Source organism: Cyrtonyx montezumae, unplaced genomic scaffold, assembly GCF_038088225.1.
Source record: "Cyrtonyx montezumae isolate F1298 unplaced genomic scaffold, pur_monq_1.0 scaffold_13, whole genome shotgun sequence".
NCBI classification, from domain to species: domain Eukaryota; kingdom Metazoa; phylum Chordata; class Aves; order Galliformes; family Odontophoridae; genus Cyrtonyx; species Cyrtonyx montezumae.
The window spans coordinates 20,075,824-20,147,912 of NW_027071859.1; positions in this window are offsets into that span (position 1 = coordinate 20,075,824).

Sequence of the window (72,089 nt, forward strand, 5' to 3'; positions counted from 1 at the left end):
TCTTCAACAATAGTGATCAAAAACTAAACTAAACTATTCAGTTTCACATTGTTGCAGTTTAACCCTAGTAAGTCAACTAAACATCACACAGCTGCTAACTCAAATTTCTTCCCAGCTCCAGTGGGATGGGGAAGGAGAAAAGGAAGAGTGAAAGAAAGAAAACTCATTGGTAAGGATAAAAATAATTTAATAAGTGATGGAAAAATGGAAGAAGAAAGAGAGAAAATAAATGCTGCAAAGGCAATTACTCACCACCTCCCACAGGTAGACAATTCCATCTTAGGCTAACTTAGCTGAAACCTGCTCTAGTTCATTTTATTGCTGAGTATGATGATACATGTCACTGACTATCCTCTTTGTTAGTTTGGGTCATCTGTCTGGTTGTGCTCCTTCCCAGTCCCTTCTCCACACTGCATCTATTCACTGTCATAGCAGGATGAGCAACAGCAAAGGCCTTGATACTGTGCAGACACTATTCAACTATAGCTGAAACATTGGTGTGCTACTGTCCTAGTTTCAGCTGGGACAGAATTGATTTTTCTCTATAGTGTCTGGCATGATGCTACCTTTTATTTTTAGGAGAAAAACACTGTTGATTACACGCTGATGTTTTAGTTGTTGCTGAACAGTGCTGTACAGAGCCAAGGACATTTCTGCTTTTCAGCTTTTCATACTGTTCTGCCAGCAAGGGTGGCAGGCACAAGGTGTTGGGAAGGAACAGAATTAGGACATCTAACCTAAACAGTCCAAAGATATATTCCATAGCATATGACTTCAGAGAGGAAAGTGACAGGGTGGGTGCTCTGCTCAGGGACTGGCTGGGCATGGGTTGGTGCGTGGTGAGCAATTGCTTTTGCATCAACTGTTTTGTATACATTCATGATTATCATTACTATAATTCTCTCTTCCTCTTCTGTTTCAGTAAATAGCTTTTATAATTTTTTTTCTCCTATCCCACGGGATGTGGGACTAGTAAGCAAAAGGCTACGTGGTGCTTAACTACCTGCCAGGTTAAACTACAGTATAAATCTATGAAAAATTTACATCTGAATTGTTCTAATGCTCTTCAGAGACTAATAGATTTTAGAAATTGCAAGGAACGTGTCACAGAAAAAGCTGAAAATATATACATAAGTTGCTGTAAAAGTGATGCCTCCTACAGATACAAATAACAAAATAACACTAATAGAGCTAATTCTCGTCTACAAAACAGTATTTTTCAATGTTATAATCACCATCAGCTATGCATTTTTTGTCACTGGTGAACAAGAGTCTGCATACCGCACCTGTGAAAATCTGCATGGCAATCTGGAGTCTAATTTGTCTTTCACTTTGCTGCCATAACTGCTGAAATGCACCTCCACCACCTCACTGTTTGGTCTCCATAAATGTCCAAATGTTAATGAATGCCAGTGGATGCTATTATTTCTGCATGGAGGAATTCAGTTACATACCTTTATTTAAGATGCTCAGAAGTAAAATTGGATGTAATATTGTTGGATAGGTTCAACACCTACTGCCATACTCCCAAAATCTGCCTCTGATATCGTGGGCCAATATAGTAAAATAGGAGGCATTATTTCCAGAGCAGTCCTCATAGATATCAGTCAGCTTCCTCATCAGTAGCAGGCATAGATCTTTATGCAAGGAGAACTATTAACATAAGAGATGAATCAATTAATGAATCATTTAATTAATCAATTAATGAATCAATTAATGAACTTTTTGTTGAAAAAACTATAGACCATTATATAAAATGAAATTTAAGGAAAATATATAGTAATACAGTACCATGAACACAAAGGAAAATGAAGTAAGTGAACTCCATTAATCTCATGTTTATATTTTACATAAATACATGCACAGCAAAGATGATTTTGCAATATGTTGTGTTATTGATAATCATAATTTCCAACTAAAAATGGTTGAACTACATGCTTCTGTTTTCAATTTTAGTATTTTACACCTACAGACAGTGAAATATAAACATTTAAGGAAAAGATGTCATTTTGAATATCATCCATTGTTATGTATAATGATTTCTACTACAAAAGAATCCTTAGCATGCTTCTAAACTGCCATTCTCTCCCAAATAAAAATAATGGAAAAGAGAGCATCAATCTTCAGTAAACTGTTACTTCTCTAATTAGACCAACAGCTGTGAATCAACGGACATTTAAACTACAACATTATCACTGTTTATTATGCTCCATATAAAATGATAATGAAAGTAATTTTTTGTATACTTTAGGAATACTCACTATAATTGACAATATAGCAATTAATGTAGTGATCTGCATATCAAAGGACTAAACAGTAAGCTATTCAATCAGAGATTAAATATACCTGGATTTAAGTATGCCTGTTTTTTTAAGAATAAAATATTTCTGTTGTCACATTGATAAATGTGTACATTGCAAGGAAGATTTGTCCTGTGTATAAGCTTAATGTACTTTTTTTGATAAATGAAAAGCAAACCTGCAACAAAATTACTAATAAATGTAATTTTGCTCACTGTAGTTATGTTTCAGTATTTAATCATCCCATAATTGAAGTAAGAATATGTTTCAGAGGATAAAACAGAGTGGTTAAGGGCTAGAACAAAATACAATCAGCTTAACATTTTAAAGATGTGAGGGGGAATAATTTTTCATGGAGCATAGTGATAGGACATTGGGTAAAGGCTTCCAACTAAAAGAGGGTAGATTTAGATTAGCATAAAGGAGGAACATGTAAGGAGGAACCTCTTCACCATGTGGGCAGTGAAGAAAAGATTTCCAGAGAAGTTGCGGATACTCCATCCCTGAAAACATTCAAGATCAGGTTTGACAGTGAATTGGCAACCTCTTCTAGTGGAATGCGTTCCTTCCCATGACAGTGGACTTGGAAACGAATGATTTTCAAGCTCCTTTTCAACCCAGACTGTTCTATGACTCTATCACCATGAGCTTGTCTGAAAATACTACAGCTGATTAACTGCTTAAAGCACTTTTTAAAAGGTATCTTGAGAGTTATGTTTGATGTTCTTCATTTTCAGAAAACACAATGGAAGTTCTAGAATTGTGTGATGCAAATAAGTAGACCAGATCTCTTTAGGTGTTTAACCTATCATTTTTCATCTATTCTCTTTCTTTAGAAGAAAAAAAAACAACAAAAAAAGACATTTACAAATCAAGCTAAAATAAAACCTTAAATCATAGAATGGTTTGGTTTGGAAGGGACTGCAAAGATCCTCTTGTTTCAACCTCTCCACTGTGGGCAGTGCTGCCACCCATCAGATCAGACTGCCAGGTCCCCGTCCAAGCCTACCTTAAAAGCCTTCAGAGATGGGGCATCTACAGCACCTTTTAGCAGACTGTTCCAATGCCTCACCAATCTCTGAGTGAAAAATTCTCCTCCATCAAATCTAAATCTCCCCTCTTTTAATTAAAAACCATTCCACCTTGTCCTAGCCATGTAAAAAGTTGATTTCCCTTTTGTTTATAAGTTACCCTTAAGTACTGGAAGGCTATAATGAAGTTTCCTCAGAGTTTTCTCCAGGATGAACAAACACAACTCTCTCAGTCTGTAGTCATAGGAGAGGATAGTTCACCCACATCTTTGTGGCTCTGGATGTGCTCTATCAGCTTTATGTCATTCTTGTGCTTCAGACCCCAGACCTGGATAAAGACCCGAGTGTAATCACCTTCCTCACACTGTTGTGTCCTTCTTTCAATGCAGCTCAGGATACAGTTAGCCTTCTGGGCTGCAAGCTGTTGGCTCATGTTAATTTTATCAAATTCCAGTACCCCCAGGTCCTTCTCTGTAGGGCTGTTCTCAAGGAGTTCTTCTCCCAGTCTGCACATATCTCTGCAACTGCCCCAAACCAAGTGCAACACCTTGCACTTGGACATAATCCTCTCTGTATGCTTCATTTTAGTTTTAGATAAGAAAAGAGATATGAATTTTTCTCAAGGCATTTTCACAAACATGGTCCGAACTAATGTTTCAGAGTCATTTATGCACTTTAAAGTTTAAGATCATGAAGTCAGTTTTCATTCTGTTGAACTGTAAAGAAAAATGCAGAAGTCACTAAAATTAATAAAAAGGAATAATTATTCAATTATTCAATTATTATTATGTGTAGGGATGATGGTGGGAGGATGGTTGGACTAGATGATCTTGTAGGTCCTTTCCAACCTAATATATCTATGAATCTATGAATCTATTCAAGGCAAATCATGGACATAGGTCTAATTATTTAAATATATAGGATCTTCGTTATGCTTTGCAGTTATCCAGGATTAAATATTGGTAAAATAATGATGGCTATTAACTATGACTAACCCTTAATAACACAACAGGGAAAAGAAAAACACCAAAAAACAAAAAGTAAGCAGTGGTTATCTCTGTCAGAGATTATATTTTATATTGTCTCTGTGAAGGACTTTCCTGAAAATTACACCATGAAGATTATGTCTAAATTCGAGTAGCCCAGTGTCTATATTTGCAAGAGTAATATCTTGTACTGTTTACCAAATCAATAAACAAAAGTAATGATTGCTAAAGATGTATTTAAGACTCACTGAATCCTCTTTGGTAGAAGATAATGATACATACAGCAGTAACAATATTACGTTTAGAAAATTTTAGCCCTTTGATGAAAGGGTGTTGGAGCACTGGCACAGGCTGCCTGGGGGAGTTGTGGAATCTTCTTCTCTAGAGATATTCAGGACCCGCCTGGACGCCTACCTGTGCGACCTGGTGTAGGGAACTGCTTTGGCAGGGGGTTGGACTCGATGATCTCTTGAGGTCCCTTCCAACCCCTGTGATTCTATGATTCAATGATTCTATGAAATGAAAGTGTTTATATGAAAATAAGCCATTCAATTTGTTCTTTTGAAAAAAGCAGTTAAATGAATACTTCTACCTTAAATCTAAAACAAATTCAGCTCTAACTTTCTATAAACTGTAAGTTAGCCTACTCTTTCTATTCAAGAAAGTGCAAATGCAAAGAGATGGAAGAATCTTGTAGCATCTTGAATTACAGCTGCATTTCAATGACTGACTAAAATTATTCCTAGAAAATACAAACAACAGTATGCAGAGGCAAGTGGAGACACCTTGTTTTATTTCACCAACATATGTTGAATTTATGGTGATGCTGTTATTCACTCTGCTGTTTTCAATTACTTTCTGCTCCTCTGAATCGTCATAATGATGCTTGGTTTCACAGAACGTAAGATAAACTACGATGAATTATGTGAAACTAAAATAAGAGTGGAATGGCCACAAGTTGCGCCGGGGAAGATTTAGATTAGACCTGAGGAAGCATTTTTTTTCTGAAAGAGTGGTCAGGCACTGGAATGGCCTGCCTAGGGAGGTGGTTGAGGCACCATCCCTAGCGCTGTTCAAGAAGCGTTTAGATGAGGTGCTAAGGGATTTGATTTAGTAGTTGGGTAGAGATAGTGATAGGAGGATGGTTGGACTAGATGATCTTATAGGTCCTTTCCAACCTTATGAACTTATGAACTTATGAAGAGGAAAAAAACTGAAATATTTAATTAAAATACTTTTATTTTTAAAACCTTCAAAAAGAATTTGTTAAAAAGTATTTAGCATTAGATGCTTTATACCTTGAGAGCAAGATCAATGGGCTCCTGGTTTCTATATGTGTTACTCAAGGATCATTGCTGTGGTCAGTAATATTTAATACCTCGATAATGAAAGAAATGTGTATTTAGAAGCCAGTATAATGTGTATTTAGAAGTCAGATAAATGGGCTGCTGAAATGTCCATGAGAGTCAATAAAAGTAAACGCAAAGTCTTACACCTGAAGTGAAATAATTCCATGCAACAGAACAGATTGCTGTTGCTGACCAGATAGTAAGAAGCTTTACAGAAAAGGATCTTGTGGTTAGCATATAATCTGAATTGAAGATCAAAAAGCAGCATGACTTTGTCCAAAACAATTCTTTATCAGAAGGAAAGCGGCTACATGGTTGAAAAAAGCGATGCTCTTGATTCAGCATTTGTGAGACTTTATTAGAAGAGCTATGCCTGATTTTGGACTCCCTGTTACCATGAAGACATGAGGTGGAATGAGTCTGAGCTTGATCAAGATCATTAGAAACTCTCTTTTTTTCAGTCCCACGGAAAACAAAATAAAACAAAACAAACAACAACAAAAAACACCTAATAAGGTAAATTATTTTTACCTAAATGTGTAATGGGCAGGTATAAAGAATAAGATGCCAGGCTACCTTTAATGGACATAGTGATAAAACAAGAATGTACACAATGATAAGACACAAATTGCAACAATAAAAATCTTGATTAGATATCAGAATTTTTTTTTTCTTAATGATGGTATTCAGAATTTCCCAGACAATTTGAACAAATCTCCATCTCTGGAGACATTCAAAACTACAGATGCAGGTCTGAGAAATCTGCTTATCTGGATCTGCTTTGCCTAGGTTTTCATAACCAAAAACTTCAGAAATAAATTAATATAATGAGAAATGAGCACTGGACTTGTTTTTATGACCTTCTTAAGAAACATTCAAAATTAAATTTTGCAGTAATTTCACTCAAAAAACAAAATTTTCAGCTTGGGAAAAATTATGCAGCAGATAGTAATATTCACTAAATATTTCCATCTTATTTAAGGCTGCTAAAGCCTGAAAAAATGGATTTTTCTATAGCTATGCCGTCCTTCCCAAACTAAAACCTCATGTTTTGTGTATTTTTTTATGTAAGCAGCAATAAATCTCAGAAGTAAAATTTAATTAAACAGAAATCATTATATTATTTTTAAAGAATAATAAAATTCTTTAAAATCAGTAAAACATAGGATATCATTACTAATTATTTCGGAGCAGATATTTTGAGACAAAATTTGGGACCGTTTTTATCAGATTTTAGGATCATTTAATTTTATACAAGATAATATTAAATGAAGAAGAACAATAGATACTATTTTCTGTTAACATATCATTACTGGTCACATCATTTGGGCTGTCTATTTTGCTCTGAAATAGTAGTTTCTGTACGCAGAAGCTTTGAAAACAAAGATATTATCAATTTAATAAATTTTTACAGTTTGATATTTTTGTGATTAAGATCACTATAATTTTAAAAATGATGAGTTTTAGAGGGATGATTTCCTAAAGAAACTTTCCATTTAACTCAGACAATTTATTAGCTTTTACTTTTAAAGCAATGAAAGAGCTTCAGTAAAAATGATGAGAGGCATGCCATCATTTTTATCATCTTGGTCATCTAAAAAGTCATTGCAATAATCTCAGATTCAGAGTAACTTAGATAGTTTGAAAGAAGTAATAAAGTTTATGGTTCGATTGGGTGTCATTGGTTAATGCAACTCATGAATTGTTAAAAAAAATAAATAAAAAACAGCTCAGCATAATTGTATAGTGAATATTTTACATAGTTTTATTATAGTAAATTCATGCAAGAGTGCCAGCTTAATATTTTTCACTTGTAAAATAAAGTGAGAACATTGCAAATGGTTCGATACACATAAAAATACATCTGGTTCTCCAGTAGTTTCCTCTGGTCATTGCCATCTGGGATTTACTGTGTATTATTTATTTGTACCTGCAGTTTTTCAATCTTTGACTGTGGGAGTTGTGATTTCCCATTGCTGTACGCTTATACTTTATGAGTCAGTGATAATGAATGGACTGTAGATCTAGGAGTGCTAGATTTACTATCTACGTTCCCATATTGATCTGAGAATTAAAACCTGCTACCTAAGTGGAGTAGTAGCACTGGATTATATTATATAGATTTTCAAGAATGGTTTTGGATCTGAAATCATATCCTTCTTCAGCACAGGTTAAACTTCTCAGTGATGAGGTCTTCCTTATCACAGAAGCTTTATGCAGATTTTATCATCTCTGACAATCTACTTCGTACTACAGTGCAAACTCAATGAGCATTATGTTTATATTTGCACTTTAACACACAGTTAATTTAGCACTTCAAGATCTTACTCTTCACTTTATCCTAAAATCAGAAAATATAGCAGCCTTTTCTCCTATCACTATTCAAACCCATAGGTTTTTTTTTTAGTTATCTTTCTCAGTACAATATAATTCTTTGTGATTAAATACAGCTAGCAAAGAGCATTGTAAATGCTGCCATATTTTAGTTTTATGGTGTTAGAGAAAATCTGTGATCATGACAAGGGAACTTTTTAAACACCAGGTACTGTAAAACTTACTTCCATATTATCCTTCACATGTAATGTAACCTAGAAAATTGTTTTCAGCAATTGTCTTCTGTGTTCTGAATTAGAAGAGAGCAAAAGTGCTTACTATTCCTTACTAAATTTGACAAGTGAATGAAAATCAGCATATAAATGCAAAATATCACTATTATCTCCATTATCAACAATAGAAGTTCTGATGTCTGAAATGTCTAGCCTGTATCTAGAGGAATTTCAAAAATTATATAAAGTTGGAAAGGTATGATAACTATTTTAACTTGTAACGTTTGATGCTTTACCTATCTATTTTCTTAAATTCCTTCTATACTTCAAGAAGTTAGACATCTCGGTCTTCTTAATAATGAAATGCATACAGCAAAGGAGCAGGATTAACTAACCAAAGTCTCAAAGAGTGTTTGCCGAGTATTTTTTTTTAAAGAATCTGATGTTTCTTTGAAATGTCTAATTAGTCTAATGCCTTTATGATACTACAAAAGGCACTTCATATTAAATTTTAATGACTGGATAATATTTTGTCTTCTCACTTCACACATCATTTCTAACCTTTGATAAGTAGTCAAATATCTGAATTTCTTTTGTTATTTTGGTTGATTTTTTTTTTGTTTTGTTTATTTGTTACCCAAGGCTATTAAATTATGCTACCTTGAGTTATTTTTCTTATTATTTTTTGTTAATAGTTACTTCTTATTTGAAAAACTATAAAAAATTAATTGTCTATTAGCAAGTTTATATAAATATAAAACTGGATTATGACGTTTTTGTTAAATTTTAAGGTTACTAATGAGAGCTGCTACAAAAGCAGTGTTTCCTACTTTATTATGTTTTCTTATGACATTAGAGACTGATGCTGGTGGTATGACAGTAGTGTTTGAACCTAGGGGAGTGCCTAGGAGAGTCCCGCTCTAAGTGAGCATTAGGTTCAACATTGTCTGGGGAACCTGAAGATCCATAAGCCTATGGGTCTCGATGAGATGCTTCCAGAGTCCTGAGGGAACTGGCTCATATAGTCACCAAGCCATTCTCAATGATATTTGAAATGTCATGGTGGTAAATGGAAGACCCTGATGACTGGAAAAAAAGTGAAGTCACAACCATTTTTAAAAAGTGTAGAAAGGATGACCCTGGGAACTACCAACCTGTCAGCCTCACCTCTGTGATGAGTAATATCATGGAACGGGTGCTCAAGAAAGCTATGCTAAGCCACATTGAAGAGGGAGTGGTGCTAAACAATCATCATGGCTTAACCAAGGTCAAATCCTCCCTGATCAACCTAGTGGCCTACTATGACGGCATAACTGCATCAGTGGATGAGGGAAGAGCCACAGAGATTATCTATCTGGATTTCATAAAGTCTTTCACAAGGCCTTTCACAAGGTCCCCCACAACACCCTTCTCTACAGTTTGGAAAGATTTAAACCTGACAGGGGGACTGCTCATTTGACAAAGTCCCTCAGGGGTCAGTAATGGAATCAGCACTCTTTAATATCTTCCTCAATAACATTAACAGGACATCAAGGGCACCATCACCAATGCCGCTGATGACATCAAGCTGTGGGGTGAGGCTGAGATGCCTAAAGGACAGAATGCCATCCAGAGAGACCTAAACAGGTTTAAGTCGTAAGATGATCCATAAAAAGGGAGAGGAGAAAGGGAAAGGCCCCTCTTGCTTGTGATAATGTCAACCACGCCATGACAATTGCCTGTATAATAACAGAAAGCAATAATGATTCGGATTTTAATAGCTGCATGAAAATGTATGGTTGTATTAATGAACATGAAAGAGATTCTTTGAAGCAGATAAAGAAAAAAGTGGCATCAGAAGGAAAGTATCAAACAGCTTGATGGTTTCTCTTTAATGAATATTTTAGGAAGTTCTCTACCTGAAGATTCAATAAAAGAACAATATGTGTATATCTACATACTCAGTTTTGATAAGAGAAAACACTGTGTATGTGTGTGCACATGTGAATGCGTATGTGTCAGTAGCAATTATATTTTAAAATGTACAAACCCCTTCCATTACATTTTTATTGCTGTCAGTGTTCTTGCTTTTAGGATGTAGCTTGTTAGATTGATTCTCAAGTGACAAAATAACATTTTATAAAGATCAGCAATCTACTCTGTTTTCAAGAGCAAAATATGTGTTGCTTCCATATAAAAATGTTTATAATCTTTTGAAACAAAGTTAGAGACTGAATAGACAATGATCAAGACAGGAAATGTGACAGGAGAACATCCCTTAGGTAACGAAAAGTCTATTGAGGAATAGATGAATACCAGTTATCTTTCTAGAAGTTACAGTTGTTTTAAGAATATACTCAGTCTGTTTTACAGTCTGATCTTTGTTTTATCAACCAATATTTTGTGTAATTTTTCCATATATATTGTTAGTGGTAGGAAGGACAGAAAATTATGTAATTAAGAGAGACTTTTTTTTAATCACAAATTCATTGAGGCAGGAAGGACTCTCTGCAAAGTAATTAATCCAACTGCTATGCTTAAACAGGATCCCTAGGTAGGTTGCAAATCCTAACTGACACAACGCTTTGAAAACTAGAAATAAATAGCAGATTGTACTGACAACAACTTATATACATATATATATTATACATATAATATTATACAATTATATAGATTATACAATATATACATACATACAATGGTTACACATTTCTTGAGAATGGACAATATTTACAAAAGCAAATCCTATTGAAAGAAGCCAACTGTATTACTGAATAGAAACATATACACTCATATGAGTGTGAACTAATCTAAAACTTATGATGTTCCAACTGTTTAGCCTTTCAAAAACAAGTTACATTGCTTCCTTTATTTAAGGTAAAATAATATGTTTTCTATGTGATAGAAAATAGCCACATATTCAAGTTAAGTCTTCAAACTCTATCTATACAAATAGAATCAGCATCACGTGAGAAACGAGTGACTCCAGGTTACTCAGTCTATCACTCCATCTCAAGTCAAGACCAGTCCAAATAAGTAGCAGTCTATTCTGGCCTTAAAGATCCTCAAACTCCAGTCTCTTCAAATAATTCAGTGCTTCTGAACAGTAAGCATTACAGAGGTCAATAATTCTCTATGACTCTTTCATACACTACTTAAAATCTTCAGCTCTATTCATTATGCTATCTCCAGATAAAGTGCCTTTGAAGTCAATTTATTGATTTCTTTTTTTTTCCTCATAGGTCATGCTTTTAAATGCCCAGTCATTTACAAAGCTATTTTCAGAAATCTCTTGTGCATGTCTGTTAATTTCAATAGCCTAAAATGACTTCAATCCCTAGCGAAAACCTCAATAATGTTGAAAAGACTTAAAGGATTTGGATTTCATGTAAGTTGTACTGATATTTATCACAGAATCATAGAATCATTTAAGTTGGAAGTGGCCTCTAAACGTCATAGAGTCAATCTCCCCTGCAATGAACAGGGACACAAACAGCTAGATCAGGTTGCTCAGAAACCTTTCCAGCCTGATTTTGAATGTCTGCAGGGATGGATCATCCACCACATCTTTGGGTAATCTGTTCCAATGCCTCACCACCCATATTATAAAAATCTTCCTTATATCCCTCCTAAATCTCCCCTCTTTTAGTTTGAAATCTATCAGTTGTATTCTTTTACAACAGATGCTGTTAAAGAGTCAGTTGCTTCACTGGGCAAATGGTGACTTCTGCTGAAGTCATTCAAGTTTACTGATTCCTTTTTCCTGTGGGGTGAGGAGGGGGAGAAAAGTGCTAATATTTAGCAGAATATTCCAGATGTAGGTAAAGCCAGGTAAAGGGATATAATCACTTATCTCCATCACAGCTGCAGCCAGGACTCACTGCTGGCTCCTGACCATGCCCAGTTTACTTCTCATCAGGACCTCTAGAATCTCTTCTGCAGAACTGTCCCTATTTCATCGCTGGATGCTTCTCTTTCCCAGGTGCATAGTTTTGCATTTACCTTAGTTACTACAGTTCATAAAGTTTCCTTTTGTCCATTTTACCCACCTGCCTGTCTTTCTCCAAATGGCAGCCCTGCCTTGAAGCTTAACAAATGAGTATCTGGTTTGGCATCATATAAACTTGTTGAGGATGCATTTTGTCACCTCCTTCAGATATTACATAAAGATGTTAAACAGGATGTGTTCTAGGACATATCTCTCTAGTCCTTCACTTGGTCATCAGCCTCCAGATCAACCTATAATTATGACCCCCTGAGCCCAACCATTTCTCCAAACTCATTTATGTGTAAATGTTTCTATACAGCAATCTACTTATTTTACTGATCTAATTTTGCATTCATTCATCCTTCACCGGTGAAACTGGATACAATCATATAGTCAACAACCTTCCTAATGTCAAGGTAAGTGGCACCCACTGCTTTTCCCTCAGCTACACCTATGGTCATTTCATTATGGAAAGCAATCAAGTGGTTTAACCTACATAGATCTATGCTAACTGTTCCCATTTACTTTCTTCATTTCTCCTGAAATGTGTTCCAAGAAGATTCACATCTTGATTTTCCTGGAGTCTAAAGTGAAATTGCTAAGTATGTAATTCCTTGAATTTACCTCAAGGCTTACTGTGGACAATAGTAACAGTTTTTCATATTACTGAACACTCATCAAAAGATCATATAAATTAATATATATCAGATTCCAGTTGACCAAATGTTCTGATCATTCACAAGAAATGAATGAGAACAAAAATCTGCATGTTCTAATATTATCTATTAAACAGTGTCTGAGGGATTCTGCAAAATCTAGGAAGCAGTAAAAGAGGAGATGGATTGAGTAAAGAATTCTCTGTTTTGGGTCTGCAACCCTATGTCTTTATTTAATATCTTCTATCTTTTCTCTTTATTTCTTAATTTAAATAGAGACAAATATTTTCTGTTGAAGCCTATTTAATTATTTATTTATTTATTTTTGTGATATTATTCCCTGCCCTCTCTCCCTTTTCCAGACTATTGGTTCTGAGTATATTTTAACATTTCTCATGAAAAATAAACCATACTTTTGATCACATGACAAGACTCTTTTGTTTTCAGTTTCTACTATATATATTTTGAGCTGGAATTCCAGAACTACACTGGGTATTCAAATAGTTAATGATATCTTATTTCTACCACTTCATGTAGCATCATTCTCGTTTCACAGTGAAATTGTCCAGAGAAGTTATTAAGAAATAACATGTATACTATCAATAAACACAACTTTATTAACATTTTCCTCCTGATTTTTGCAACTCTTTTAATACCTGAGCAATACAGTAGGATTACAGGTCTTGCTCATTCTAAACAGAATATCTGGTAAGTTATTGTGCTCACAGGTGACTGCTCTGACTGTGTGACATTTTCAGAGACAACTTCTGGTAAAAGTTTCATTCCATGTTTAGGAAGTTCTTGACTCTTTCAATAGCTTTTTTCAATAGCATCTTTTTAATAGCTTCATGTATCTTGGATATCTAAGTTCCTCTTTTAGTTAAGTAGCAACTGAACAAAAGAATTTGAGGAGCAAAGTTCTACATGTAGATGCATGGTATATTTAGTCCTTCTTTAAATCCTTTTGGTAGAAGAAAACCTCATTCTCAAATATTGTGGTCAATATTTTCAAATAATTTTATTGTCAAAATAATTCTCCCTGAATCATAAATGGTTTAAAAAATCAAAATAAAATAACATAAAAACTTGTATTAGCCATTAATTACAATACTGCATAAAGCGTTTTCATTCACAAGAAGTTTTCTGGAGTTTTTCACTGTCTCCAATAAACCATGCCAGGCAATATTGAAGAAAACATATGATATTTACCCCTACCAGCTTTCTTTCATTCACTGTGTTTTATTGTTCTCTGATGTTATATCATGTTATCTACAAGCAGAACTTGAGCTTTCTTAATCCCTTGTCATTTTTCACATCCCTTTCCAAGTTCAGCTCCATCTTTGACTCAGCTTTCCTGACCTTACCTCTACACATGAAAACAACAACCCTATATTCTTCCCACATCTTTACATTCTTACCATATTAGGATTGAAATTAAGAGATAATGGACTCTGAAATGTGCTACTACAACTTTACAGTGCTCTACAGCCTGTCTATAAATTTACCAGTGACCTATAATTCTTTCTCCCAACATATTTCTTGTTACGTTCTCACAAACAATTCCTAGCATGGCTCAAATCCTGCAGATACCTTAGAATGCACATATATTTATTATTTCAAAGACTATGACCAAATGATTAAACTCACTAAGCTGTCTAAATTAACAGTTAATATTATCAATTAAAGTATTAATTGAAATACATTTTTATTCATATATTTTGGATCACAGAATCATTCCTTCTGTGTGTAAAACAACCTTGTAGCATTACAACAGACAAATAATTCCATCCATTTGATATTATTTATCAGATTCTATTTTCTTGCTTTCCAGTAGCACTTGATAACCCCTACAAAGTGGTTTCTATTTCTACGTAGTATACGCATTCTCACCTAAGAAAATATTTAAAATATTTTTACCTGGAATATCCTTAGGGACTACTAAATTGCAATCAATTTAGCTATACACTGGATGTCACTATTGCTGTTTAATATGGGGGAAAAAAGAATGGAAAAAAATACAATAAAGAAGATACAAAGTGTAATCAGAAATAAGATGTAGTCAAGATAAATAACTGAATAATTCTGAACATGTAGAAGCTAATCAATATTCTATATCCTCATGTTGGGAAGAACATGCTGGCATTAAAGAAGCAGCTTTTCATAAAGGTTTTAATTTTTATTAAGCACAAATATACAGGCGAACAAATGCTTAAACTAAATGGACATTGCAGAAATCTGTCACAGGTCTTTTTACATGGTAATTAACATTCCACATTCTTTTTAATCAGAATGATGACCACCACACAGTATGAGAGATGGTATGGTTAATTTTGTACGTGACTTTTCAAAAAAATGCCTTGATTAAGTCACTCTAAAATCAATAAAATGACCTTAAAAGAGCTCTTTGTTTTTAAATCAGGATTTTATTTTTCAATTAGTTTTGAAAGGGATTTTAACAAGATAATGAAGATTAAAATTACAATTGCATAAATAAAAAGCTACACACTAACCAGAATTGTCCATCCCCTCCTGTCACTTTGAAGCAAATTTTACCAAAGACTGAATATAAAGTACTGGACTTCAGAGTCAGGTACAATCTCTATGAGGTCTGTTGGAAATATTACTTTGACTATGGCTTCAAGCCTCCCTGCAGAATAAAACCCAGTATTAGTATAAATGTAATCTCAAAGAGAGAATATCTGATTTTACCATGCACACTTTTCAATTTATCCTGCTTCAAAAACAAATACTATTTAAGACAGTATGCTAGAAAAAGTAAATCCCTAGAAGTCTTCACAAAGAATAAAAATTCCTCACTGTACAAGGAAATATTATTCTGTTGTATTTCTTATAAATGCATTCAGCTGTCCTCATGATGAATCTATCCAAGAATCTAAGCAGAAGAGCTGAAAACAGATGGTATGAAAAATGAATGTTTTTTTCTTTCTTTTAAATTCTTGCTTGAACAACACAAACTGGCTTGCTCCTTCCCCCCAGAAATAAAAATAAAAATAAGTCCAAGCATCTTACATTCTTACTGAATTGCTACTTTGCACTTCCAATTCTTCATTTTAAAAATGAGCACATTTCACCAGATGGTAACATGCAAACAAACAGTAAGCAAACAGGTCCACTATCAAACTGATATGGATGGGACAGAGCAAATAAATAATTTGATTTTCTAAATAACATTCCAGAAACTTTCCTTGAGAAGTTAAGTATGTCAAAAGTGAAAAATTTCCATCAAGAATACTTCAATAAGAGTTCATTATGGCATCTCTAGACAAGAAGGAAAAGAAGAAAAAAAAAACAAAACAACAACAACAAAAAAACAAAACAGGGATGAATGGAGAGTAGCAGCAATCACTTTAAGGCTTTTATCACTCCAGAAATACTGATTACTATCACTCTTGGTCTCAGTCAAAATCTAGTAATGAGCTATACACATTTACACATTTGGATGTCTAGATCAAATATTTTGGCAACATAGAAATTTATATAACATAAATTTCAGCTACTTCACACTGAGCTGCAAAGGCAGTCACAAAGAATGATATTTTTAAGAAATAAATGATAGTAATGAATATATTTAATAAAAAAGATGATTTCTGCTGTGAAAATTGATCTCCAAGGACATAAGAGTGCTAAAGTGGAGTGCCTAAAACTGTCTCCTGAATTAATTGGAACTGTGTAAGTTCAAAGAAGTGCAGAACTAAAGCGGGGGAGAAGAGAGAGAAAATCACTTAGGGCTTCCCAGAGAACCAAAGAAGGAAGATTAATTACAGAAGACATCAAACTTCACAAATGGCTTTCTGTCATAAAAAGCTTCTTCCATGAAGGAGATGGTGATTCCTTCCTGATGATCTACACACAGTCAAAGGACAGAAGCTTTCAACAGGGAAAACAGGCAAGACAGGAGATCTCATAAAATGGACACATATGTGGTGGCACTGAGAGTTATAGCAGATCTGTCCGGGTATCAGAATATATATTAAAAAATCAAATTTTCATAAACATCAAGTTATAGCTTTGTGGAGCCTGATACAACCCAAAAAGCTGCTGAAAGTTCCTGGCAGGTGTCTGGAGACGGTGTCCCTTTCTTTGAGTCTTTAATTTGCATTCACTGTTACACTTAGTGCCTCTATGTTCCTCTGGGCTTTTAGGAATTATTCTTTGTGTAGCAGATGGGTGCTGAGATTGGTCTGGGATCAGTCAGGGTAAGGTGCTATCTGGAACAGACACAAAAGTCAAAATCAGAGTTTAGGACTCTATTACACAATTGTCAGAAATTCTACATTGTATTAAAAAGTCTTTACAAAGAGATTTTCTTTGCAATAGTCATGGTTCTACAAAATATTGTTTATAGAAAAAATAAGTTCCATCACTAAATCCCAAAGACATGCTTTCATAGAGGGCAGGTTTTTAATCTTTTCTATCAGTGAATCATATTACTTTGCTTTTAATAATATTTTGATAATTAATCAATTGTGGTTTCTTCAAATAACTTAATGGGTTTATCTTCTGGGCTACAGTAATTCTGTGTGATAATACCCTTTTATTGCTAAAAATCATATCAACCTATTTGCTGATACTTTCTATTTTACATTTAGAGCTGAATATCAAGATTTATGAGGAGACCAATAGTAGCTCTACATGCTCTGCAAACCAGAGATGACTGAGTCTCTCTCAATTTACTCTGACAGCAAAATTTATACAAGAATGAACAAACCAATGAAATCTGATTGGTTAGGTTTTTTTTTCATATTTTAATACATACTTTCATCTCTATGTTGGGACTGCCATTTTTACTTGCACATGTCAACACAAGCAGAATTATGAAAAACTTCTAATATCTTTCATTTTTTCTCCATTGTAGATGTTTGCAAATACTTCCTGAAGTCTTATTTTTTTGTGTGTGAAGACTGAATGGAATAATACAGGTTACTGTAAAAAAAAAATTGCAATCCAAGTCTACTTTTTATTTATTTAGTGCCTTAAAAAAACCCAATAATAATTGAATATGTATATTTATCTTTTATATATGAAAAGAAACTGAAAACAGACAATATATTTTTTCCCTTGTTGACTGTATGGATCACAGCTATCATGCTTTTTATTTTCAAATCAAAATTTAACTACTGTATTTGCAGTGATTCCCACTACTGACATTAGCACTTTTTGCGTTAAAATTATAGCATCCTGTTTGTTTATAAAACTTCAGAGATTGAATGCTGACAGCTAGTCAAGTGAATTATTTATTACAGGCGTGTGCAACTGCACATATTTTTCAATTTTATCACAGAATCTGAATCAATATGCTCAAGCCTTAGTCCCTCCAGATTTCTACAGGCCTCTTGAAAAGAAAAAAATCAAAAAAATGGAGAGCTTGCTCCTATGTTCTTCAGTGTTGCTGTTTCACAACACAGAACTAAGTGCACCCTCAGCACTTCTGTAGACAACACCGAACAGAGTGGTGCAGTTTATACAGTAGAAGGAAGGGGTGCCATTCAGAGAGACCAGTAAAAGCTTGAGAAGTCTTCAAGATTTAACAAGTGAAAGGTAGTACCCCTCGGTTGGGGCAATCCCATATCTGTGTACTTCTCTGGAAGAAGGACTGCTCTCAAGCCCCGCAGAGAAGGACTGGGGGTCTTGGGGGACAGAAAGCTGGCCATGAGCCAGCAGTGTGCTCTTGCAGCCCCGAAGGCCAACAGTATCCTGGGGTGCATCAAAAGTGGTGCACAGCAGAGAGAGGTGATTGCTCTGCTCTTGTGAGGCCTCATCTGAAGTTCTGTCCAGGTCTGAGGCCTCCAGCACAAGAAAGATGTGGAGCTTTTGGAGAAGGCCCAGAGGAGGGCCACAAAGATGACCAGAGGGCTGGAGCATCTCCCCTATAGAAGACAGGCTGACAGAGTTGGACTTGTTCAGCCTGGAGAAGAGAAGGCTCCAATGGAGACCTCATGCCAGTACTTTAAATTAGTTTATAAGCTGGAGGGAGACAGATTTTTTACACAGTCTCAAAGTGAAAGGACAAGGGGGAGATTTAAAGGGAATATTTAGATTAGATGTTACAGGAAATATTTTCACTCAGAGTGCTAAGGAGCAGGCACAGGCTGCCCAGAGAGGTGTATGTCCCATTCCTGGAGGTGTTCAAGGACAGGTTGGATGGGGCCCTGCACAGCCTGATAGACAGTCTGATGTAGTGGCTGGCAATGCTGACTATGGTATGGGGGTTAGAACTAGGTGACCTTTAAGGTCCCTTCCAACCCAAATCATTCTGTGATTCTATGAAAATATAAAGGCAGACAGGCTGTGTCTACAAAGACGCCAATAGTGTTTTCCATTTCTTCCAACAAATAGGAAGTAGAAAATCATCCTGCCCAACTAGGAAAAAATGTAGCTGTATAAACATGTCATTTGTCCTGTAAGTCAGAAGATGGTCCTGTCTAGCTATAGCCATATTGACAGACTGGTTATGTGTAAGAAAATCATGATAAGATACAGAAGAATACAGGAAAAAAGTTGCAGTGAAAAATATTTGAGAACAAAATACATTTCAGAAGAGATGGATAGGTGGTCTGTAAGTGTAAAAAAAGTACGTATTTGTAGTACTCAACTTTGTTTTTACAGCCATTTGAATGAGAATTTAAAGGAGTCAGAAAATAGAGAGAGGGACTTAATACTTCCTGTGCATGAAATTGCCTGTGTTATTAATGCCAATGTCTGTATTTTTCCAGGAGCTCATACTTGTTTGTTCACACTTGCCTGACCACTCTCTGGGAGAAAATGTTTTTCCTCATGTCCAAACTAAACCTCCTATGGTACAACTTATAGCCATTTCCTAGGGTCCTGTTTGTTTCCTGAGAGAAATGGCCAAATCTCTCCTCATCACAACCTCCCTTCAGGAAGTTGTAGAGTGCAGTGGGGTCTCCCTTGAGCCTCCTTTTCTCCAGACTAAACAATCCCAGCTCCTTCAGCCGCTCCTCATGACTTGTGCTCCAGACCCCACACCATACACATTCCAGGGCCACATCTTTCTTGTAGTGAGGGGCCCAAAACTGAACACAGTACTTGAGGTGTGGCCTCACCAGTGCTGTGTACAGGGGATGATTACCTCCCTCCCCCTTGCTGGCCACACTATTTCTGATGCCAGGATACCGTTGGCCCTCTTGTCCACCTAGGCACATCATTGGCACATGTTCAGCCAAGCAACAAACACCACCAGGTCCCTTTCCTCTTTACAGTCATCCAGCCACTAACCAACAAGCTTATAGCGCTGCGTGGAGTTATTGTGGCCAAAGTGCAGGGCCCAGCACTTGGCTTTGTTGAACCTCATCCCATTCATCTCAGCCCAGCAATTCAGCTTATCTAGATTCCACTGAAGGGCCTCCCTACCCTCAGGCAGATCAACACATCCTCTTAGCTTGGTGTCGTCTGCAAATTTACTGAGAGTACACTCAATCCCCTCATCTAGATCATCAGTAAATATATTAAACAAGCTGGGTCCCAGTACTGACCTGTGGGGGACATCACATGTAACAGGTCACCAACTGGACTTAACACTATTAAACACTACCCACTGGGCACAGCCCTCTAACCAGTTCCTTATCCAAAGAAGGATACACCTGCACAGGCCACAGGCAGCTAGTTTCCTCAGGAGCATACTGCGAGAGACCATGTCAAAGGCTTTGCCGAAGTCTAGGTAAACTACATCAAACAGCCTTTTCCTCATCTACCGGACTGGTCACTCAGTCATAGAAGGAGATGAGGTTGGTCAAGAACAACTTGTCTTTCATGAACCTGTGCTGGCTGGGTCTGATCCCCCAGGTGCCACGCACATGCTGTGTGATCTCACCCAAGATGATTTGCTCCATACTTTCCCTGGTACTGAGATCAGACTGATAGACCTGTAGTTCCCCAGATCCTTCTTATGACCTTCTTTAGATGGGAGTTGCATTGGCAAGCCTTCAATCATCTGGGACCTCTCCAGATAACCAGGAGCACTGGTAGATGGCTGACAGTGGCTTGGAAGTCATCCCTGCCAGCTCACTCATCACCCTAGGATAGAGCCTATCCAATCCCATGGACTTGTGACAGCCGAGATGGAGGAGGAGCTCTCTTTCTCCACCTGAATCACTGGGGGTGTATTTTGCATAGTATCGCAGATGTCCAGATCAGGGCATAAAGTGCCCTGAGGATAACTGAGCTGCCCATTAAAGATAGATGTAAAGAAGGCATTGAGGACCTTCTCCTTATCCTCAGTGGTCGCATTCTCCACTGCATCTAGGAAATTCTCCTAGGTTCTTCTCTTACCATTGATATATTTGTAAAAGGATTTCTTATTTTCTTTTACTGCAGAGTTCAAGTCAGGCTTTTGCCTTCCTAACTTCCTCCCTGTATACCTTAGCAACTTCCTTGTAATCTCCCCCAATAACCTATCCCTTCTTCCAGAGAAGAATACGTGCATACACATACATTCATATATATAACAATAAGAAAATATCACCATCAGAAGCAGACAAAACAAAATAATACCCTTCCTTCTTTTCCTGTTTTTAATTGAAAATAATAAATAAATTATATTATGAGATTATTTTGTCTTGTATTTCCTCTGTTACTTGTTCTCTTGTGATATTTTAAAAATCTAGCTCAGAACACCAGGCACTGCTAGAGTGTATTAAATATTCTATACTGCAGTATTTTCTCACAGCCAGAATGGAAGTCAAAAAGAAAAAAAATCATGGTAAGGAGTTCACTAAACAGATGAAGTTTTCAATAAAATATCCAGCCATTAGTTTTCAACCTTAAGGCATTCATGTCTCCAAACAGTAGAGAATCTCTGAATTTAGATGGGAAAAGAACATTTGATATCCTTGAGGTGTTGCAAACATTGCCAGAAGCCAAAGAACTGCTCAGATGCCAAAAAATATTGCTTCCTGAAATTACAGACATAGATAACGAAATAATGCAAACCTAGTTAGACATGTAGAATAATGTCAAGCATTGAGTACCTTTTGAATGTGTCTGGCCACTGCCCCTCTGAGGAACACAGAGTTGGACATTAAACTCACTCATAAAAGTTATCTTTACAAAAATTTTTAGATAATGTAATATGCTGCCAGTTTTTCAACCTAACAGAAACAGAGTAATGCAATAATCCAAAACAAAATTATCTGCAACCACGAGGCATGCTTTTGCTGCTATCAACTGGCTGAGTTAGCAGTTGACTTATACCAAAGTTAACAAATTATTACAGTAGTCAGTCATACTGCAGTGAGTTTTCGGGTGTTATGTAGTGCACTGTAGTGCTTAATGAAACCAATCTATGAGGTAAACAGTGCTTTGCTGAAAGCCATTTAACTTCTTGGTAAAATATAGCCATCAGTAGAATGAGTAAATGATATTGCATTGAATGTTGGGAAGAAAAACAAGGAAGTGAACACACAGCAGCACATAAGGCGTGCTTTGTACTTGAATTATATTGCTAAAATATAGCACAAAACATTAAAATACTATATTATTGATAGGAACATTAGAGGAAACATTCAAATTACCCAAGTGCCAAAACAAAACACTGGAAAAGAGAAATATATAGATATTGATAAATGGAAGGGTATGGATTTGATGGGCTTGACTGACTGATCAATGGATGAGGAACTGGTTGCAAGATTGTACCCAGACAGTTGTGATCAATAGCTCAAAGTCCAGATGGAGATCAGTGATGAGTAGCGTCTCTCAGGTGTCAGTACTGGGACCAGTCAGTAGGATCACATGCACCCTCAGCAAGTTTGCAAATGACATCAAGCTGTGGGGTGCAGTCAACACACCTGAGGGATACAATGTTCATCAGAGAGACCTAGGCAAGTTGAGCAGTGGGCCCAGGTTCACGAGGTTCAACAAAGCCAAGTGGAAGGTCTTGCACCCGTGTCAGGGCAAGCCCTGCTCGCAATACAAGCTGGAGGAAAAAAGAATAGAGCGTAGCCATGCCAAAAAGGACTTGGGAGTACTCATGGGTAGCAATCTGGACATGAGCCAGCAACATGCCCTCTCAGCTCAGAAAGCCAACTGTATCCTCAGCTGCACCAAAAGAAATGCTGTCAGTAGGTCAAGGGAAGGAACCTTGCTCCTCTTCTCTGCACTGGTGAGGCCCCACTTGGAGTCCTCTGTCTAGGTGTTGAGTCCTCAGTATAGGTGGAATGAAACTGACTTGTTGGAGCACATCCAGAGCAGGGCCACAAAAATGGTCCAAGGGATGTAACACTTCTCCTACAGGGACAAACTAAACAAGCTTGGGCAGTTCAGTCTGGAGAAAAGAAAGAATGCTTTAGGGAAATCTGATAGTAGCCTTTCTGTTTTTAAAGGAAGGATGTAAGAAAGAAGGGGACAGACAATTCAGCAGTGCCTTTTGCAATTGGACAAGAAAATATGACATCAAACTCAAAGAAAGGGGACTTAAATTTTATATAAGGAAAATATTTTTTTTTACAATAAGGGTAGTAAATTATGGGAACAGGTTTCCCAGAGAGGTGGTAGATATCCTGTCCCTGGAAGCACTCAGGTCAAGCTAGACAGGGCTCTGAGCAACCTAATCTAGCAGTAGGTGACTCTATTCACTACAGGGGGGTTGGACTAGGTCACCTTTAAAGGTACCTTCTAACTTAATCAATTCTATGTCTTTATGAAATATACTATGCTAGTGCTTGAGTGCGAGTTGAGAAGCTTGTATTTTGACTTTCTTTTTAAGGACTTGTGACTTTGGGACAGCTGTCTGAATTCATGTTTTCCACTTTTGGTCTAGTTCCTCATGCAGTTTTTCAGTTTTTATTTCCTGAATCATGCTCCTGGAACTACTATTCAAAGACAACAAAGTGCACCTAAAGCTTACCTAACAGCTGATACTGAGTCATTTGTTGAGTGTTTTAACTGTGGGAAACCAATATGGTATGAAATTGCCTCCCCTTACCCATTTCAAAACCACCTTAACTACCAGGCAGTTAAAAGCAGTCTATTTATTCTTTCCTTTTTGAGTTCAGTGTCTTCTTTTGTTGATTGTATATACAACTGGTGAGCTGGCACGCTTCATACTTCCTGAAGTTTGAATATGCTTTTAAGTTCTTTCTCTCCCATTTACATCTGCTAAGTTCAAGCAATTTCCTTTCCATATTTTTGAGCTCCTCCATTGTTATTCTGAAATAATTAAACCTCATGTATTTGATGTTTTGTTGTTTCTAAATACAATCTTCTCTGAGAAATTTTAAAGGCCTTCTATAATTGCAATTAACAAAAGAAACCTAAAAAGCCATTTATTCAACTTGGAATTACCTCAGCAATAAATGTAAGAAAAATTAGACTGAATCAAATATTTAACTTTCAAAGTTACAATAAACTAGTGAGTCTATTCAAAATTTTATGCTATTAAACTATTAGCATTAAAATCATTGCTTATTAAAAGATCTACTTAAGTCTCTCAAAAAGTTATGCATTCTATTTATTTCCATGGAAACTAAAGCAGATACAAAGAACACAATAACATTATTTGATAGAACAAATTCTCAGCTAGTCACTCAGTTACTTAGCTGTTTTTAGTTTTTTCTGATATTTTATCTTCCTGTGTAATACCTCCTACTGCAGTCATTCTCTTCTTGGTTAAAAGATAAAAACAGATACGACTATGAAAAAAAGTTAAAGCATATGGATTTTTTTTATTTCTATCATAAAGAAAAATTATTAGCACAAATCTATGGTAAAGTCCAAGAAAATTATTGTTGCACGAGAGAAAATTGATGAGGATGACAGCAGAAAATTTTCTTTTGATGCAAGAAGGACATGGAGCTGTTGGAGCAGGTCTAGAGGAGGTCCACGAAGATGATCAGAGGGCTAGAGCATCTCCCCTACAAGAACAGGCTGAGAGAACTGGGGCTCATCAGCCTGGAGAAGGCTTCGAGATGACCTTACAGTGACCTTCCAGTACCTGAAGGGGGCCTACAGGAAAGCTGGGGTAGGACTTTTTAGAAGGACATATAGGGATAGGATGAGTGGAAATGGTTTTAAACTGGAAGAGGGTAGATTTATACTAGATGTTAGGAAGGAATTCTTTACCATGAAGTCAGTGACACACTGGAACAGTTTGCCCAGTGAGGCTGTGGATATTCCCACCCTGCAGGTGTTCAAGGCCAGACTGGATTGGGCTTTGAGCAACATGGTCTAGAGGGAGGTATCCTGCCATAGGCAGGGATGGAACTAGATGATCTTAAAGGTCCCTTCCAACCCAAACCATTCTATCATTCAATGATTCTGTGATGAGGGACCTGGAGCATCTCCCTTATGAAGAAAGGCTGTGAGATTTGGGACTATTCAGCCTGAGGATGAGAGGATCTCCTCAAGGTTTATAAATACCTAATGAGCAAGGGTCAACTGGGCAGGTCCAGCTTTTTGGTGGTGCCCAGTGACAGAGCAAGGGGCAAAGGAAACAAACCAGAATGCAGGAAATTATGTATGAACTTGAGAAAACATTAATCAGAAATACAACTCCCTTTTGTTTGTTTTTACCTAGGCCATTTAACTACTTTAAATTTTTTTATATCTAAAGGAAAGAATATGCTGGCTAATTATGAGCATCAGGAAATAATACTAAAATATTTTAGAAATTATTTGAATTCATTTTAGCTTCTAATCATACATATGCCAGCTGTATAAGTAGACAGCATAGTGCCTGAATCAAAATAATATTCTGACATAATGAGTCTTACTTGCCTGATCACAGTGCAGTTGATAGATTTTTTGCACACGGAATAATGCTGTTTTTCATTATCTTTGAGCCCCAACTAAAGTTGTCGTGAAATAGATTTACTATGTATAGTTTAAAATTATATTGTTTCCTTGCAGCAAACGTTTTTAAACCTAGATTTGGAATGTGCAATGATTTTTATTTATTTTTTTTTTTGACTCTTCACTTTTCAGTAACATGTTTTGTATGAGTTTTTTCCATTCATTAACATAAAAAAATGCATAACCCTGACAAGTGAAACCTATCAAAACCACAGAGTTAGAAAATATGAGTGAATATGTATTGACTGTAGAACAGCAAAAATGATGCTGTTAAAATTCTGCAAGTCCTCGCAGAAAAATAATGGCATAGTCTGATTCAACTCACCCCCACACCAGTCTTGCATAGAATTCATTATAGAATGCAAACAGCTATGAATGTTGCCTAACTTTTTTACATTTTTTTTTAGTCTTTATACACTCTTGGTATATTTATTTATATTACTACTTATTTCTTTACATGCAGTTTAAAAAGAGAAACAAAATGTGGGTCATCTGCACTACTAGCATTTTGTAATGGAATGCTGTAGTTCACAACTACTTTTACAAATGTCTAAAAGATAAATTAATCCAATTACACGCTGCTTTTCTACAGATGCCCTCCACTTTGATTTCAAATCTGCATGTAAATTAACAATGTATAATGGCTTCAGAGCAGCCTCTGTCAAAAGCCCTTGGGTGAAGTCACTAATTCAAAAGCTATTGAAGTCAATGAAAAAACAGTTTGATACATGCTCAGGCTATTAGACAAGTAGCATAAAATGAAGAAATCACAAACATATACACTGGTCAAATATTTCATTAGAAAAATACATAATAAATTATTCAGAAAATGTGACTGAACTTTGGGTTAGTTTCTACTCTGACTAGATGAACAATAGTAGACCATCCTTAAAAGCTAGAATAATATTGAAAATTAGTTACATATATTTTATTCTTCACATCTTCACAAATTATTGGACCAAATTTTCAGAACTCAGGAATTGCTGCCACTGTTTTGATAAACAGCGTATTGCATTTTTTCATATATATTTTAGAGAATATTATTCACAGAACATATTACTTGAAATATTTTGCACAGTAGTTTGAATGAACCTTGGACAAATACATGTTTAATTTATTAGACCAGCAGCACAAAATGATTGAATCACAGACATACACATTTGTCAAACATTTCATTAGAAATGTACATAAGAAATTATTCAGAATATGTGACTGAACTTGGTTATTGTCTAACCTCCTACACTACGGACAGCATGAATGCGCAAAGAAAAAAAAATGTGATCTACAAAATGTTGGAAATTTTAATTCCACAATAGTTCTAATCATATGAATTCTATTAAGTGAAAATTAAAGTAAAAACAAAGATGACACAAAATTCCCAACCAAACTGCTTGCTAAATCAATAGATTCTGAGTCTAGAAATGTGACCTCCTGTTTACCATAGCCCATATAATTTTTCCCATTATCTCACCTATGAAATTAATAACTTCTTGCTGAGGGAGAATCTCTCAGAAATATATCCTGCCCTGATTTTTAATTTACTGCTAGCAGTAGTAAATTATTCCAGTGTATAATTAATATATATTTTTTAATTTCATCTTTTGATCAATCTGCATTCTCCTAACTCTAATTTTTTACTATTGGATTGTTATTATTATTATTATTTCTGCCAGAAGAAGTATAATTTTTGCTATCAAATGTCTTTTCTTCTGGTTTTCAACACTCAGCAATCCCTAGGAAATTACCATTCTCATTCTCTTCAATAAATTAAAGAGATTATATTACAAAGCTTATCTTCTAGGAATCCTATGATTATTGTACCTCTTTTTCACATCAGCTCCCATTCCAATAATTACTTATGTGTAAGCACCACAGCTGAATAAGGTAATGTTTTCATTAGTGACAGATATCACCTGCTACTTCAGATCAGTAATCCACTTCTGTTAAAAGCAATCTTGACTATAGGACAATGACCTTTAGTACTTCTTTTAAATTGCTTTCTTATTTTGTGTGGTTTAATTTGTTGTTATTGTCTTCTTTGTATATATTCCCTCACATTTCTCAATGTCGATTTGTTTAACTAACTTTTCTGTAACAATATGTATATGTTACATATTCTGCTTTTATTCAGTGTCCCTTACAGAATTCAGAACTGCTAGAAATTAACATTATTAGGAAATAGAATAGAAAGTTTAAAAGAGAAAATCCCACATTTCAAACTGCCAAGAGTACTCTAATGATCATTGACATCATCTTGTGTTTTTAACATGTTGTGAATTCATACTTTTCCTATTGCTCTGTGTTTATAGACTATAGAAGAAGAAAAATATAATATACATGCTATTTCAATCATTTAGAGGATAGAATTTGCTGTACAATATCACTTGCTATGACTATTACCATCACTATCAGAATGTATTGCTTTATCTTAGACATAATGAAATTTTCAAGTCATCTATATAGAACATTATCAGGTATGAGAAAACAAAATATCATAAGACGTTAGTTATGTCTGTTTTTTCTTTTACACTATGAAAACAAAAATATAATTATGCTTTCTATCATAAATACTTATTATTTTGGGGTTAAAAAATAAAGGCATCTATTTTCTTTCTGATGTGAAAAAGCCATACTTTTTCTGTAACTTTCTCTTCAGACGATGCAGTGAGGGCTGTTAGCATCCTATGCCATGCTGGAACTTAATACATGTTCCATTAAGGAATTAAAAGCATTATTTAATCTGACATTCAAGGAGGAGGTGTACTGATCCATCTGGAGCTTGTACTTTTTTTTTATTTAGTTAGTGGAGAGTTCCAGCATTGTAGGAATATTTCTTTCTTTCTGTCTTTCCTTTTGCCAGTGTTTAACTGAGAAACAGAAACAACACTGCTTTTAGTGATAAATGAGTAAAAGACTTTCAAAATCTTCATCTGGTTCTATATTTCTAAATAATCCTCTGTATTTGAGGGATAAAGAGAAATGTTAAAAAGCACTGTCTGTCAAAGCTGAATGAAAAACAAGGGAAATAAAATAAAAATTTACATATATTTGGAAGTTTTTCTATATTATTTTGTGGATACTATTTCCAAAGTAGCCTTAAAGTTACAGACTGACATTGAAATTAACAGGCACGGAATACCAGAATCACGGAAGCATCTTGAAAATTCTAGGTTAGCTCTTGTCAGATATTTTAAGTATACAGACATTTGACATCCACTATATCATTTGTCATTCTTCACTACAGCATGGCAAAATCAGTTACAGCATTCTTTGCCATGAATTTCTAAGTATATTATGTGCTCAGTGTGCATCTGTAAGGCTTTTCCTTACAATTATGAAAATGCAATGCAAGCAGAACTTTTTACTGATTTATACTATACAAATATTGCTTGTGTTAAAAGCAGAAAGTAAGAGTAGCTATTAGAAATATGGGAAAATACTATGGAAATTGATCAAAATGCTTTACAAAAGATATATAGAAAAAAATAACTTGGTCATACCTAGCTTAGTCAATCAAAAATTGGCAAAATCTGACTCTGCATGTGAATGAGATAAACTGTATTCAATCACTGAATAAACTCAACAGCTCAGAATCATAGTCATTGAATCATTAAGGCTGGAAAAGACCTCTAAGATTCTAGTCCAACCATCCACTTACCAACAATGTAGACCATTAAATCATGATTTTTAGAACCAAAACTACATTTCTTGAATACTAGTAACAGTGACTCAACCACCTCCCTGTCAGATTGTACTAGCACCTGACCACTTTTTCAGAGAAACTTTCTTAATATCCAACCTGAATCTTCTCTGATGCAAATTGAGGCCACCCCCTCTAGTCCCGTTGCTATTATATGGGAGAAGTAGCGGACTCCTAACTCTCCACAACCTCCTTTAAGGAAGCTGTAGAAGGTCTCCTCTTGATCCTCCTCTTTTCCATACCAAACAATCTCAAGTCCCTCTGCTGCCCCTCACAAGACATGCTCCAGACCCATAATCTGCTTCATTGTCCTTCTCTAGACATGTTCCAGGGTCTCAATGTCTTTCTTGCAGTGAGAGGCCCAAAACTGAACAAAGTACTCAAAGTGTATCCTCACCAGATCTGAGTACAGAAGGACGATCACCTCCCTGCTTCTGCTAGCTATACTATTTCTGACACAAACCACAATGCCAATGGCATTTGTAGCTACCTGGGGACACAGCTGGCTCACATTTATTCAGCTGAGTGCTAACCAACACTCAGGTCCTTTTACTCTTTACAGTATTCCAGCCACTATGCCCCATGCCTGTAGTTTTGCCTAGGATTGTTGTGACAAATGAGCAGGACCCAGCACTTGGTGTTGTTGAAATTAAACCTTTTGGCCTCAGCCCATTAATCCAGCCTGTCCAGATTCCTCTGTAGGGCCTTCCTACTCCCAGGCAGATCAACAATTCCTCCCAGCTTGGTGTCTGTCATCTGCAAACTTACTGAGGGTGCACTCAATCCCCTAATCTAGATCATCAATAAAGATAATGAAGAAGATAGGCCCCAGAATTGACTACTGGGGGATGCCAATCATGGCCAGTAGCCAGCTGGATTTAACTCCATTCACCACCAGTCACTGGGCCCTTCTCCTCCCGCTAGTTCTTTACCCAGCAAGGAGTGTAGCTGTCCAAGCCATGGGCTTCCAGTTTCCCAATAAGAATACTGTGGATGACAGAATCAAAGGTTTTGCTGAAGTCTAGATAGACTACATCAACAGCCTTTCCCTCATCCTCAGTCATAGAAGGAGATGAGATTTGTCATGAAGGACTTGTATTTCATGATCCCATACTGGCTGAGCTTGATCCCCTGCTTGTCCCACACATGCCATGTGATCTCCGTCAAGATGACCTGCACCATAACCTTCCCTGACACCAAGGGATGTGCCTGTAGTTCTCCAGATCCTTCTTATGATAAAGATGCATTTTCAAAGGGAAGTGACAGGCGCAAAATTTTCCAGTGTTTCACTGAGATTCCTCACATGTGCTCAACTTGTTTTCTCTTTCAAGATGATCAAGCTTTGAGACTTGGAATATCCTGCTCATAACAATACTGATACTGAGCAAGATACAATCCTGTGTCCTAGAGTGGTGGTCTCTGATCTGGCATTACCAATAATAATACATATTATTAATAATTACAAATATTGATACATTAATAAATCTGTTAATTCACTAACTCCATTTTTTCTTTGAGCGTAAGCAGTAAAACAGGGCTTGTATCCATGCAACTAAGATCTTGTAGGATGGACTCCTGAAGGTTCCTAGATCCTGCTCATGTCAACCTCAAAGTTAAAGCCTCCCTGGACAAAGGCATGTCTTTGGAGAAGCTGCTATTAACTTAGTCATATAAATACTCCCATGCCAGCATTCAAGTGTTTGCCCTGGTGCTGTTTATTTTCCTAATCTGGACAAAGCCTCAGAACTTAATTCTGGGGTGTGTTACATTTGTCACATTTAATTAGAGCCCCTGAGCATGAGCTTCTGTTATGCATTTCCCTCTTTATTTATTTCTTTTTTCCTCTTCTGTTTATCACCAATTTTCTGTAATATTTCCTCTCTGGACTTATTTGCATTTCTGCTTTCTGTTTGCCTTATTTTTTTTCTTCCCCTTTCTCCACTGAGCTTGAACATAAGGATTTTCACATTTTGTTCATCTTAAAACTCATGCTGGCACAGTAAGTAGAAAATAGCCATCCGAATTGTGCGCTGCATAACTATCCCTGTCAACATGTGCTTTTCAAAAGGTGAATCAAAAATCACCTGGACATGGTCCGTAAAGAGGGTCTGATTTTTGTAATGCTGCTTTGCTCTCATCTTTGTCCTTCAGCATTGTACAGTATTATTTTATTTGCCTTTTTAAAAGTGAATACTGTCTGGTAGCCATAGGAGCCCTATGCAATCACAATTCTCAGCGAGTCCAAACTGTTATGAGAGAGAAGGTGCTCTTCTTCTACTCAGATATCACAGTACAGAACATTTTAATATAATTGAAGACAAAGAGGGGAAAAAAACTGCATATTAATATCTGAATGAAACAAGGTATTCACATTTTAATACAAACACTTAAGGTTTAAAGAAAGAAGGTGGTATTACATTTCTGTGCTACATATGTATAGAATTCAGACAGCATCTTCTTCTTGTACTTCAAGAATATCCAGTGTGGACAGAACACTAGAATCTCTAAAGAAGGTGGTGAAAGAAATGAGAGTGCAATTCAGTTTGTTTCATATCCATTTTTCAGCAATAAACTAAAAGCTGTCGTGACAGGTAAGTTGAAATAAAAGAGCCATCCTAGCAAGCAGAGTTTTACAAGTAGAAGTAGAAATTTTCAAAGCATGAGAAAATACTGCTCTCTGAAAAGGGATGTTTATATCCTCTTGCCTGCTATAGCTTCACCATTTTGACTCATCCTTGTGTCCCTTAAAACATTTTTAATGTAGCCATAAGTACATCATGAGTCTATATCTTTTTGGCCCTATACTGTTAATGCATATCTAATTTAGAATGTACAGAATATGCTTATATAAATGATCAAGTAAATCATGCATTCAGTTAACCCATACCTTGTGCAGCTTTGATATGCATCTTATGAGTGTGAGGGAGGGAGAACTATATAAAATAGAAATTATAAATGCACTATTTAACATGCAATTGTAACAGCAGAGCAGAGCACATAACCTCACTAAGAATAAATGACAGTAGGTAAGTTTTCACATACATGCACACCTAAAAATTAGAATGATGTCTTGACTCAGAGGATCAAAACAAGCTCCTAAAATAAGAACTACAGCAAATATTTTCCAAAGATACTGAAGTGAGAGAAAAATAAATCACTCATTTCTGTTCCCCCTGCACTTATTCTCCCCATCACTATAGATGTCTATTTTACTTTTTCCAGCATGAAAGTTTTTATATGAGATTCCCCCTTATCTTTACTTATGTTTAATCTTATGTGTCAGAAAATAATGAATCTTACAATATTAATCAATTTGAAAAGAATTTTACTGGACATAAGAACAAATATAAAAATAGTACCTCTCTAAAACAATTTTCCTTTTCCTTTTTACTGCTAAGAGAGCAGAATTCTGAGGAGTAGGAGTAGTGTAGTATTTTTTTTTATTATTTTTAAAACTTCTTGGAAGGATCATTAAGATCATATAGTTCATCCATCAACCCATCACCATCATACCACTCAATGATCCCTGGAAGCCCCTTCAAAATCCTGCAATTCTGTGATTCTGTTATTACAATTCAGAAACTACTCTAAAATCCAGCTTCTTGATAAAGCCTTTTATTGTAATGCTTGTGACTTAAAAATGTAGTGTACTACAGACTAGAAACAGGTCTATGTAATTATGTAAGCTACCTGTTAAAGAACTCAGTGAAGGGAGACATCTTTAGTCCCACAACTTAACTCTATTCTAACCATTTTTTTTTCCCCGTGCAGAGTTCATATTCGCTCGCTCACTTGCAAAATCACTACCATATGAGTGCCTAGTCATGAAGTCATGAAGCCAGTCTCCCTCCTAAGTATAAAATAGGTTTGCCCTTAAGGAGGTGAGACTTCTGTAATGATATATTAGGGTTAAATTTATTCTTTACAAGGAAATTCATACACAGATCTGCCATACTTGTTGCAAGTTCTCTAGTCAGAAAGAACAAAAAAAAAAGTTTTCTCCACCATGCACCTGTAAGAACATGTTGTCTGCTCACATCTGAAAGAAATGATGATGACTTTCTGGGTAATTGTAGACATGTCAGTATAACACTGTCCTGAGATGAAAATCATATAATCATACAATACTGTAATACAGAGGAAAATGGAGCATGGTCTAATTAACAGCAGTTAACATAAGTAAAATAGCATCAAATTTAGATACTGCCAATTAACTTAATGTTGTCCAAAGCGCGCTTATATTCTACAATTCTGGTCCTTAAACAGACCAGGGCCATAGAACTGTACTTCTACAACAATGTGGTGGGCAGTAAAATGACATTTCTTAATTGCAGACACAGACTTATACGTCCTTCTACATGCTTCATGTACACCCTGTTAGCCTATGCAGCCATACCTGATTTACACAGATAACAACGGGGAGGGGGGGGGGTGTCCTATTGTGTCACATCCCATCAGGGCCCCTTTATCGCCTAACACAATACTTAATTTTTTAATCCTTGCTCCCAGAAATATTTCATCTTTTACTGATGATTGTGCAAAATAAGATGTGCAGGGAGGCTGCCATCAGGAGTTGGGACTAGAGCTCCTTCTTCCTGCTGTTCTTCCATAAATCCTAAGATATAAAATGATGCTTCAAGTACTCTGCTTCTCACATTTACAGTTGTATTACACTCGTAATTTGAAATAAATTATACTTATAGTGATCACTTTTCCACAGAGAATTTTCAAATGTCCTTGTACCCAAAAGCATATTGCATTATTAGAAGATAGTCCTAAGAACAGTTAAGTACCTTGGAAAAACATACTGAAAAGCAAATTTACTAATTTTGAAAGGCTGTTGAAAACATTTAATCATAATCACCTGTTGTTTATTTGCAGAACAGTAATCTAATTTCTATCAAACACAGGAAGTTATAAAAGGATCTGATGCCATGAACTGAACTTGGATTTATGGGCTATATTCCTCCCACTTATTTAAATATCTGCACGGACTTTCCTCTGTGGCTGAAACACCTTATCTAATTTATTCAGTATTTTCAATCTGGAATGGTTATAGCTTGGCCCAGCTAACATTGTCCTAGAAGAAATTGAATTTGGAGGACAACCATTTGCATCTGGAAATTTATACTTCTGAAAGGTTTACATAGATTTTAAAGCATTGTCACTGCTAAGCCAAGAGGTTCAGTGAGAAAATGGATTCTTGAATCAATTTTTTATCACAAACATAGCTTCTTTCGCCAAGAAAAAGTTGTGCACTTATAACAGTAAGAATTACCAATCTTTTAAGACCATAAAACTACTGAAAAATATTTCTAAAAATACTCTTGCCTGAAGGTACAACACAAAATAACCTTTTATTTTCAGTGTTTCATTCCCTTAGTTCAATTTTTTTCATGGAGTTGCTATTATTTTTTTTTGCTGTTGTATTGTTACCCCTAACATAGCTAGTTTAATACACAGAGTTGTGACAGCAAGATTTACAGATCCTAAAATTAACAGAAAACTTGAAATCAGATTTTCTGTGAAGGAGGCAAAAACGACTTGTGCAAAATTGACATCTGAAAAACAGAAGGGAATTACATGACTATGATCTTTCCTCCTGGTGATTTCTAATGTAATTTTTAATGCATCCTTTCATTTATCAAAATGAATATGTAAAAATTAAAGAAGAAAAATCTCTACAATGAGCTCAGAACTCACGTTTCAGGAGGCAAAAAAATAAAAAATAAAAAACACATAAAAACATTCCCTGATAAAATATTTTTTTGATACTTTAAAGCTTGAAAATTAAATATATTTTGTAATTTAAGCTGAATTTTGCAAGGTAGCAAACTTTCAAAGTTTAGGCCTAGTCTTTGACCCGAGAAATCGCCAGTGCCACTGATACCAAATTAAGGCACTATGATTAAAGATACTGTGTTTCTGTATCCTAATTTTTCTAAATGCAGAGAACAGTTAGAAAGAAGATCAGGAATTCTGATGAACAGATTGATTTTGCAGTCAAGAATTATTTCAACTCCTGCAAGTCTTGTGTCAAAACTTTTATCCATTGCAAAGAATTTTTTATTATTTTCTTCAGAAGTTATTCTTACATTTTGTGTTCTAACTTCCGTTCCATGGAAAATATGACTGAGGATTTCACTGAAAATGGCCAGAAATTACTTAGATAATAACAAAGATAATTGTAATCATTTAGTAAAAATCTGGACATCTGCAGTTTAGTCAGGTATGATTAAATTGAAAAAAATAATTGAATGAACACTGGCAGAGACCACTCCTAGATCACTGGGTTTCAATGATTACTGGTTTGAAGATCCCTAAAAAATTTCTTGTAAACCTACAGACCCCTCCACTCAACCATGGTGTCAATGGTTTGCGGGGCAGTTTGACCTGGTACCGTGACAATTGAGGCAGGGGACCCATGGGCCCACACCCTGGGGAAGGGGGAAGGGGGAAAAGGGAAAAAGGAGAAGGGAGATGGGCCCAGGAACAAAACAGCGGCAACGATCTGAGGAGAAAAGCTAATTTACTAAATAGATATCAGAAAGGAAAATAACACAATATAATATAATATAATTGGAATTGAGGCAAATGAATCAAATAAAATGAGCAAGAGAGAGAGTGTCCGATAAACCGAAGGCCTTACGCTAATGCTGAAGGCGGACGGCTGCAACAAACACCCACTGCCGAGCTCGGTCCCGAAGGGAAGAAAGAGTCCCGTGACTGCAGACAGTTTTTATCTTTCCCTCTGAGCATAAACACGTAAGAACGCAAAGCATCGCAAAGTCCTCTGGGGAATGGAGTTCTTCTTCTCTTCTGAGACAGGCATACCTGGAACTATTGATGATCCACAGAGCTGGAACATTAACTCTTTAACTCTAAATGCACTACATGATGTTATGATGTGGAATACCAGTACCAAAAATCATAAAACCATTACACATGGTGAGGCCTCACCCAGATTTTTATGTCCAGTTCTGGGCTCCCTGGTAAAAAAAAAAAAAACAGACAGGGATCTCCTCAAAAGAGTCCAGCAGAGGGTCACAAACATGATAAAGAGCATTAAACACCTCCCTTATGAGGAAAAGCTGTGAAACCTGGGTTTGTTCAGCCGTGAAAAAAAGAAGACTCAGAGGGGATCTGATCCACATCTGTATCTAAGGAGCAGGAGGCAAAGGGACAAGGCTAGACTCTTCTCAGTAGCGTGTGGCAATAGCACAAGGGGAAACGGCCACAAACTGTTGCATAGGAAGTTCTGCACAATTGTGCATACGAACTTCTTCAGTGAGGGTGACATAGCACTGGCACAGGCTGCACAGAGAGGTGGTGGAGTCTCCTCTGGAGATGTCCAAGACCCCCCTGGACACCTACCTCTGCAAACTAGTCTAGGGAGCCTGTTTTGGCAGACGGTTGGACTAGGTAATCTCTAGAGGTCCCTTCCAACCCCTACAATTCTGTGATTCTGTGATTGCATAATGAACTGGCAATGTTTGCTTTTGTTCATAGTTAGCTTTTATAGCTATCTCAGAAACAGTCCATGGAGCCTCAAACATTCAAAGACATTTTAAAAATAAATGCATCATAAATATGCTTCTTTTTACACCTGAGGTATGTTGCCAAGCATCTGAGACAATCCAGTGTGCTCTGATATTTCCAGTGACCCTATCCAATAGAGATCATTAGAAAAACACTTTGAGAAGCAGCATTGCAAACACTCCTGATCCATTAAAGAGGACACAAATTTCAGAATTTTGATGGCAAGCATCAGTATCAACTTCAGAACTGCCATTCTTCCAGATAAAAAGAACTCTGCATCATTAAAGGGTTCATTTTAATATGGTCACTAACAGAAACAGCAGAAAAAAGTATCCCAAAAAAGATAAAATAGAAATGGCATTTTTCACAAAAATAACGAATGATGTGCAGGTCTACTTTCCAAAGGAAACAAATCTAATGTCCCAAATTTCAAAAGAAGGATTATACCATCCCTTCTCTTTTAAACGTCAAGAACCCCATTCCCATGATAGCATTAAACTTATGTTTATTTTCTCTGACCAATTGACGTGAATTTGTGGATTTGTGGTGGTGCAGCATCAAGGGACAGGACTTTGGAGACTTTCCCAGTTAAGAGAAAATGACTCAGGTTCAAAACTAGGTGCCCTAACTGCGTGCCCAAAGATGTGTGATAGAATTTTGGCTTTAGGCACTTAATTTCAAAAGGCAAGATAAAAGAGATGAAGTATCTTCTTAAGCCACAAAAGAAACTTTATGTTCCAGAATGACAGACATGAAAGATCAGACAGTAATTGCTGGGAAGGTATTTCAATCAATCTATATAATTTCAGTTCATGGTACTGGTTGAGTTTATCAAAGTTTTCCCTGGAAATTAGGTTGACTGAAAACTAGAAATTCTGCTTTGTAATGAGCATGTATGAAACATGCTCCCTGCCATGAATAAAGAGAAGTCTAAACTAGCATTCATAAATTACTGCATAGATCATTGCTTGATCAACTAGCATTGAACTATCCTATCCCAAAACATCAAACCTTAAAAATTCCTCTTTGTGAATAGCAGAAATATTTTTAAATCTCAGATTTTACAAACAACTTTAGAAGATAGAATGATAGTTTGTCTTTAAAGAATACATCTCAAATATGAAACAAGACTTATGTATCTGTATCTGGCATGGGAGAGACCCTGGCCTCTTCTCACAGAGACTGCCCTGACAGCCCTCTACCACCGGAACACTGCCATGTATATACAATCCAAATATGTTCAAAGATAGTGGAGTACCTCCTTTCAAAATCTGTCAACACTTCTAACTGCCATTTTACAAGGCATGAGTTTGGGTTTCTGTCAAAAATGTATATTAACTTTTAATAGTATATACTAAGTAAAGAAAATCTTTGTTCTTTCTTTCACAAACAAGTTCTGTCTTTTTTTCTTTTGCTGTGTAGACTGTTCGAAATCCATTCTCTCAGCCACGATATTTATTTCTGCAGGCATCATTTCAATCTTATCTTTTGCAAAGGTCACTGGCAGAAGCAGCTTATCATTTCTGGCATGAATTCATTTGCACACACATCTAATAGAGTGCTTGCCTTCTGAAAATTTCAATGGAGGGTCTTCTGCACACAAATCTCAGAACTGACAATACTGGTTGTGATGTGTTGGTTTGGTTTGAAAGCACTAGTTTTCTTCAGTTTTGATTGGTATTTCAGCATGATTCAGTCTGAATAAACTATCAGTGAACCAGCAAATTGTATTTCTGCAGCACCCAAAGTAGACCAAGCACTGGGCAGGATACATAGAAAAATAGTCTTCATGATGGACAGGTTTGACTTTCTTTTTTTACTTTATATTTTTGTGCAGAGTGAACAAATAGTAAAGTGTGTTCAAGAGATGAAAGAAATTCTAGTAATAAGATCACAAAATCCTCACACTTCAAATCTCTACAACTTAAGATTTGATATGTTGGGGGAGTTGTGTTTGTCTTCAGTGATACTTTATATATGCCTATATGTGAAGGACTGAAACTGTTTTCCTATCTTTTGTCTCAAAGCTTGCTTTGTAAGGCCTTTTCTGGTAATAAGACTCTGACTGATAACTGCTAATTATCCAAATGGGTGTCATGGTGTCTCAGTGTCTCTGCTTATGGTTGTAAAGATAAGCAGCAATAGGGGCAAATAGTCTTTTTTGGGGGAGTATGGCTTGGAGAAGCTGACCACCACAAAAAGACAATAATGCTCCTGCATGGCACTGAAGACACCATCCTCTTATGGCTTATCTGTTGGGCCAGACATGTCACACAAACAGAGAGAAAAGAAAAAACCTGAGAAATGGGGAATTAAAAGGCCTTCATTGAACCTCACTGAACCAAAGATTTTAGAGAAGAACTTTCAGAGGAGAACTTTTCGAAGAACTCCCAAAGCCTGCTTGCTGTGAAGCTTCCTGGCTCTCTCCCATCACCTGCAGTGACCAGAGAGTTCCTGAGATCAGAAGACCTACTACAGACCTTGCTGGATCCATGGTGATGATGTCCCTCCCTCTCTTGCTTTCTGCCAAGTCTCCTTGCTTTTTCCATCTCTTTTCTATTGCTCACCTTCCCTTCCCCATATCCCTAAGCGGATAGTATTTGTAATAAAGTAGTTGGGCTAACATTTCACCCGTTGTGTCTTAATCTCATGCCGGGTACACACATAATCAAAGAACCACGTCTCCCTCCTTTATATTGGAGTGTGACGCTATGCAAACACAGTTACACACAAGTTTGCACTAATACTTCTTACATGTTTCCTATGCATACATATATGTGCATATGTAAGCACAGTTATACACAGTGCATTTCATAGAATCAGGTAGGAAAAGAGTACCCAGTCCAACTGTTCACCTACCACGAATATTTCCCACTAAACCACGTACAACATCTACACATTTCTTGAACACCTTCAGGGATGGGTCACTCTACCACTTCCCTGGGCAATCCACTCCAGTGCCTGACCTCTCTCTCAAAGAATTATTTCCTAGCATCCAAACTGAATCTCTCTCTCAAAGAATTATTTCCTAGCATCCAAACTGAATCTCCCTGGTTGACCTTTAGACCATTCCCTCTAGTCCTATTGCTAGTTACGTGGGAGAAGAAGCTGACACCCACCTCACCACAGCTTCCCTTCAGATAATAGTAGAGAGCATGAAAATTACCTGTGCTGACTGAAAAATAAAGGGTGTGTATCATTCAGAATATAATGAAAAATAGAAATTGTTGTCCAACTATCATGGTTTTATGAATTTTTGTGTTGGTATTCCACATCATGACATCATGTAGCGCATTAAGAGTTAAAGAATTAATGCTCCAGCTCTGTGGGTCATTGATAGTTATGGTATACCTGTCTCAGAAGAGAACTACATTCCCCAGAGGACTTTGCGATGCTTTGCATTTTTACGTGTTTCTGCCCAGAGGGAAAGATGAAAACTGTCTGCGGTCACGGGACCATGTCTCTTTCTTTTGGGATCAACTCAGCAGTGGTGCTCGCTGACGTTTTGCCTTCAGCGTTAGCATAAGGCCTTCAGTTTATTGGACACACTCTCTTGCTCATTTTATTTATTAGCTTCAATTCCAATTATTTTGCTTATTGATATCTTATTTAGTAAATTAGCTTTCCTCCTCAGATTGTTGCCACTGTTTTGCTTCTAGGCCCATATCCCTTTTCCTTTTTCCCTTTCTCCCTTCCCCTTTCCTGGTGTGTGGGTCCCCCACACCAATTGTTATGGAACTGGGCTGAATCAGTCCTTAAACTGTTGACACCAGCACAGAGACATGTCCATCAACTGTTTGATAGTATGTCTCTGTGGAAGGCAGCAGTTTATGCATCTGTTGAATTCTAATTTAATGATAGTACAATGGTTGCTCCAAAACTCATCCCTCCTATTTTATTATGCTTACCCACGACATCAGAGGTGGATGTTGGTGACATGCCAGTAGAGGTTGAATGATTCCAGTGTTCTGTTAAATTTTCATCCCATGTGACAGATGGCAGTGATGTAAAGCTGTATAACTGAATTCTACCACGTGGGAAAAAAAAATCACTTCTGTAGAAGAGAATTTGCTCTATCAAATAGCACTATTGTGCTCTTTGTATCTGTTGTAGTTTCCATGTGAACAAATAGGAGGCATTACTTTTGGAGCAGCCAATGGACTTTACTTGTTTGGAAAGTGATTTTGCTTGAATGAACTTTCTCCATGATCTCCAACGAAAAGGAAGATGCTACCTTGAGAAACTACGTGCTGCTCAGTTAGCTGACAATCAATACTGTGGCCACTTCATGATGGTATGGATTCCTAATTGCTCTTGAGTTCAAAATCCAGGGAGTCTTGGTCTATTGCTTTCATAGAAACAATGAGCCAAATGTGATTCATCATTCAACACTTTTTTTGTTTGCTTGTTTAGTGAGAACTCTAAAAAAAATAGTCTCCTATAATTAACGTACACTTAACCATAGCTATCTGTTTCTCTAGAGGCAGCAGTTCCCAGCTTTTGCTAAAGTACAGTAGGTACTATTGAATAAATATCTTTATATTTGGTCTTTACTACAGAACTATATTTGTCACATAGGTGAAATTCTAGTAAAATCTCCAGGTTTTTTTTACTGAGTCAGATGGTTTGTTCTATTACCATTGACCAACAGTATTTTCCTAGATTTTCAGATTTTCTTTATATTTCACTCTTTTATTGTCTATTTGTTGGCATTCATTAATCTTTCTGTAATTCTCAGTGCCACATATCTCTAAGAATATCAGCCCTTTGCTGTTGTTTATGGGATGAACAGATGTGATACTGATATGACAAATCTTGACAATACAAGATGACCTCTACCATGACTACAGCCTAATGAGTTACTTTCTTAACTCTAGTCTGGCAAGAAGCAGCACTGCTGAACAAGAAGTAAAATCAACAGGTTTCTGGAAGCTATTTGTGTTGGGTGTAAGTGGCAAACTCTTGTTAGTGAAGGAGTGCAGAGGTGGTCTCAGTGACGAATAAAGAGGCTGCCTGATGCCAACCAGCCCAAACAGATGTTCTGCTGGACAAACCAAGATTTATGAAGAAGGAGAGATCCTCATGCCTGTAAAGAGAAGACCACAGCTCTTTGTGACCTGTTGAAGACCATCTCAGAGCAAATATTCACACTAGCAGCCATGGAAGACCTCATGATTGAGTACAAGGCAGATATACTCTTTGTAAGAGCACATAGGAGAACATCTGTTAATTTCAAAGTGTCTGCTCAAGAGTTTTTCCACTGCAGCAAAAGAATAAGAAGGGGAGAAAATGAATCTCAGTGCGAGCTACTGCAGTTAGGTAAGGACGCTGACCTGCTGTGCCAGCTACTGGAGCAGGGGTCTTGAATCCAGTCACTGATGAGATGTATATGTGCACATGTGTGTGATGGGAGTGCACAAGAGTCCTAGTGTCAGTAGCTGGAGGGACCATAGCCCTCTGGATGTGAAAGGGTCCTACAGACCCAGAAACCAGAGTGCCAGCTACTGGAAAGTCAGGTGAACTGCGTGCCAGTTATCGGAGTCATGCTGTGGCTGTAGGTACTCCCAGCCTGCGGTGCCATCTTCTGGACAGAATGGAGTCCAGACAGCAACTGGAGCAGGCATTGCCACTGGAGCAGGATCCTGTATGTTTCCAAACAAGCTACCTGAAACGTTGGAGATTAATATGAGGGAGATGAGTGCAGGGCTCCACACTTCTGACTGAAATAGGATGTGGATCACAGACTGTTTAGTGTCAGATGCTGAAGGGAGGAGATGAGCATTTGTACCTTAACAACCAGGTGCACATAGTACGTATGTGTCTATTTGCCAGCCAACTGACTTGACTCGCGGACAACTTGAGCCTGGGCCAGAATACCAGGCAGGAAGTAGGTCCATGCCATCAGGCAAAGAGGAACTTGAGAACGTGGTGTACATGAGAGATGAGAATGAGCATCTACAGCAAACTAAAATGGACTAGATGATGCGTAGGCAACCTGTGAAGCAGCAAAGGCAGCCTGGGACTAGACAGGGGTGGCATGTGGTCAGAGGGTCCATTTCAGTACCTAAGGATTTGGTGACAAGTCTCAGCTTGTCACCAGTGTGTTGGTTTTCACCATATAAATAAAGCCTCTGACATATCCACTAGAAGTTCACCAGCAACATTCATCACCATTTTCCTGAGATACATATAATAACCACTTTGAAATAGAATTAATAATCATCACTAACATTCAGGCATTAAGTCAATGCCCCAGTTAACTTTCAAAAGCAGAAAGGGACATTTTGACTAAGAAAGATTCCAAGTAGCTGTAGGAAGGAAAATACTGCTTCCAGGGCTCCTTGCCTTTCCTCTTTTTCCTGTTCTCTATTCCTTGACGCTCCAAATTTGGAAGTGCTACCATGGGTATTTGTGATATCTCTTAGAAGTATCAAGCAAAGTAGGAATCCAGAGTGGACCAGGTTCAGCACTCACAATAAGGTTGATAAAATTTGAGTGCCTCTGAAAAATCTCAATCTCTATTCTCATGGATGTCAGTGGAGTAATTATGTCACAACTGAATGATTTTGAAAATCCATTCCTAAAGCTGAGACGAGTTAGAGGTGCATAAGTGTGTGTGCATACGCTTGTTATTGTTTGGTTTGTTGGTTTTGAACTGCAGGCTCTCTAGAATTCCATGAGTTTAAAATATGCCCATCCTTAATGTAGCTGAACCATACATCCCCAGAGAGACAGTTGTCTCTAAATTTTGCAAGGTAATCTACATGGAGATTCCTTTTCCTTTTTTTTTTTTTAAGAAAAAAACAAAGGACAAGTGTCTCTGAAGAAAAGGATGAATCAAGCCTACATAGTTCACTGTGCTTTTTGCAAAGCAACACTCAAAATGGAAGGTAAAGAATTATAACTTTGAAACTACACCTCACAATTTAAACAAAAAATGTTCTTTTTCAGAGGGTTAAAAAAAAAGTAAAGCACATTTTTCACCCAAATGCACATTCTTGGCAAATGAAAAATTAAACATTCAAGGCAACATGGTAGAAAAGGTGAATTTCAGAGGGCAATTGGCTTGAACGGCAACTTTGCTCATTGAATTTGTTTCCAGATCATGAGAAAAATCATATATAATGATCACATATAAAAACTACTGAACTAATAAGTAGAATGATTTAGAACTAAAGTAGCCTGAATGGCGTGAACTACAGTACTGAACCTCCACATAACTGTCCAAGTCAAGTAGATTTCCTGAGTACTTTTACAGAGGATATTTTTAAATTCTGAGGAATCTTATCGCTTAGGCTGCTTTCTTCGTTTGTAATTTTCCTTATTATTATATAACATTAAGTTTTGAATTAAAAAAGGCTTACACAAGCAATCTGCATCTAGGATGAAAACTGCACTTTTGAGGTGAAATGCAGCAGTCTCTTTCATGTTCTGAACGTATTTATTCAGCTGAACATCACAGCCACAGTGAATGAGTAAATTAATATTTTTAAGTACAAGCAAGATCAGCTGTGATGTAGGTACATGAATAACTTGATTTCACAGCATTTAGATTATTCTGCATGTGTCCAAAAGAGGGAAGCTGGACAACTCATTATGGACTAGTGAAAACCTAATTGTTATGAGCCCAGAATATCTGTAAGATACATCACAGACTTATGAACGAACACCATAAATCACTGTAAATAGGATTTAGGAAACTAAATCACCTGTGAATCCACTTTGAGCACAGTATCAAGGAAACAATCTGAATATTACAGGAAAGAAAAAGACTGCTGAGAAAATCCTTAGTGAATGCCTTTCATTTGATGTCTATATTCTTCATAACTCAAGCTATGAGACAGAGATGTTAACTAAAAGACACCTACATCGAGAGAAAGTTTATTTAAGCAATAGCCTCATAAAGTTCTCAGAGAAATCAGTGAAAGCACTTGTATCATGTGCCTTAGCCTGATATGTAATCTTGCTCTGATGAGTGACACCTAGAGCATACATGAGTTATCAATTACGCAAAACGCTATGTCAAGTCAATCTTTTTGAGAAGAAAGGGAGCCCCTGTAGGATCTAAATTTTCATATCTACATGTCTGTGTTATATTTACGCCACTGTTATTGCAATGGCAGTCACCTCCTAAACTCAATTCCTGTTCACAGGAGACTTTGGGAATGAAAAAACAGACTACCATTTATACAATACTGAGTGTAGTATCTCACTATTATGTCATAAAACTGTTCAAATCAAAGCACAATCTGATTCACATGTCAAATTATTTAAAGTCCTTTATGCAGTACACAATTCTATATATTCCATAACTACGTAATGTAAGAAGTATACAGCCTCAGAAGGAAACAAAACTCACTGTTCCCTCCATGATTACTATTTTTGCTGTTATTAGAATCTCCAGCCCCTATTCTTGCCATCTTTGTTCCCATGCAACAGTCCATCTAACTTACCTAAGCATCAGCTCTTAAACAGTTTCAGACTTAAAGCCACATAGCAATATTGGCCACTCTGAAATGCATTTTGCCCAACATTCCATTTCAACTGAACCGTTAAGATGCAAAAAGTGGATACAGATCAAAAACATTCAATTCCTGGAACTTGAACTCAAAGTTGTCTGCATTTTGACTCACAATTGGGCTTTTGAACTCGCACAACAGGAATGAAACTCATGTGTTTGGCTCTGAGATTGGGAGCTTGAAGTGAATACATACAAGTATTTAAATGCTAAATTTCGAAACCACTGTGGTGTGCCAACTTGCAGGTAAGAAAGGAATCAGGCATTTGATTTGATGAGGGAAGGCAGACCAGAGAAATACCTGATGAAAAACAACTACGAAAAAGAAATAATCTCTGCTCTGTTGAATACACTATTGAATACCCAGCAGCTTTTGTACTCTCTCAGAATCACCAGTGCATACTCATGGTATGGATTTTCCCTTGTTATTACGACAATAAAGAACAGGAACTGATCTCCAGTAGAATATGGATGATAAAAATTCTTCTCAACAATAAAACTAAAAAGATCTAAAAGTGCATAGTGAGAGGAAGTGACTAGTAAATTTGTACATAATTTCTTCATAAAACTCAGAAATTCATTTCACCTGTTTTACATTTAACTTTAAAACTGATTCAATCACACAGTCTCAAAGCACTGTGGAAAAGTCACATAGTGCATAATAATAGGAAATTCGACACCATTTGAAAGAGCAGAAGGAAAAGGCATATTGCTGAGCATAAAGACAAAGGGACCAGTGTAAGCAAGGAGATGTTACAAAAGAAAGGAAGGATGAATGCTAACCCATCTTCAAGGAACTAAGTTCACAGAGAAAGAACTCCAAAGGATAGATCTTCAACAAGAGGTTTTTCCTTAGTAGCAGTCAGCCCTTAAATGGAGACTAAGGGGGGTGGAGCCTGGGTCCACCCCTTCCAGTCACACAGGTGAAGGCAATTCACCTCAAGGCTGGCCAGATCTTTCCTTCAGGTGCTCGGTCAGTGTTTGATGACTATGACTCAGTGGTCCCCATACACTGAAAAGAATCAGCTTGCTAATACAGATATATAAAACAGCTTTTTCTTCCTTCACATAGGCTGCAAACGTCTTTTAATGGATCATTATGCATTTTGGATTTTTTTACTACAAAAAACCTAAATACCTTGACATATTGCTGCATCTTAATTAGAAAGGGAAATAAAATTATAAAGGGAAATAAAATTATTATTTAAAAATAATTGAAGAAACTTTTAAATCTATTTCTATCTACAAATGTTATTGTGACCATCTTTCTTCCAAGAATAGATCAAACATCTGACTGTGTCAGTTTGTCACGCCCCAATATAATCTCTTATACAGTTGTAATTCACAGTTGCAAAACAAGCAGTACAATCAAAGCAAATTTGCTAATAGTCAAAGCAAGCAAAATGTATTTAAAATTCATTTTAAATACAAAAACATGTCTATATACAGAAAAGCCTTAGTAAAGGATGCTTATTGACTAATGCCATGAATGTTGACCTGCTGGTTTACCTTGAACTTCAAAATTACTGTGAAAGTTGTGAAATACTGTGAAAACTGTGAAACACAATGAAACAGGGCTCTAGTCTTGAGATAAGGATAGGGAAGAACAGACTTACACTGAGAGACTGAGGGAGGCTGATGTAATTCATTCCTATTGATAAAAGTGCTTACAGTGAGAGTGGGGTTGGTCTCTTCTCATTGGTAACAGGATCAGGGGAAATGGCCTTAAGCTGCACAAGGGTAAGTTTAGGTTGGAAATCAGGAAACACTTCTTTACAGAAAGGGTTGTTGAACACTGGAATAAGCTCCCAGGGGAGGTGGCTGAGTCACCACTCTGGATGTATTTAAAAACCATTTGGATGTGATGCTCAGTGACATGATTGTTATAGTTGGGGTAGTATGGTTAGGTCATGGTTGGACTCAGTGATCTTTAAAGTCTTTCCAACCTGAATAATTCTATGATTCTATAACAGACTGGAGCAGGAAAAACCAAATGGAAACACCTTCCTTCCCCCCATCCTCTATCTCCTCTCCCAGCAATGCAGGGAAGAGACCAGGGTCTGCAGTCAGCCTACATTGCTTCATTTTCACCACTTATCCATGCCCACTCTTTGACCTGCTTCACATGGGATCCCTCCCACGGCATGCTGTTCTTCCCCAGCTGATGGGGCATGTGGGCTTCCCGCAGGCTGCAGCCCTCCGAGCACTGCCCCAGCATAACTGTACCATGGGGCCTGCCCTTCAGTGCTTCTCTGGCACTGTCCACAAAGGTGGCAGTTTCCCAGAACTCCTGTCCCACTGCAGGCCACAGCTCTGGCTGCACAGCATTTCCCTCTTTTCAGTCTGTTCTCCCAGAGCACACCCAGCTTTGCTAATGGCTCAGCTCTTGCAGCAATAGGTCACTGATGAAGCACATGGAGCTCTGCTCTGACATGGGGCAGTGCAAGGTTCTGCTCACTGAATACACCCCTCCAGCACTCTCACTACCAGGGCATTGCCAATAAGGCATATTGTTAATAACAGTGATATTCCTTGCATTTAAGGGTGTCATATTAAAAATGAACAATAAAAACCTTAAGAAGTAAACGTCATGTCAGGCTTTGAGGTGAATAATTTACTAACGTGTTTCCTATCGCAGTAAATGCCATGCAGCATTGCATTAAGTAGCCAGAAGAAGAATGAAGGGAGAACTTAGTATTTCTCTGGTCTTTCTGTAGGCCTTCTCTTCTGCTCTATAGATAACATTTGTTATCATAAAAATGAGAGTATCAAATAGGATTCAAGGCAAAAAGAAATTTGGGGAAATATGCAGGATGAGAACATTTGGTTTTATCTGGAAAATTATTAATATTTTAAAAAATATGTCATGTTTAATGTCAAACTGGAAGTGAAAGCAAGCACTAATAATGTATATGAACTTGTATTAGTATATAATAACAGTAACAAAAGTCAAGGTTGCATCTGAATTGTGGAGACCAATGAAGTAAAGTTAGAGTGTAAATTGTCCTGGCACTAGAAATGTATGGAAGATTGATCTGTTGATTAAGCTGAGGAGATCATTCAAGCAACAATTCTTCCATTATAGAAAACAGAAAGGAACAATATACGCCTCATTGAGCAGTCTAGACCCTGGTTAAACTTCAAAGTCATTTGTCGCTTCTCAAAACCAGTGTTTTGAGTTTTCACTCTGCCAAGAACATTACTTAGATGAAAAGAACTCAAGGACTTCTGAATCATCCTTTTCTCAACATCTTTCAGAAGACAGAATGCTTCTTTCTGGAGTTCCCCTCTATGAGAATTTGTGCTCTTCAGATGAATTATTAATATTGGCTTAAGTTCAGCACTAGGATTAATATGTAACAGCATCAGAACATCAGTGAAAACTTTGTGTATCAATTAATTATCTAATCAATGCAACAAATGCAATAGTAATAGACAATAATTGATTAAATAGGAATTTATAATGTACTTTATTGTATTCAAGGTCATAAGGTGAGATCTTTAAATATCTACTGGTCTAGTGGGATGTGTCCCTACTTACTGCAGCGGGGTTGAAACTAGATGATCTTAAAAATCCGTTCCAACCCAAACCATTCTATGTTTCTATGATTCTGTGATTCTATGATCCTATGATTCTATGATAAGAATTACATTATTTATGATTATCTGATCCATTTGGTTCCTGTAGTAAGGAAACTTCAACCATTCTATGATTCTGTGAATAATAAGCAACATACATATTGAATTTTGATAACAATTTAAAAAAAATTGGACATTGGTAATTTTAGGAAGCTTTGCTAGATGCATATTCACGTACTAAGTCATGTGTTTAGGAAGGAGGGAATAAAACTTCTAGAATGAAAGACTGTAACAGAAAAAGAGACATTTGAGCTAATAAAATTTCTAATAGGGGTAAAAAGTACCACAGGAATCAAAAGACTAGTTCATGTTTAAACTTCATTTGCAATAGTCCTTACCTTGTTCAAGGAGAAACAGATAATTGATGGTAAGTAGAATTCCAAATCCTGCTTACTTTCTTCTTTTTTTAGAACCAATAGGAGATAAAAATGTGTATTTTTGTATAAGATATTCAAAAATTATATTTACTGTACAGCAGAACTTAAATTTGTGTAATAGTTTAACAAATGACAAAATACATATCCTGAAAAAATATAATATCTTCCAAACTTTAGTTGTTTTACTGTGAAAGATGACTTTTAGCTAGAAATGGGATGAACCTGACCTTGAATGAAAATCTGAATATATTAATATAAAATACTGAATGAAGATACCTTTTGTCTAAAGTTTATGTTGAATTTTAGTAAAAATTTCTATAGCTGTTCTAAATCTCAAAATGTTATCTAGCAGGCAAAATCTCAAAATGTTATCTAACATAAAAAAAATGTTTTATTTCTTACTATCTTGCATTACTGCTTATTATAATGCTCTATTTTACTCATGTTTCCCTTTCCTCTTTTTTCTTTTTTTTTTGAGCAAATGTTTTTGGCGTAGGTGTAACACACTGCTTAATGCACTGAATTTTAACACATGATGAGCTGCTATAAGTTTATGCTGGTTTAAGAAATATGTTATAAAATCAGCAATAATAAATTCAGAGGTTAAACTTGCTACAGGAAACAAAGCAAGAGAATTTGAGGATTGAGTAGCACTTTGGGGATGCTATGTATTTATTATGGAAATGTATTAAGATATTACAAAAAGTTTAGGGAAGCACCAGAGGCAGAGAAAGAGTAAGGATCAAGATGAAATGGACAAGCATGGGGAAAGGGAGTGATAAAGGGATAAACAGCACTGATCATATATAAAGTGATTGCTGGTTACTAGTCTGGTCTGGCTGTGCCCTGCATTTTATTAATGCAATCTGTCCTATCCAGTGAGAAGCTCTATACTTTGGTAGCTGGAACTTAAAAGATTTAAAGTCCAACTGATGGGTTGATGGAAGCCAGTTACTGAGGAGAAACCATGGTTTGCGTTGTAGATCTGAGCACCAGCAAGAGGAGTGTGGCTGTGACCCAGGGGTTAGCGTGACTGGGTGCAAGCAACTAGGGAGAGTGGGATCCAGATGTACCTGTTGGAGACTTTATCCAAGCTCAACTGCTAGAGATTTCCACTTCATGTACAATGTATGTATTTCCATGAATAGACTTTCATCCTGGTAACAAGAAAGTGGAACAGGGTGACTCTCAATACTCTATGTTTTCATCTGTTGAAGTGTCTTCTGTCTGTTCATCTGTAGGGCTGACCACATATAGTGTATACTTGTATTAAGCTACTGCTTATTCTAGTGACTCTCTAGCCCTGGAACACAGCACTGTGGCAGCCTCATATCTATTGAGAGTCAGCAGTTCCCATTGTAGTCTCTTCTTTCCCATGAATAAACTAGACCTCCTTCTCAAGGTCTTATAATCATTGTCATGATCTGTCAGATGTTTGCCAAATTGCATAAATTAGTGTCAGTTCTTTTTTAATATACAGATGTAAGTTTTGGAATAGATCACTTATTTTCACGTCTTTGAATATTCTGAAATTTATCTCTAGGACAGACAGTAAAACTTGTATAATCTATGCATATTCTTGTCTTTTCAAAACACTACAATTCATCAGTATGAGACAATAAGCATTATGTATTACAGTTTTTTGAAATATTTTGTTAAACACACAAAGCTTTCAAATAGATACTAGCACAAAATACTGTAGATATATAGATGGTCACTCACACTTGGTAAACACATAAAAAGTTATGCATAGACCATGATAAAACTTAAGAAAGAGATTTAAATGATTTTCTTTAAATGTAGATCACTAATATTTGAATTTATTTGGCCATATAAGCCTAAGAAGAATGTATTTAATTAAACCAAACTGCAGATGGGGATGTCGGTAGTTAGGTAAAAAGCATTTAGTAGTAGTTAGGTAAAACTCTCCAAAACCTCTGTCCAAAACCTCTGTTGGCAAAAGCCAACTAAATACTTAAAAGTAAATGAATAGATAATTGGCATTCTGACATTTTGTCTGAATACCTCAGAAATTATTGTCTACCTTTCAGGTGAAAATACTAACATAATGTCATCTTAAAAAAATGTAGTAACATTTCCTAGATTCACTCTGTTCATCTGAGATGTTATTTAATACCACTATCGGTAACACTGTTTTGTCCGTTAAGCATTTATTCATTCTCCACGTAAAAGTGCATGGAAAAAATTGTCAGGAGCCCAGCCTCTAACACAGCAAACAAAAAAAAAAAACAAAACCCCAAAACCAAACAAAAACAAAAGGCAGGCAGTATCACCAACGCATATATAAGAAAGTATTAAATTAACAATAGTGAGAACAAGCACAGTCATATCACATTTCATAGAATATTATTGTTGTGCTATTGTATGATAATTATTAGTGAAAAAAATCATTAGGACAGTTTTTTTTATCTTCATTGTTGTAGTAAAAAATGTAATTGCATTCCCTCAAGATGTATTTCATGGAGTCTTCCTGTCTGATAGGTACTGGGGAAAAACATTTTGTTACCCTCTGGCAGTACTTCATTCATATGCAGAGAGTAGCGTGCATTGCTCTTGAAGTAGTTCTCTTTTGAATCTCAACAGGATAGGCTTAGCACCAATATAGTTCAGGCTTCACCTAACTGGTTACACTTAAATATAATCCAAGCTGGCTGCTTCTTAATGAACTATGGAATTCAGACTAAGACTATACCCACGTTCCTTGCTTCTGTTTCAGTACTGTGAATGTTGGACGTGTCTGTTCTAGTAAACAACTATGAATTTAAAAGTGTGAGTATAGGGCTTATAAAAATTGGGGTAGATAGTTGATAACTGGCTTTTATGTTTGTATTTTTTTTCAATCAGGATCTTCAAAGTTATGCCTCCGCTGTTCTGAAAATGATAGCACAGATCTTGACAGCTATTGCACATCCTGCATCTCATCTACCTTCTATCAACAATGTTACTCAATAGGAATAGAAAAGGAAGGCCTGTATGAGATTGTAAAACTAATATTAAAAAAATTAATTTGTCTCAGGTTTATAGTGTTTTCAAATCAAGACATAACTTTAAATCATATAGAAATAAATTTAAAATACATAGATACAGTGTTTAGTCATAAACTTTTAACCTGAAATATGGATCAGTTTTTATTAATTTCAGGAAGGACTAAAGAGATGTTATCTGAAAAATAATCAAAATAGAGCAATGATGAATCACTGTGTCTAATTTTATCAAAGCATTATGACATCCATGCAGTAATTTCATACTACTTTATTAAATATAATATTTTCTGAAGAGATTAATACTATGAATACTATGGATCCTTTTTGCCTATCCCCTGTATTTTTCATATCAATTAGCTGAAATGCTTGTGAATGCTTAAAGCAGTTCCTGTTATATTTCTCCAGTCAGTTATATAGCACAAAAATGCAGCATTGAAATGTCTGACTTCAAGTCCTTATAAAACAACATTGTTTTTTGCTACTTCTTACAAACATTCTGACAAACTCTAATCAATCTGTTTTAATATCAAAGGTAACTTCCTTCCAGGTATACTCATGTAAGTGCGAATGTTGGAACTTTTGACCTTTTCGTATCTCACACTGGTGCTTCTTCCTTCTGACTTTGCCCTTGTTGGCTTTGCTTTCTTTAGGAACTGTCAGCATTTCCAGTATGCTTCTATCTCTCCTTAAAACCCTGAATGTTCTTTTCCAGAGAGTTATATTGTAACTGTCTAGCCTGATTTGCTCTTCTTTTAAATTTATTCTGAGTCAAGTTTTCTTTTTGTACAAGACTGTCAGGTTAGTGAAAAAAAAAAAAAAGAAAAAAAGTATTTCTGTTCTTTTCTTTTCAAAACCCTGACCTGAATGATGCTTTCTCTAATTTGACAGGCAGTGCCAAAATAAAGATTGTTGGCTTTCCTTCCTCTTATTAAAAATGTGCATGCCTCTATCTTGTTCACACAGACATTTTCAGTAAACTTAAGACTTCTGGAGCATCTGCAGTAGACTTACCATGAAGAAAATTTCTTCTGTGTCAATCTTCCTTTGTAGTTCTGAATAGAGTTCACACATAGGAGCAGATTCCTCCTGGTGTAGTTCCACTCCTTCAAGTATATCCCTACTGGTCTGATGGTACAGACATTGAATGTCAGAGGGCACATTAGAGAAAAAAGTCAGTCCTAAATGTGTTTTGGAACTGCACGACCTTACTCAATCGTTCCATCTGAAGTTGAAATCATCACCAAAAGTCTGTAACTATGGCAGTCTGAGGAAGTATCAAGCTAATTGTGCCAGGATAATAAAACATCTTCTAGGTGACACATTGATAGTCTCATCTTTCATCATGATTATCATATTGATACCTGTTTACATTGAGCTAACCAGTCAGAATTGCTTGTGGTCAGCCAGGAGAATGATTACAATTCATTTTTCGATATACCTTAGAAATAAATTCTAATTTTTTATTTGTCTAATATCATCCAAAATAGTAGCTTTCTCTGGGCAGATTGAAGAGAGATTGGTGTGACAGAGTCCTAAATAGGGAGAAATTTACAAATGTTAAAACTACTACCAGCGGTATATCAGTGTCTAAATGAAATCTTCTAGTCTGATCTACATGTTTATCTTTGAATGTAAATAGATTCTCCCTAGGGAAATACAAATCTTGGATAAACAGTTTTTCTTATGAATCATGTAAGCTAGCAAATTTTCAAGTTTTGTTACAGTAGGCACTGATTGATGAGGTTTCCTATCCTTGTATACAATTTATTTGTTGAATGGAGTAGTACACTAATATACATTTTCACAAGATGTATGGATTTAACTAGCTAATATGGTTAGTACCCCACATTTCAGACACTGTTGCCGGGTATATTTTCACTTATTTCTATAAGTCACTGACAGCATAGATTTGTATTTCCATACAAGTCTCATATTTTTCCTTGCTAGAATCCAATATGAGCACGCCAGCATGGAAAAAGTAAGATTTTATCTGCACTGCTTGAAACTGAAGAATTATTAGATGCATAAAAGCATTAGGTAAAAAGTCATGAGCAAATGAAAGAGCTGAAGGGTAACTGATCCTGCATTAATGATAGAATTTGCTGTGAGGTCACTAAATTAATAATGATAAGTAGTAGAATTAAGGTCAGAACTCAAATTGCATATCTAAATGCTTCATTGATTGATGAATATCATACTTAAGCCAAATTCCTTTAGACCAAATGGAATGGTGTTCACTTGTATATATTGAGGAATGCATTACTTTTGAGATATTTTCTTCTAAAATCAGAAAGAGAAAAGGGAAAAATCAGTGGGTATAGGAAAAGATAGGAATCAAAGGCAAAAAGGAAGGGGGTAAAAACTCTCCAATATAAATGATGTTTCTAGATGCAGGATAAAAGCTAGTATTTCTGCAGTATTCTATATGGGTTTTAAGTTCTGTCTAACTTTGAAATACTTTGGAGGTATTCACAAATGGTGACACTTTACTGCTCTTATCTAAATCTTTTCACTCTGTAAATATATTATTTTTTCAAGAATGTATCTCACATTCCAAAATGTTATTTACTGTCTTCATGCATTTTGAAATTTTGTTTGTTTGATTTTTTTTGTTTGTTTGTTTCAACTGTCTACCACACACATATTTGGTAGATGAGAATCATCTGTTTTGATACCATATTGTTTTTTGTTTTGCGTTGCTTTGCATGTCTGTATTGTTTAATCCTACTTGCTAAAGATGTAATACATTTCTTGGGTACCTGTAATTCACAGCTGTGCAATTAGTGATGTTATTCACTGTCAACAATGGTAAGCTTATATTAGTAAGTAGAATGAAACACCCTTGTATATACTTTATATTCTTCAGTTTTCTAACTCAATTCTTTGTTTCCTCCTCTTCTTATTTTTGTTTTAAGTTAGACATTGTACTATTTCCATTGTTTTAACTTATTTATATTACATAAATACTGTTAGAGATTAACATTTTATGTGTCTTACTGGGTTTAGAATTTTCTTTTTCTCAAAAGGACACCATCAATAAATCATCACTTACCTTGAAGTACAAAACCTAAGTAATACTTGCCAAGACTTGTCACGCTCCAGTATAAAGGTGGGAGATGATTATGTGTATACCTGGTGTGAGATTAAGAAACAACGGTTCAAATGTTGGTCTGACCAGTTTATTATCAATATTGACCAGGGAGATGGGGAGGAGGAAGGCGGACATTGTTGCCAATAAGGGTGATGGGGAAGGGAAGGCGAGCGATAGGAAAGATAGGAATGAAGCAAGGATTTGTACAAAGCGGGGAAAGTCACCAGCCAGGATCCCAGGGGCGGTCCGGTCACAAGCGGCTCCGATGGTCCGAGGCAGAAGAGCAGGGGCTGCAGAAGCGGGGAGAACAGCAGCAGCGACGGGCAGCCCTGAGACCGGGTCAGCACCAGAGAAGCAGCGAGGGGTCAGCACCGGGAGGGGCAGCAGCGAACAGTGATCAGCTCGAGAGGTCTCTCCTAAGAGAAGGCTTCTCCAGGAAGCAGCAAACAGTGATCATCAGCTCGTGAGGGTTCAGATGGTAGAACACCTTGAAGGAGCGGCAAGGTCTAGAAGGCAGCATGTCTCAGGCAGCAGGCCCAGGAGGGAGTTCAGCAGCAGTGATCAGCTCATGAGGTTTCTGATGGAAGAGCACCCCAAATCTCATGGTGGTCAATCCCTCTTTTATCCTCCATTTTTCCTGCCTACGTGACAAAACCCATGCTAGGATGCCAGGCAAGCGTCTCCTGAGATGGCTATCTTCCCAAGGAGATGAGTACCACTCAGAAGAGTGTTCAGCGGCCATTGAGCTGCAGCTTATCTCTCTTTCGTTGTCCCAGGACATGCCCATCTGCTTGTCCCTTAGACAAAGGATTTTGTAACCCTTGCCCAGGACTAGCTTGGACATGTTCGGACATGTTCATCAGCAAACTTTGAGGCAATGGTATAAAATAATAGTCTCTTACAAGACTCTAATAAAAAAAAAATTTCTTTCAAAACAAGCTTATAAAAATATTCAAGTTAACCATTTCAATAGGGAAAACATATAAACACCACTTGACACTGAAAATACTTCATAAGTTAATTGATCTCATGTTTACCTTTGAAGAACAACTTGTATTTCCAAGGGCTATTATTTCAAATGTCTGGACCCTCTGGGCAACCTCTCCTGACTCTGCCCAAGGGACAGGACATTGTTTAAAGCCCCCAGAGATCTCCCCACAGTGTTCCTGGCTTAGAACCCCGTTTCAGCCCTCAGGGCTCCATTTCAGCCTGCAAAGTCTTTATCCCCTGCTGTATGAACACCAGTCTCCAGCTGCCCATAGTAGTCCTGTATGGCTATAGAACCCATTCTACTTGGTGGGCCCCACCTGTGGGCCCAGGTCCCAGCTCAGCCTCGGGCTATTTCCATTGCCCTCTCAGGGTTGTGTTTCACACTGGTTTCCCTCACCATGCCTCATGATGATCCCTCTACTTCCCCTCACCTGCCTCCCCTCCACCCCACCCCCCCATTCTGTTGTCCTGGCCTAATTTCTGCCCTTCCTCACCATCACCACCAAAGTCTGGTGATTTGTGCTCTCACCTGAGAGAGTCTCCCTCTCCCCTCCCCTGACTCAGCCTGCCAATAGAGGTACCCTGCTTAGCTCGCTGTCCCTTAAGGAGCAGCCAGTCCCTGATACTATATATGAGTAAAGGGCCAAAATAGTAATTATTCACAATTCTATTGGTTTGCTGACAAGGAATTACATGACCATAACCAGTCATAAAACACATAACATAAAACACATTTTGCCAACCGTTCATTTTCTCATCTACTGTATGCCCCTCTCACCTGCACATTTGCTACATCAGTATGTTGTTTCACTCAGAGCTATTACAGTTTATTCAAAGGATTTGTGAAATACAGCTTTGTAGTTATTTCATCTCCATCTGTTCAGAAGAAATGTCCCAAAGTAAATTATCAACATAATACCAGAGATACAGACTAAGATTTACCTCTATTTGTGTGGGATTTTAAAAAGTATATAAAAAAAAGTTAAATTCCTACAAACTCTTAGGCAGTAACAGAAACTTCCTTCTTACCAACTGATTTTGTAAATGAAAGAGTTGGCAAGATACTAGAACATATGAGTTCAGATGGGCTTCTGTGAAAAGACAGGATAAGGACACCTTACAAATATATATACAGCCAAAATAATGGCATGTCAGAGTAAGGATTAAAAAAAATAAATTTGTAAGTATAATCTTAATGACGTTCAGAAAGTATTGATTAAAAAAACAAACAAACAACAAAGCAAAGCAAAAAACAAAAACAAAAAAACCCACAACCTTTTGGACTCCCACTTATTCCTTCATCAAAGACCTCTGGCAGTTAGACCTAAGAGATTTTTCAAAAGTGTAGAGAATAGAGAATGTTATGTATACTATTTTCTTCTATATTTTAAGCTACTCATCATCAACTTCAGAGCAAGAACAAAGAGGAAAATGATTTACTACTTCTGTTTTTTCTTTTGTGGATTCTTCTGACTTTTTGAATGACAATGTCATTTCTGGGTCAAAAGTGTCTCAGTAAGTCTACACCAGCTGAAGCAGTAGTTGCAGTTTGATAGAATGATAACCATGAGTCATAGGGATTTTCAAAGGAAGTCTGTTGCAATAGTGGGATATAGTCTAAAATTGCTGTTAAATTGCACAGGAAAAGATGACACTATAGGTCAACATCTCATATATGCTGGAACTATTTGTGTAAGATGAGATGTCATAGGAGATAGATCAAAATGGTAATTTAAAACCATTCTTTTTATACAAGAGAAATGACAGAGAGGTACAGTGAGTGCATAGTACAAAGACTTACATAGATAGGTTTAGTTTATTGAAATTAGTTTTATTACTTCAGGCATAGTTGGACTATCGTAACCAGATTGTCATTTGCTTTTCTACTTCTTCTATGGCAAAGATAGGGAACATTGTGTTTATATCTAGCATCAAACTAATAATCAGAGTATCTAGATTAAGAATACCTTAAAGATATTTGTGATATTGCATAAACTTAAAAAATATAGCACAGAAGCACACACATAGACCAATACATTATTCAGAGCTCTAGATGGATGGAGTCACACTGAGTTAGGCAGGTTATGAGATGAATCAAGTACTACATCGATGAAAATCAGAACAAACTGTGCTCCCTGCAGCTGTAGTTGCATGACAATAAGAAGTCACAGTACTGGAATAAGTCAGACCTGGAGTCATTGTACTGTCCAGGAGACAATTCTCTGACATTTAAAAAAGAATGTACCTGGCAGAGCATATCAGGATTGCAACACAAGGCTATTCATACACACAGAAATACTTAGGGTTAGGCTTTAATGAAGCCTAAAAGATTACACAGCATTGCAGTTTTTATATTGTTTCTTCATTTGTGGTTCTTGGTTTAGATGCTGTCTTGGATTTCTTCACTACACTTTTTTCTTCCCTTGAAATGCAATGAAAGATGTTCAGTGAATGTCATCAGCTTACTTCTGGCATCTTCTGTAAGTCCTTAATGTAAGCAATGTACATGAATGACTACATAATAAAAAATAATTTCGGAGACATAGATCAAATTTCTACTCAAACAGTAAAGGAGTTAGTATTCATTGAGAATAAAATATTTTATCAGATAGCCAAAGGAAATGTAATGATGTCATGGAATACCTGCCAACATGGCAAGATAGAAACACTCATTCTGATTCACAGGAACAAGATTTCTAAATGTGTATTCATAATTTTTCACTTTAATTAAAACATTAAAAGTCCCAGTTAATGTGTATTAGTGTAAATGTACCATTTAGATATCTACTATGTTTTAAACAACAGGTTTTTTTTTAGAGATTATAAGTGTAATGTTTCTTTGCACTTTGCAGATGAGAAAAAGAAGCATTTCTCTCATTTACTGCATTCTGATGATGTGGAAAGTGCAGTGAAGATCATCACTAATGTTAAAAAGATAATTGTCATAATCAATCAATCAATCATTTAATTAATTAAAGCACATCTAATGAAATCTGTCAACCACAAAATTATTGTTTAACCTTAACAGGATGTATCAATTTGATAACTTAGGAAAAACATTCTTCTTCCTTTTTTTTTTTCAAAGGACAAGAGAAACTTAATTTCTAATGAATATGCAATCTATTCTTAAAATTTTCCCTATACGTTTCTGAAGGTTCTTATTCTTCCCTTCCCTTCCCTTCCCTTCCCTTCCCTTCCCTTCCCTTCCCTTCCCTTCCCTTCCCTTCCCTTCCCTTCCCTTCCCTTCCCTTCCCTTCCCTTCCCTTCCCTTCCCTTCCCTTCCCTTCCCTTCCCTCCCCTCCCCTCCCCTCCCCTCCCCTCCCTTCCCCTCCCCTCCCCTCCCCTCCCCTCCCCTCCCCTCCCCTCCCCTCCCCTCCCCTCCCCTTCCCTTCCATAACAATAATTTTTGTTAAATGATTATTTCCCTCTCTAGTCAGAAATTTTCTTTTAAAAATCTTCCAAATAAAGAAACAAACATATAGGAAATATTAGCACAGCACTCATTACATTTTTTAAGTGAAACTGATCTCACAGCAACCACCATTAGCCATATAAAGTATTCAAGCCTCGACTAAGCCCTTGTGACAAAAAATAGGTAACCTTATGTCACTCAGCATATACTTTAAATTTTATGAAAAGAACAGTTTTGCAAAAGCATGCAACTATGTAAAAAACCTCTGAAGTTTCAGATCTTCTGTATGATTGATCGGAAATGTATCAGTTTCATCAGTTCAATCATAAAATTGTTCTTTATTTTTTCTTCCTTCCCTCTTTCTTAGTAAGCCTTTTAGAGTAAGGAACTTTCTGCTGAGAGAGTTGGGCGTATCCCAATCATTTGCTATTATGTGTATGTGCTATTGAGTTATTAATTCACAAAATAATAAGAGATAAGAGACAGTTATTTATGTAAAATTGCTATTTAAGTTCAAATTGAAGGACTGAGCTATTTACAGTTATACCTGTACCATCCACATTGTCTGTTTTTACTCACAACTGAGAAACCATGTTTTAAATAATAAGAAAAATTTTAGCCAGAGCTTTACTGAAAGTTAAGCCACATACATATGTCAGAAGGAAACACAGTCAGATTTTCAGACAAATGATTAGTCAGATAAATAAGGAAGGCATATTAATAACAATTTTCAAGGAACTTAAAGACATAATAAAAAAATGCATTTAAAAAACAAAATGGTTTAAATTGACTTGAATGTTAACCATTGCTTATGAAAAGTAATTTACTTAAGCAAACATTTATGAATGGGGTATCTTTTTTTTTTTTTTGTCTTCATTTCATTTTTGCCAGGTTTACTGTAAAAGATTAATCATGATAAATACACACAGCTTAAAGCTCCTATAATTTCATTGGTAGGGTTTTATGAATTATATTAGGAATCAGGTGTTTAAGTGCAATCACTTTTAATGAAAATCAGTAACTTTACAAATAGCTCATGCAACTCTATTAACTTCTGAGTGTGTACATAAGATCTAAGGACAAGATGAGGAGTACTTTTAACTCTACACTTACTCCTAGTATGGACCACAAGTAAATTTATCTTACATTATGTGAAATATTCAATATGTCATAATTTTCATTGTTTCTTCAGTCTCTCTGGATTCCTTAGCTCTCTAACATTTAACTGTTTGACCTCTAGAATATCAGAGAATATCAGAGAACTACAGCTACAAACTGCTTCTTCAGTGGATTTCCATGAAAATTAATTTAATTAAAATATACCACTGCAAAGTTATCAAAAATTAATTTAATAGCTTTCAGCTTGGCTTATATCCTATTGAGTCTCTAGACATCTGTACAGTATCTGAGGAGATACTGACTAAAAACAGGATCTGAAAAAGCAAGTAAAAAAATAATGGAATCTACCTCAGCAAATGGAAAGTCCTAAACAGTGTCTTGAATTAAATCTCACCCTACATCAGAGTGTCTTTTCAGTTACCTGGAGGCATCTATTTCTAATTATGGTTGTAAGTGTTATGTTTGAATTAAATAATTGCTTATACAATAAAAATGTTTACAGATTTTCCCTACATTTTACCCACTGTCCAGTGTTTATATGTGTAAATGGACTTTGGTTTTCTCTTCTTCCTGTGAGGACTTGAACCTACTCTCTGACTTCTCCTTATCTCTGTCTACTAGATCTGAACTTCGACACTTGAACTACAGGGTTGTTTTGTCAAACCTTCTATTACCCAATGGCTGTGAACATGACAGGTATGGAATAAAGCCTTTGATGTCCTTAAAAAACATTTAGATCCTTTCCCTCCCAAGCTCTGAATATGCTGTTTACGACTAATGCAATCTTGTATGTACATAAATGTATGTAACAGGACAAGTTTCTAGTTTCAGAAATTGTTTTTAAGACAATATAAATTTAATAAAGGTACATAAGCAATCATAAAATTTCAGAACAGGACTCATTAGTTTATTCAATTTCTTGATTTAAATAATCCTTCTTTCCAACCTTCCTTCACTCCGAAGTTAGGTGCCAAACTCAAATTTAAAATGAAATCACTCAGTTAAGCATGTAAAATTATATAGAGCTTTGTGGTACTTTGTATTGTAGTACTCTCAGTGTGAAAATAAAAACACCAGGAAAACTGTGCCTGTGGCATTTCTTAACTTAGATATTGCACAAGCAATTTCCTCCAGAAGATGCCCATTACTGTCTCTTTCATTTATCATACTTCAAGTGACTGGAACATGTGTTGGAATATTTCAGTGAATTTTTAAATTACAATCTTATGAGGTACATGCATATGCGTACATATGTGCACATATGTACAGGAAATGCTCAGAGAAGAACCCTAGTACATAAGTACCCTGCTTAAGGATATAAGTGAAATCATGGGTATCTCACTATGAGTAAATTCTAAAGCAATATATCCCCAGGGCAATAAATCATCTGCTGTTTGCTTAGAAAACAACTAAATCTTCCAAGAAGAGCAAAGTCACATCCTACGTTAAGAGCCTTTCCTTTTAACAAGCTTACTCTGCTTCCTGGTTGTCAAGCAGAACCTTTAGATTTTATTGAGACATACTAAACTATTCGGAAAGAACAGGGGATAGCAAATTTCCACTGTAGAAAATGCACGAATCTGAACTTTAGAAATCTGTTTTGAAAATAAATCATTTTACTTACCTTTTTGCAAGTGTTAACATTTTCCTGGTACTTTATCCACACTTCAAAAAAGAGCCCAAAAGCCCCTGATATAAAAAAATCAAATGTTATCACTTAGGCGTGTTTGTACAGTCAATGAATAACACAGAAAGAAACACAGTTAATATCTATTTCTCCTATTAATGACCAAAGTGTTATTTTCTCTAATACTATTATTTTTTTCCCACCTAACATCACTCTAACTCATCAAAGAATCATTGGCTTTACTTTGGAAGGGACCTTAAAGACCACCCAGTTCCAACCCCCTGCCATACGCAGGGTTGCCATCTACGTGATCAGGATGCTCAGGTCCCCATTCAACCCAGCCCTGAGCACCTCCCAGGACAGGGTGTCTGCAACTCCTATGGGCAGCCCATGCCAGTGCCTCACCACCCAAGGAGTACAGGACTTTCCATTCTGCACAAATTTCTTGCTAATTTGAAAGAAATCATGATTCATTCTTTTATTTCTATAAAGGAAAATGTTCAGATTTGAGCAAGTCAATCACATTTATTTCAAATAGGAACTATCTTTTTAGCAACATTTATTACTGAAGTAATAAATTGTTCATTTTATGAAGTGTATTTCACTGGAAAAAAATCGTTTCAACTACAGGGAGTTGACAAGAAAAAACCATGACCAAAAAATCTTCAAATTTTGTATATTTTGTCCTTTTTTTTTTTTTCTCTTGCTTTACATTTTCTTTGAAAATATATGAAAAAGTAAGTAGAGGATTTACCTTAACATTTATATATATTCGCACTGGTGCTTCTCAAGCCTTTCTGAACAAATCATACTTCCAAGTAAGAGGAAATGTGGTGTCCCTAAGAGCTGAATATAAAAAAGTACTTAGCAGAATAGGAGAAAAACCACATACTTGTATATATACCTGTAGGAACTGAGTAGGAACTGCTGAAGATAGGGGCAGCTTTTCATGGCAGAATGGAGAATATTTCACCCAGGAATCTGAGCCCACAAGTGTGTCCATTAAAGAATAATACTTTATTTATTTATTTAATAATGTTTAGCAGAAGTCTCTGCTACCAGAAGATTATAAATCTAAGAATAAAATGTATTAGGCCAAATTACATAGCTAGTTGCTTCTGAAATCTCCTCATTCTTTGCAGCAAAATCCAATCTCCACTTGCTTCCCCCAGATGAAAGATTTTCTAAGATTAGTAAAGTGAAAGAGCAATTCTCTGTGAGTATTCATTATTCTGGAACTCATTCACATTATATCATGGTTCACCAAAGGCTCAGTATATTAACTCTGGAACTCATTCATGTTATATCACGGTTCTCCAAAGACTGAGGATGTTAACCTCTGGAAGCACTAAACTCATATTCTGTCTCTTCTACTGTGGAAGCTAAAGTAAAAGTTGGCTGGACTTACTAGCTGTTTAAATATGAATATTTGTAGTGTAAATATTAGGACATTCTCATTTGGGGGATAGGGTTCTGAAATGATATGCTATGTAAGTTTGCAATGCAATGAGCCATTGTTAAGTTAAATCTACTTTCTTTCCTGATATATTTCATCTTATATATATATATCTAATTCTAAAACCATCAAGAAAATGGAGCAATGAAATTTTAGCGTTTGTTTTTAATTATAGAATAAAATCATAAAATTTACAATGTTTAGAGCAAATTTCTGTCTTCAATTTTTCCTACTTATATTAGAAGTTTGTAAAGTAAAAGAATTCATAATTCTTGTGGAAGACAAACTGTGCTGTTGTCTTATTGGACAAATAAATTTCTCTTATTGGACAAATTGGACTAAATTTCCTGTAGAAGTGCATGTCACTAAAAATGAATGGATTAAGTATTTATTTCACACTCATGTGTACTTCTAAAGTCCTTACAGGTCGAGTAATGGTATTGGAGGATACTGTGCATTTTCAGTATAGAATAACAGTTCTGGAAAATCCTAATTAAAAATAAATAAATAAAATAGATAATTTTAATCATAGAACAAATGAAAGAATAGAGATTAGGCAATCTCCAACATCTCTGAGTAGGAATTTGTAGAAGATTTAACTTCTTGTTAAGACATGCCAAAAATCATGATAGAACCTAACAATCAGCTATTTGATTTTCGGGGTATATTTCTATTACCCTGCTGTATTTTTGTGTGTGCTCAAAACGAAAAAAAACATCTATGCTTATTGTTATCAGTCAATTTATATACTAAATCATGACACAGATATTGACTTATAAAAATACTCAAAGCATTAGAGATAAATTTAGCATACATCTACATCTATATTTAGCATAGATATCTATCTGATATCTATCTGATCCAGCTTTCTGTCACAGCCTCCCACTTTGATAAATAGAGGTCTCTCGCTTTTCTAAAATCCCCTGACACTAACATAACAACTTTCCCTTGCCTAACTGTGCCTGACACCGACTTGACCTGCCTTACTCTCCCTCTTCCTTCCCATTCCCCAACTTGTCACCCCTCTCTAAATGTATTATGCAATTTGACTGTTCAGAATATAGCCGACTAAAGAGCCATATTGCTCAACAGGGAGAGTGGGCCTTAGTACTCACCACAGTAATGTCACTTACAGCATGTACCTTCCAGTCAGCACCATCTATTAATATTCACAAAAACTGTAGAAATTAAACAATTTAACAAATATTTTTAATTAGGATAAATAAAATTAAATTAAAGTAACATGAAAGTTTTTAAACAATTAAAAAAATAGAACATATTTAGAACTTTATATAAAAAGGAAAATGAACTGCTTAATTAATGAAAGGACATCTGTCATCAAAATTGTTCTTACTGCTTAATGAAATATAACATCTTACAAGCCAATTACACTGGTGATGCACAGAACTACATTATCCTAGGAAACATGAGATAGCCCATCTCATCTATTACCCTAGGAAACGCATTACAGCATAATAGAGATCCCGTAATTCATTCAATGAAATAATGCATGTTACAGCACATTATGAGCCAGACATATTATATCAACGTTGCAAATGCAGCTCATTAGCTGTATTCACCAATGAGTAAGCATTCACCTAGCTGTGCAATTTTCACATCATTCTTACCAGCAGAAGAAAATGAAGGAAAAGCTATCACAGGCATTTATCATACAACCAGTGTAACCAACTTTTCCCTTTCCTTTTTATTCTGCTATTGAGATAAATGTCCTTGTAGTCTATGTTTTGCACAATTGTGACAGATTTGAAGATCCTGGATATAAACTTTGACAAGAAAGTCTGTTACATGTCATTTGAAAGTGACACATTGTAATCAGAGTTGCCACAGCCTATCATGAAAGAACAGAAGTAAGAATTACAGTGCTGTCTTTCAAAAGTCAAGAATCCTTGTAAACTCAATGCCTAGACAAGGGTTCTGTAAGAAAATATAATGAATATAAAATTATACCATGAATGTTTATCTTGTTCACAAATATAATAACCAGTGTATTTCTTAACCTTCTCTATATAGAATATATTTTAAAAATAGATTACCTTTGAATTTATAGAACACGTAATTATGTATAATCAAGGAAAATCATGGCATGTTATCTTCATCCCTGTATAATAATCTGTTACTTTTATCCACCTCTTATCTAAAGAACTCGTGGACTCAATAAGAGTGTCTGCATTTGATAGGTATCACTAAGTTTGAGATTCTCAAATACACTTGTCTCTCTCTTTAGTAACTTATGCCCATAACTTAGGAAACCTGAACACTATCCAAGTCACTGTTATCCTATCTAGTCCTTGAGGAATTTGAGTCCTCTAGGAATTCTGTAAATGCTGACAACACTAGTTAGTTACAAACTTGATCAAGGGACCATCTCTGATCAAATAGAAATAAAATGTAGCCTTCTAGGCCTTCATACTGGCAAAATAAGATGAGGTCAAGAGCGTAGTCTGGGAGTGGCAGAAAAGTGAAACTTGTCAGATAGGATGATGCTGTGTTCACCTGTTAAGTTCATCCCTCCATAATATAGTTCAGCAATATTTTGAGTACAATTCCATGCTTTGACATAAAAAATTCAATAATTCCAGCTGAATGAGACAGGCTTTTATTAGAGGCAATAGCTTCATGTAAGTGAAACACATAATAGAACATGCTCTATTCCACAGAAATTGGGTAAATCCAGCTTAAAACACCTGAAAATATGAAGCTAGAGGGATAGCTGACCAATTTACTCATTGGGAAATGTGTATTTCTGCAGAAACGTGAAAAATAAAATTCCCATTCAATTTTACTGAAAATAAAAAGAATAGAGGTTGGTACAACAGGAAAATCTTTCTAACTGTATTAAGTGTACTGACTGTAATAGGTAAGTAGAATAATCAGTGGTATTAGACAGTGGGTCAAGTAAGAGGATTTTCATCATCTTTCTGTTGCCCTGGTTTCTCTGAAGTCTGGGAGAAAAATAGAAAGAAAAGTTTTTCCACTTCACAGAGCAGCTCTGCGAACAAAGTACATTTCTCATTGAGGCTGAAACAACAGGTTATATACATTTTAAAATTGCAATGTGAAAAGTTTTAAACTCACATACTGAGCACGCAATTTATGTTTCACACAAGTATTCACATTTATTTTCTTCTTCACAGCTCAGTGCTGAGATTTATTTGAATGTATATATTCATAGACATTAGTGAAGGAAGACCACATGCATTAGTTGTGCTTTAAACTCATTCTGGCCTCTGATCTTTTGAAAGAGAAATAACATAGCTGAGCTCTAGCCTCTCTGATAATTCTTTACATTACATTCATAAACTTGTACTGTTGATTGCTTGTTAGATTTCTTTTTTATTTTTTAGTGGATGATACCTTGTAGTAAGATAAATCAATCCCCAAAAGAACTTTGAATATTATGACAATACAGGGCTCTGTAAAAATTGAAGACTAACAGAAGCAAACATTCCATAATTCATTTCTATTTTCTGAACATGTGGAACATTTAATGTAATTTTTTTCTAGAAAAACAGTCTTAAATTTTCAATAGGTTAAATTAATGTATCATTCTTTCTATTCCATATAGTGGAAATGCATTTTATAATCATATTGAGTGTGTTCAGGTGTTACAAAGTAATGATGCACATACTGTAGGTGTGAATAGGCTTTCATTGCTACGATTTGCAGTCATACTGGGAACATTATTATCATGCAATAACACTTTGTTCAATGACTGTATAAAGCTTTCATTAATATTAATTTGGAAAACTGATCCTCTAACGTTTTTTAATTAGTGATTTGACAGTGACAGTTTTGTGCAGTATGTTTCTTTGAGTGTGTTTGTGATAAATAGAAGTGTGACTTTGGAAACTTATTTTCTGTTTGATGTTATGGAAAGCCTTGAACTCCAATAGTTGTTGTACAGCCTTGTTGTACAAGCCTTGTACTGCAATATTGACTGAATATTAAAGAAGAGAATAAGTTTTGACTTTGCTGTCCTGACAACTTGAATGTTTACAGTTTTCTTTGTATATTTCTATTTGTTAAGCCAATACAAGCTTCTGAAGATAACCTTTGCTCAACTATCAAAGAAAATATTCTACAGGTGAAAGATTTCCCACTTGCATTTTGATAACCCCACACAAAAATATAAATGTTAATCTGCATATTAGAAGTGCTAAACATGCATTACTTTTTGATATAGCAAATTAGACATTATTTGCATAGTCATCATTCTTCATACATTCTTTATATTGTGTTCTGAAACAGAAATAATAATAATTAGTATGTGGTACTTTGGAAAGACTGGAGATTCAAGCAGAGAATAAATGGTAAAATTTTACTGTTTTCCTAATGACAACGTATCTCCACTAGGGAGATTCTTTATAATAATAACTGAAGACCTAATGATATTGTTATGACCAACTCTTCCATAAACAGAGAATATGCTGCTGTATCTTGTGCTTTCATATTTATAAAAATTACCCTCCATTCTAATATATAGTAGTGTTTTCACTTCAAGTTTTCCTATACCTTTATTTATGGTTTGATAATAACACCAGCAGAACATCTGTCAGGCAACTGCAAGAAGTTACAAGAAGTAATACTGTATCTGCATACAGTATCAAGAACACGTTAACAAAGACTTAGCCCCAGAATCAGATGAGCTAGATTGGTAGATGAGCAGAACTGTCCTTCCCACTCAAACATTTTCAAGTAAAGGGCAAGCCAAATTTACTGATCTCCTGAATAAAAATATTCCAAAGGTAGCATGGAAAGAAGGAAAATTTGTGTTATTTTTATTTCTTTTGAGGAAAAGGAGCATGATTGGCAGATCACACCTGTGGAGGCAGCTCAAAACGGAGATATTCAAATAATTTTTCTTATTTACATAAATGGAATTAGAGTTAAAGGGCTGAATTAATATTTTTCAACTTGAACGTGGTGCAATTAATGCAAATAAGTTTTTTAGTTTAAATTTATGTTAATAAAACTATATGCAAAGGTCATCTTGCATGAGATGCAATATAAATTTGCTTTTTAATGATATTCTTCCTTATACCTGTCTATCAAATGATTTAGATAGCAGTATTGACTAGCATAAAGCTTTGCTTTTAATGAAATATCACACATTTGCCACAACTTCCTCTAAAATAATTTATTTCAGCCTATATGCAAAATCCTGCTCGACCAATCTTTTGTCCTGTTGTATAATGAAGTTGGTGAGCTATATATGTATTTAAAGTTAAAGCCTATTTAACATTATTCCTCACGTGCTGCTTCACTAGCAGCAAGTATTTCAATGCTGCTACACAAATAATAACACATTCTAAAAGAAAATTGAGATATAATGTAAAAGTACTGTTAAAAATTACAGTACTGTTAAAAATTACAGTATATCATTAAATAAAACTATATTTTAAAACTAAAAAAAACGCACCACTGATTAGTAACAGATTTTTCACTGCTTTTCTCCTTTCAAACTCATTTACTGTTGTCTTGGTCTTGATCTACTACCTGCTTATGTCTTCTCTTTAATTTACTACTGCTGCAATACCAAACTATACCAGATCTTACATCTTTTTTGATTTGCACATCTCTATAGGGGATGCAAGCACTTGTGATTAAATCTCAGCAAACAAATAAACAGAAGTGTTTGCATTACTGATACAAGTATGACTTTATAGATGGCTTTCATCCAAGATAGGCTGCACTGAAAAAACATTACACATTATTAGAGAATCAGCAAGGACCTGAACTCTGTGTAAGTCACTTGGAAAATTAGTATGCACGGATACTCATGGAAGTAGTAATGGATACATGCAAAAATACTTAGAAAAATAAGATAGTGCCATGAAAAAGGAAATATTCCATCAGTATTTGCTGGTTTCTAATAAATAAAAGTGAATATCAAACAATGCCAGTATTTGACCAGTGCTTTAATTTTAAATTAATAATCACAGATCTGAATTCTACCTACAGCATCACCGCAGGGCTTGTGAAGCTGATAACATACGAAAGTTTATAATCCTGTTTTGAAACCTCTTGCAGGCTCATTCAACACAGTCCATCACTGAACTGTGAACAGGTGTTTCAACACATCCTGCTACAGCTGTAGCAGCCTTTCAAGATCCAGGGCTGGTAACACCAGGAACCTCACTAGCCCGCACAGTTCAGCTTTCTGACAGTCTACAGTCTGATATCAATGACTTTTTAAATTGAAAATAGGCAATTTGATTTCATGGGATATATTTATTATCATTTACTTTGTTGAGAGTAAAAGGTTTGAGATTTGAGCTAATAGTTTGGAAAAAAAATCTTTCTTTGGAAGAAATTTATTTCAGATTTTTTTCTAGTCTACAGTTATTTAAATGTATATTTTTATTATCTTTCTGTAAAAATTCAGATTTCAAATGGCAGTTTGATTTTCATGACTATTTCCATAGTTTCTTCAGTCTTTTCAATGGTAAGAGGATCATAGATTATTTTAATCTTGTACAAAAAATGAGTAAAATGTCATGAGAAAATATCATGAAAAAAAAGGGCAAAATCTATAGAACTTAAGTAAGACAACTCCCACTTTCTCTTTTTCAGAATAGAAGTTCATTGTTTTTTAATAATTTCAAAGAAACTTAATTAAAAAAAATAAAATGAAATAAAATAGTCCTTCTTACTGGGAGAAATATATAGAGAGATTGTGGCTAAATGAAGAAAAACAAAACTAAAACTAGCAGCTAGATCCTACCTAAAATTTCTGAAATTTTAACTTCTTCCATTCCTCTTTTAATTACTTGGTCTCACAAATCAATTCTACACTTAAAAGATACTAATATGTTTTCATATTTTTAAATTTGTGTTGAAATTTAGCAAAAACAATTGTAGATAATTTTCTGCAGAAGTGGAAAGGAATATTAAAAGTATTCATAGTAAATCCTAAGATTTCTTGTAGTCAATATGGGTTGTTTAGCTCCAAGCAAGAGATTTTCTATATCTACATAAAATTCTACTATGGAAGACAGAGTCCTAACATTGATTAATTTGCAACCACCTTTTTTGAGTACTGACAGAATGACTTGTTATAATATCTCAATTTGTTAATCACATTGCTATTTCAGCACTCTATACATAACTTGTCTTTGAATTGTATGAATTAATTTTTATGGTCTGTCCAACTGGATTTCCAACAGCATAAGAGTTTCTGAGAGATAAAGGTTTTATCAGCCATATAATTTCTTAGTATTGTTGCTGTTGCTATAATATTTCAGAACAAGGTGAAATGTGCTACGTAATATGCCATGCACATTCAGGTAAAGAAGTCATAATAACTCTAAGTACACTTGATATGAACAACAGGAAATTTAGTTAATTAGTAAATCATGTGACCATTTCAATTATTTTAATCTCAAACATACAGAAGTTGCAATGAAATAAATTTACTGTTCCTACAAATAAAAATAAATTAAAAATGTGTGATTGTATGTTCTTCATTGACAAAAAGAGGAATTGGCTTTCCACTTCATACAAATCCACCTAAATATTGATTGCAAAATATATATATATGCTCAAAATAATTATAGCATCATCAGTAGTTTATGTAAAATGTTTACAATGACCTATGGCTAAAGACTACAAGTATTTCAATACTTCATCTGAAGATCACTTTTTAAGGCCACTTTTACCATTAGGAAACAGAAACTGTAAACAAAGGGGATAAACTCAATTTAACTGTACAAAGTAATTATTTAGTGGCTAATGCTCAAAGCTGACAGCTTGGGCTAATGAGCTTGTGTAATAGTAATATACTCACAATCCCTAATGGGATACTCAATTAAACTTTTCTGGTCACCTGGTCACACAGTTGCTGAGATATATTCACCATATTTTCCCTTTACCTCATCTGTGTTCTGGGCATTCTTGGATGTCTTTTCAATGAGGAAATATAAAACAGTGAACTTT